The sequence below is a fragment of the Plecotus auritus genome, assembly GCF_963455305.1.
Source record: "Plecotus auritus genome assembly, chromosome: 2".
In the NCBI taxonomy this organism is placed as follows: Eukaryota; Metazoa; Chordata; class Mammalia; order Chiroptera; family Vespertilionidae; genus Plecotus; species Plecotus auritus.
This window is the reverse complement of record NC_137771.1, coordinates 22,301,612-22,372,862: the sequence shown is the minus strand read 5'-3', so window position 1 is coordinate 22,372,862 and position 71,251 is coordinate 22,301,612. Positions and strand designations below refer to the sequence as shown.

Below are 71,251 nucleotides of genomic sequence, written 5' to 3'. Positions count from 1 at the left end.
ATGGCACACTCCATCAGACTAAAAGCTTCATAAGAGGAGGGAACTGATCTGTCTTTCTTATTCACTGATATTTCCCCCAAAATTAGCCCCAAACTTGGCACTTATTTAATTCTGTTAAAAAGCAAAATTAAAAACTTGCCAGAAAGTGAATAATATTTTTAATGTCTAAAATTGACTAAAAGAGAAATGTGTTGCATTAGAAGAGGAGAATTTGAAGGTTAAGCATTAAGTCTATTGACTATATTTGGTAAGAGGTTTGGTAGTGAATAAGGTATAATTAAATTACATAGCCAAATGTGTTTAGGTGTGATTTGTGTTTTATGTTTAGTTGGTAAAAAATTTTTTTAAATGTTAAGTTGGGCATTGGAGAAAAATGAAGAGTGAAGACTGAATACAGGCAGAAGAGGATGCTAAGTGTTTACCTTCTTGAGACCACAGGAGGGATGTAAATCATGGTCACGGCTGGATATAGTAGAAAAGAGGGCCCCACAAGGCTAACTCACATGGCCACCACTCCTCTTGCTCTGTTCCTCTCATTAATTATGCCAGAAATGGAAAACTTGCCTACAAATGGGGCTGGTACAACATAGACTCAAGCTAGCTCCACTTTGGAGAGGAATTGAGTAGAAAGAGAGGAGTTTGAGGACAGGCTAAAATGTGACATCATATAGGGGTGATTTAAAAAAGAATATGCTGAGCCGTGCATTTGAGAGCATCTTGATCAAGTTATCTTCTTGCACGTTTCTCCTGCAAGCACGTGGCAGCCAGTGTTCATCATTTAAGGGTCTGTGAAGCAACATATCTTCCCCTCTCCTGCTTGCTACTACTGCGGCTTCGAGAGGAACCCCACAAGGAACAGGGCAAGGAAAAGGCAACAGGCTTCACCAGACTTTAAGTCAGATATATTCCTCCCATTATACTGATAAGGTCAGTAGGGTTGAGAGACATGAAATAGGATGAACTCTAATGTGATCAGTACATACACCACTGTGTGTGTGCAGTCAGGACACAATCCCCAGAACTTAGAAGATAACTCATTGTGAGCGGATCTGTTGAAAGTGTCAATGCCCTGGTGACTCAGTTGGTTGGAGCAGCATCCCGTACACCAAAAGGTTGCAGATTAGATTCCCAGTCAGGGCGCATATAGGAGGCAATCAGTCAATGTTTCTCTATCACATCAATGTTTCTCTCTCTCTCTCTCTCTCTCTCTCTCTCTCTCTCTCTCTCTCTCTCTCTCCCCCTCCCCACCTTTCTCCTCCCTTCCTCTCTCTAAATATATCCTTGGGTGAGGATTAAAAAAGAAGAAGAAGAAAGAAAGAAATTAAAGGTGTCAACTAAAGAGTAAGTCTGACCATCTGCCCAAAATCCCAATGGGGTAAACCACTGGTAGGCTGGAGCCAGCTCTTATCAGCTTCCAAAAGCCCATTGTTAAATTTCCTGGAATTTTGTGAACCAGTTGTTACGTACAGATATTATTAAAAAATCCATTTTGAACCTACAATTAAAATAACTTTTATTAGAAACAGATAACATACTCAAAACTCACCACTTCCTAATTACTTCACGGTATTTTACTATCTTTGCTCTTGAGGTTAATTGCTTCTATTATATCTGTATGGCAGAAATACTATATAATGGTGTGCCACTGTGCAACTCCTCCCAATTCATTGCTCAGTGGCATCATGTTGGTGGTTTGAAATCCACCTAGGTGGGTATATTTATACCATGGAAATGAGAAAATGTTACAAATCAGAGCTTGATTTATTTGTTGATTGCCTAGACTTGAGAAAGTGATGGAGAAAATGTTAATGATGCAGATTAAGCTTAAAAGCCTGTTGTGTCTGTAAATGTTACATTGTGAAAGGCACAAAATTTGAAGAAACATTCTTGCAGTATTTGAAAACTGTTATCTAGTTCAGCAAAGCAGTTGCTCACATCATTGACGAGGGAGTGGCGTTCCGACATGCCTTCCTTGTCTCACTTTTATTTTACTTGTTAATGTAAAGGGAAAGATCAGTCAACATTCATGTCAGAACTACACTCATTCACTAATTGCTTCCTTAGGTTGGCTATAGATACAAGTGTTCAGCAAAAATCAGTGAAAATGTTCTATGAGAATCAGCTGGCTATATCGAGTTTATAATAAGCAGTGTTATATGTTTCATTATTTGTAAATTGTGTGCTACACATCCTCTCAGTGAAATTTTAACAAACTTGTGGACGTATGTTCATGACATGCATCTCTTTTTGAGAGCTGGCTGTTACACATTGACCAGCACACTACTTGGTGCCTCCAAAACCAAAGCAGGGTCCTGAGCATAGAGGTCATTAGGTTCTCATCTGTTGATAGTCTGGCATAAAGATATGCCAGTTGAAGGACGGTGAACTTTATGAAGCCCTGAGAGGATCCAGCAAAGGGGACTTTCCCTGTTTATCCAACCCCTTCCAAGTGAGAGGACACCGAGACTGGGAGTAACAAGCATCAGAGAACCGTGTTCTGCTGGGGAGAACAAAGGTTTCATCACATCTGACCATTGTCTAGCTCAGTTTCTCAATCTTGGCACTATTTTGGACCAGGTGATTCTTAGTGGCGGGGGAGCTGTCCTGAGCATTGCTGGATGTTTAGCCCACTGCATGCCAGTAGCACCTCTGCAATTGAGACAACCAAAAATATCTGCAGACATTGGCTCTTGACCTGGGGGGTTAAAGCTGTCCCGGTTGAAAATCACTAGCTGAGGTAAAATATCATTCTAATTCCACTCGCCTCAATAAATAGCTATTATTTCCTGCTATGTGCGAGGCACTGTGGCAAGGACTTGGGATCCATAGTAAATGAAGCAGACAAAGAGGCCTGCTTCCATGGAGCTCCCAGTCGACATGGAGCTCCCAGTCCACATGGAGCTCCCAGTCCACAAGTCTCTGATGACCGTTGAGCTGACTTTCTCCACCAGACTGTGAGATCCTTGAGAGCAGAAATTGTGACCATTTACTCTCCAGCCTGTCCCGGCATCAAGGTCCTCAGTAAATGTTGAGCTGGAGCCATTTGAACACTTTGGCTGGTTGAATTCACCAACGACCTCCGCAGCCCCAGCCCTGCACCCACCACTGTTTCAGCCATACCACTGTAGTCAGTTCCCCAATGTGCTCATGCCTTCTTTCTCTTTGAGATCTTAATTGATGTTGTTCTCTAGGTTTGTTAGTTTTCTGCCAATGCACAACAACTCACTACAAATATAGTAACTTAAAACATTATTTCTGTGGGTCAAAAAGCCTGGCTTCTCTGCTCAAGTTCTCACAAGTCTAATAACAAGGTGTCAGCTAACTACATTCTCATGAGGAGCTCAGGGGTCTTCTTCCAGTTCATCCAAGTTATTAGCAAAATTCAGTTCTTGGCCAGCTGTCCAGGTGGGAGTGGGGGTGGAAGAGAAGCTGAACAGCTATTTCTGATTCAAGATGTGACAACTAAAGGGCACGTGTGATCCTGGATTGGATCCTGGACCAGAAAGAAAGCTTTAAAAAAAAAAAGTGTAAAGAACATTATTGGTATAGCTATTAAAATTTTAATAACGTCTGCAGAATAGATAATAGCACTAAGTTAATCTCCTGATTTTGCTAATTGTACTGTGGCTGTGTAAAGGAAACATCCTTGCTCTCAGAATACACACATTGAAGTATTTAGGAAGGAAGGGGCATCACAACTATTTATTGTCAAATGCTCCCAAAAATAAATAGATGAAGCAAAGGTGGTAAAATGTTAAACAGTTAGGGGGCCTAGATCAACCAGAGGACTTGTATGCATGCATATAAGCCTAACCAATGGACACAGACAACGGGGGGGGGGGGGGTGGTGACGGCATGAATGGGGGGGAGGTTGGGAAGGTAATGGGGGGATAAGGACACATATGTAATACCTTAATCAATAAAGAAATTAAAATGAAAAAAAACAAGTTAGGGGGCCTAAATGAAAAGTCTATTGGTGTTTTTTGTACTATTCTTGCAACTTTTCTGTATATTGAAAATTATTTCAAAATAAAGTTTACAAAAAAAAGAAAATATAATAAAAAATAGTTCATTGGCCTACTCTTCATCCCTTACTCTGTTTTACTTTTCTCCATGGCCCTTACCACTACTAGTTATTTCATGTATTTTATTTAACTTTCACAATGACCATTTGAAGTGGGCACTGTTGTTAGTCTTTACCATTACAATTCCCTCTACTTGGCATGCTCTCTCCCTCCAGGTATCTGCATGTTATTCCCTCACTTTTTCTGGTCTCCATTCAGATGTCACTGATGGTAGTAGCAATGTTCATTTCTTCCCTCACTAGACTGCAAATCCCATGAGAGCAGGGACCTTGTTTTGTTCACTGCTGACCCTCATCTCCTACTATGGTCCTTGGCACAACATAGGTCTGCAATAAATATTGTGGAAAGAAACAAATCCATGTTAGAGGAGAAAGATTGTATGTTTTGAATCCAGGCAAAATGCTTCTAGAACTATTACTAACTACCATGTTCTACTGGCTCTGTTGTTTGAGGAAGCCCCCTGACTTCTGTGTACTTCATGCCTGACCCTTGAGGAGGCTGGACCTTGTAACTCACTGCTAATGAGTAAAATATGGCAACAGTGGTTGGATGCCAACTCCATGATTAGGTTAGTTACAAGACTATGAACTTTCATCTTGCTAGGGGACTCTTGCTGGCACTTTTTCTTGCCTGTTGCTTGCCTGTCACCATGCTGTTAGGTGGCAAGGAACTAAGGGAGGCCTGCAGGCAATAGTCTTCAAGGAATTGAATCTTGTCAACAAACACATGAGCAGTCACTTGGAAGTGAATCCTCCCCAGTTGAGCCTTCTGATGAGACTGCAGTGGCAGCAGACACCTGGATTGCAACCTATGAGAGCCCTGAAGCACAGGACCCTGCTAAGCCATGCCCACGTTCTTGACCCACAGAAACTGAGATAATAAATATTTGAAGTCACTATGTTTCTGAATAATTTGTTACATAGCAATAAACTAATACTACAACATCTGTATCTCACAGGTATATCCTGCTATTACAGAAACATTTTGCACTATATTTATCTATATCTTCCACCCTCCTTATCACCCACACTATAAGCTCTTCATGGGCATGAACTATGATTTGTTTACCATTTTATCTATGGTTCATAACACAGTGACTGTTTCATAGTTGAAGCTCCAAAAGTGACTTAAACATAATCAAGGAGTACCTCATTAGGTATAAGTTATAGTTGGGTTTTATACATCAACCTATGAATTTGGTTAGATCTAAGGACACTGACAATGTTCCTGAATTTGAAAACCTCAGAAGCAGAGCCTGAACTATGAACACTTTACTGTGGCTGACTCTATGCTCCCCCCGCCCCCCATGAGGCCCCATCTGGGTGACCCCCTAGACGACATCCCTCTCAGCTTGTTCAACATCATAATTCTTGAAACTAGTGTTTGTAGCGCTAAACCACATGAGAGGACAAAGTGACCTGCCCATCCGCCTGTTCTAATTAATATACTTTTAAACCTTGCAAGGAAAACCATTCCTTTACACCAAACAAAGATTTAGCCATAAAATTCTGGCTTACAGTAATCACATCCTAAATCAATGGCTTCTTTTTTGAGTTAAGAGGGGAAAAAAGATCCCTCTAACATGTTCATTTTAATTTTAAAAATGCTATTTTAAATGGTAGGGAGCCTTTTAATTCTCCACTCTGGGTTATAAAAAAATAATAGATAGGCAGAAATGTGTTATTAGAGCTATTTTTCTTGGCGTTCTGGTAATTTAATAAACTGCTGAAGCCAAGCCTTGGGACTTTATGATGCAGCAAGATGAAGACTTGCCTGTTGATTAATAGTTTCTGATTGCCCCCACCCAACCCCCCTGCTTCCTGGGATGGTTCCTGAAGGACAACGGGTGATTTTTGAAGAATGAAGATTAGGAGAAACATTCTGTAAAAATGTCTTGTCTATGGAAGTTTATTCTCCAGCATACCTACACACTCTTCTGTAAGACTTGGGATGCTGGTGAACTAGCAGAGGTGAGTCTCAGAAGATAACTCTTGAGGTGTTATGTTCATATTTAACAATCTCAGAGCATGTCGCCAACCTTGAAAATTTTCCATGTCAGGGTCCTTGCAGAGAGAGAGGTATCTTCATATATTCAGGCTGCCATAACAAAATATCATAGTCTGGGTGGCTTGAACAACATAAATTTCTTTCTCACAGTCCTGGAGACTGTAAAGTCCAAGACCAATGTGCCAGCAAGGTGGATTTTATTCTGAGTGCTCTTCTCTTGGCATGTAAGCCGCCACCAGCTTGCTGTTTGTTCTGTATGACCTCTCCTTAGTGTGAATGTGGAGAGAAAGGGCTCGCTGGTGTCTCTTATTAGGGCACTAATCCCATGACCCTATGACCTCATCTAATCTTAATTAGTTCCCAACATCTGATTTTCAAATTCCATGACATTAGGGTTGAGGGTTTCAACATATGAATTTGGGGGAGGGAACAAGCATTCAGTCCATAATAGGGTATGTTCCAGTTATTAGTCATTCCTTACATGGCTTCAAACCCTCTCCTTCTGATGCAAAAAGTCTGCTTTGCATGATACATTTTTGCTTTGCCTACTGGCTCTTTGTTAGGGAGACCCAAGGCTGGAGGAAGAAGGGACTTGTTTATTCCCGTTTGGCTCCTCTTCCAGTCAGCATCACCCTAGCAATGCCACTGTTTCCCAATAGCAGCAGTTGTATCCACTGTGCCTCTTTAGAATGCCAACACCAGTAGGATGATACCACCTACTTAGAGATTTGATTGCCTACCCCATGGAGCTCCTCCTCTGAGCCCAGAGATACCAACACCAGCCAAATGGTCCCTGCTCTCCAGATACAAATGTCTGAGTTTCAGCTCCTCAACACTCCTCCACCAGGATTCTAAATTTTAATAGTTCACCTTCTTCTCTTTGGATGTTAGCTTCTTTCTGCAGTTGCTACTTCTCTGTTGCCCTTAGAATTCTTTGCTTTTTCATTTTTTTTTTTAATATAGAGTTAATAATTATTTATTTATATTAAAATTTTTCTGTTCAAATAACTAAAGTGTTTCTATCTTCTGCCTGGAACCTGACTGATAGTGTGGACTTGGCTTTGTTCATTTCACACATGCACCCCCCAAATGTAGACAGGCCACTTTTGAATTCTTTAGGCCTGTTTCTCTTACTGTAAAATAAATCAAATGTTAAATATGGTCATGGGTGAGACTGATCCCACCAAGCCAATATTGTCCTTCTCCTTTTGGTAATGGTTGCAAGGAAAACCTTTCTTGTTGAAAAGTTTTCTTTCTTTATAAACATACTAGAGGCCCAGTGCACGGGATTCGTGCACTGGTGAGGGACGTGGCCTGCAGGGATTGGCCTGCTGTGGGAGTGTTGCTCATCCTGGTCAGCCGAGCAGCTGTGGACCCACCCTCTGAGCAGCTGCTTCCTGGACCAGGATCTTCTGTAGAGCCAGAGCACTCAACTTTCCAGGAGACTGGGTCGGGGCCGGGCCCAGGGACAATAGCACTGAGAGGCAGCAGAGTAGGCCTCAGTCCCACCGTGGCCACAAACATGCCTTCCAGCCTCTGGTGTTCAGAGGAGGCAGCAGGGAGCAAGGAGGAGGAGCCTAGGGCAAGGAGGCCAATCATATCGCACCTCAGGTTCCTGCCCATAGGCCTGGGGTTCGCAGTGGGAGCAGCCCCTCATCCCAGTCAGCCAAGCGGCTGCTCCCACTGTGGTAGCACACTGACCACCAGGGGGCAGCTCCTGCATTGAGCATCTGACCCCTGGTGGTCAGTGCATGTCATAGCGACTGGTCAACCAGTCGTTCTGGTCATTCTGTATTTGGTCTCTGGGCTTTTATTATATAGGATAGGATAACTCTGTGAGGGAAGAGAATATGATTGTCATACTATACTAGTATAACTCAGGACCTGGCCCAATACTTGCTGCAAGGTAGGCATTCAATAAATGTCTACTAAGTAATGAAGGAATAAATAGAAAAAAAGGATGAATGAGGGATGGATGAATGAATGGATGGATGGACAGATGGATAAATGTTACTTGGTCTCAAGAACATCTAGTAGTAAGAAGAAGAAAGTCTTCTTGAAGGAATGGTGCTACTTCATTTTTCAGTATGTCAAATAGGATTAGGTTTGGCTATGCATGAAAGAAACTCAAATAGCAATGGCTTTTAAAAGGAATTTTCTTTCCTCTCACATAAACGAGTGTGAGAACAGGCACTCCAAGGCTGGCCTGGCACCTGCACAACCATCAGAGGCTCAGCTTTCTTCCATCTTATTGCTCTACCAAGTTCATGATGTAGCTTTGACCTCAGAAATTGCACAAAACACTTCTGCCTAAATTTCATTTGGCCAAAACTAAGCCACATATTCTAGGTAGTCATGTGCCAACCTGAAAACTGGAGGCCTATTACTTAAGGAAAAAGGGGGAAATGCATGTTTGGTGCCAAAGGAAATAACACATAAATGAGATGCCCTCCTGAAGGAGGAAGCCTTGGAGGAGGACTTAAGAACTGGAGGAGGAGGTTAAAGACTAAGAATTGTCTCTTTTCTCCAGATGGCTCCCTCCTTTCTCAAAGCCGCTTCCTTCTCAGTCCTCAGTCTCTGCCTCCCACTGCGTATGACGTGGCTTCACACTATAAAATGACTTAGAGGTCTTAGTTGCCTGAAAACTTAACAGTCATTAGCCATACGATTTGAGTTCCAACAAAATTCATTCATTCTGGTCTATGTTACTAGAAAGAGGCAAGTGGGAGGAAAAGTGAGTAAGAATATTGACTTTGAGTCATTTACCATGTGACTTTAAGTAAGGCACTTAATCACTCTGTATCACAGTTATTGTGAACATTATGCTAGATAACGAAGGTGATGTGTACAGCACTATGCCTGTTCCATTGCAAGGCTCAATGATCAGCAGCTGTTAATTTATTAACTATTTCTGGACTCCACAAAAACATGCTACTCCACAATTTGGTTGCTAACATCATGCACAGACTATCCTTCGCTTTAATTTGCAGATAAAGTATGTTCTGAGGGAGGAGATTGGGTAGTTGCAACTTGAAAACATCAGATTAGAATTACTTGCAGGGACCAAGAATGGTACAAGAGCAGACATCACTTATCTGACACTCTGAACAGGGGTGAGTGTCCTGCCAGGTGCTCTCCTATGTCCCTTTAATGACTTCATCACCTTTCATTTAACTAGGATTTAATGTCTTAATTTTAAAATGCATGGGGCACCCTAACAGGTTTTGCTCAGTGGATAGAGCATCAGCCTGCGGACTGAAGGGTCCCAGGTTCGATTCCAGTCAAGGGCATGTACCTTGGTTGTGGGCACATCCCCAGTAGGGGGTGTGCAGGAGGCAGGTGATTGATGTCTTATCGATGTTTCTAACTCTCTATCCCTCTCCCTTCCTCTCTATAAAAAAATCAATAAAATATATTTTTTAAAAAATAAAAATAAATGCATGGGGCAGGCACCGTATCTGTCTTGCCCACTGCCACATCCCTAAGGATAAGTCTCAGTGAATATGAAACCGACAGTTAATAGTAAGCATGTTTAGGTATTATATTATAGAGTCTAGCAGTGGTTCTCAACCTTTCTAATGCCGCGACCCTTTAATACAGTTCCTCATGTTGTGGTGACCTCCAACCATAAAATTATTTTCGTTGTTACTTCATAACTGTAATTTTGCTACTGTTAATGAATCGTAATGTAAATATCTGTGTTTTCCAATGGTCTTAGGTTCTACAGCAGTGGTTCTCAACCTGTGGGTCACGACCACTAGCAGGGTCACCTAAGACCATCGGAAAACACAGATATTTACATTACAATTCATTAACAGTAGCAAAATTACAGTTATGAAGTAACAACGAAAATAATTTTATGGTTGGGGGTCACCACAACATGAGGAACTGTATTAAAGGGTCGCGGCATTAGAAAGGTTGAGAACCACTAGAGAGATAGAGACATAGTCCGGGCATGATGTAAGCTAAATGTTTCAATGGCTTCAGTTGCCACGTAGCTCATAGTCAAAGATTAAAGAAGTATGTTAGTCATGTTCTGAAGGCCTGCTTGTAAATCAAGTTTCAGGAGAAATGTTGAAAAGTACACTTTTGTTGAAATAATAGAAATATACAGCCAGTTAGGCGCAAACAATGATAGTTTAAACAATAAAGATTCCTGCGTTTTGCTTTAAAGATAATGTCACTTAAAAGACCCTAACGTAAATATTCTTTTTTAAAAAGATAATGTCACTGATGCACAATATTTTGCAGAATCTTGGTTCTTCAACCAAGCACCCCTTGTTTTCATAATATAAGTGTAAATTGCTGAGGTACTGTTTGTTTGCCAAGCAGGAAGAGGACATATTTGGGAGATTGGCTCTCCTGTCCTTTCGCTTTGGCCAAATCGAACAAACCTTTTGCTATCTCCAAGCACCTGTGTCTCAGCATTTTGGCTGACTAGCGCATCGGGCACACAGACCTGAATTTTGGGAGATGGTTCAGTAACAAATATGTATTGAGTGAATTGGCTGGAGAGGTGGTTGGAAGAAGCACATGGAAGAGCTGGGAGTTTTCAATCCCTTGTGAATCCAGACAAGCACTCAGGATCCCTGTTTCCACTACTCCCAGAGAGGTGAGTGGAGCCAAGGAGTGCTATGTGTCGGAGAGGCATCAGGCATAGGTGCCTGCCCTCCCTTAAGTTCCTCCTAAAGAATTTTTTAGGGAAAATAAATTCATAGAGGCTTCTGAAAATCCGATTCTCAGACATCCTGGGAAGGGGGAGTGGGCTGTGGGTTCTAGGTGTGTCAGAATGCAGCTCAGTAGAATTCCACAAGCATTTTTTGACACCACCGTGTGCTAGACACCATGCTAGATGGTGGTCTATATGCAAATTTTTTTGTTAAATAAATGTGTGTTTTTATTAAAGTAATACATGCACATGAGTTAAAAGCCAAATAATGCTAAAAGGCTCATGACTAAGGCAGTGATCCTTGCACCACAACCCCTCACAAAACCGTCGTGCTTTTCATAGGCACCTCCTTCAGCTCTCTTGACTCTTTATTCTGGGATTTACCCCTAGATTTCTAAGTAATTATGGGAATTTCACTCTCCCTCTATTCCTTTATTTTAGATATTATGTACTACGACTTCCTATTACGATAAATGAAAATTTTTAGCTCTGTTAACACCCCTCTTTTCACCTCCATCCTCCCACCATTGTTACAATGTAATTCAGATTAAATCCATATTTGGGCTTTTTATTATTATGACCAAGTAAATATTGTTCACTGCCGAGTTAATAACAATTGTTTCATTTTTAAAATTTGAATCCATAGCTAAATCTTTCCACCCTTACTATCCTCTATAAAACAACTCTCAATACAACTCTTGAATTTTCCACATAGTCATCTGTCAGAATCATCATCAGTTTCTTTTTCTTCAGCCCCTCCCCCTCCCCCACTGACACACCTCTTATCTGAAGTCTCCAACTTCCTGCTCCATCTGCACCACAGCGCTGGCTTTCCAGGCTCTGCTTCAAGGTTCCGTTCTTGAGCTAAGAACTTCCTCTTTCATCCCCTCAGGAGTCTTCTCAGTCTCCCTCCCACTGAGGTTGTTCTTCTGTCTTGGTTTCCTTGTCTTCATGGAGCACATCCTCCCTTGGCTTCTTGACAAAGGTGCAAAGGAGGTAAATTTTTTGAGACTTTGCATATCTGAAAGCATCTTCACTCTACCTTCACAGATAGGAGTTCGGTTTTAGAACTCTAGGTTGAAGTAATTTCTACTTAAGCAATGCCAGCTCTGTCCCAGGATCTTCTAGGCTCCCATGTTAATGTTGAGAAATCTGATTTGCATGCCAGTGGGTTTTTTGAAAAGCTTACAATCTTGCCTTTATCTCCAACCTTCAGAAATTTCACAGAAATATGTCTCTTTTAAAATATGTTTTTAATGATTTTTAAAGAGAGGGGAAGGAAGAGAGAGAGAAACATCAATGAGAGAGAAACGTTGATCGGTTGCTTCCTGCACACCCCCTACTGGGGATCAACCTGGCCACCCGGGCATGTGCCCTGACCCGAAATTGAACCAGCGACCTCTCCGTGCACAGGACGACACCCAGCCAACTGAGCTACACTGGCCAGGGCACAGCAATATGTCTGGATGTGGATCTTTTTCATTCATTTTGCAAAGCACTGGTCTAGACAATCCAATCTGGGAAAATTCCTTGTGTTTTTCTGTTAATACTTTCCGCCCCTTCTCTTTGCACTGTTCTGCCTAGAACTCCTGTTAGCCAGATATTTAGCCTCCTGGACTAAATCCTCTCATTTTCTTATCTTTGATCTCAAAATCTACCCCATGTCTTTTTAAAATTCTCCTTTCCATGAGATCTCTCTGATGTTAGCTTCCAACACTTCTCACTGAAAAAAAAAAATCAGCTATCACTGTTCTAATTTCAAAAGCACTTTCTTGTTCTGATTTTTTAAAATAAGCATATAACATGTTACCCTTATTTTTAAAGTGTACTATCTTATCTCCCTGAGAATATTATGGTCTGTCTCTTTTCATACTTCCCTTTTGCCTTTGTTTTGATGTGTTTCTTGTTGGAGATTGTCCATTTTTATTAAGCATAGGTCCCAAAAAGTTGATGGGGAGCTCTCTGTGCAGGGCATAATCAGAGGGTATTTTCACTGGTATCTCCAAGTGCAATTCCGTTTCTTTGGAGGACCCTCCAAACTCCTGCCTCTTGGTTAAAGCCTAGCTTGGCATTGGATGTATGTATATTTCACTCAATCTCCATTTTCCATCTGGGACCTCATCCCCACAATTCCTATGCATGGTCTGTAAGGTTACCTCAGAGAAAATGCCTCCTGTCTCTTATAGAGCTATTCGTGGCCCCTGGCTTTGTGGGGCCAGGATAGGAGCTACCTCTTACATCAACCCCTCAATTTTATCTCTCACCAGCACCACCTTTCATGGTGCCCAGTACCTGGCACCTCCAGTTTCTGAGACCTTCAGGATTCTCCATGGGAAATGGCTTGTTGCATGCTGCTATATCTCCCTCAGCCAGCATTTCACTGTGATCTTCCCCAGTTCTTCTAAGGCATTTATTTACCATTTCTCCATCCCATTTCTGCCTTTGTATATAGCAGATGGGATGGTTGCCTTTTCCTAGTTTCACTGAAGTTTGTATAGGTTCTCTTATTCTCCTTGCTATTTGAAGGTAAATTTCTAGGGAAGAAAGACAGAACATAATTATTCTACCATCTTAAAACCACAAGAATACATTAAGTGGACATTAAGTCTATCTTAAGCCTACATTATCTTTTAATCCTCACAATTAACATTGCCATTAATGAAACTGAGGTTTAGTGAGGTTAAATTCTCTAACCAAGGCCAAGTTGGGAGGTGGCTAAGAACCCAGGTCTGGCCAAGGGCAAATCCAGGCTCTTTCTCTTCCTCTCTTTTGCCTTCAAACACTGAGTTCAAGAGAGGGTAGAAAACTGTGGTCCAGCCTGAGTTAATACCTGAAAGTATAATATGAGAAAGGCTTTCAGGGAAGAAAGGGGCTCCTGCATTTGTGAGATCTTCTAGTGACCAGTGTCTCTCAGAATCCATGGAGTATGTACTGAATCAAGGATAACAAAAAAAGTGATATACCAGAAGTAGGGTCAGCCTTGGAGAAGGGCTGGAGGACTAAGGGTGTGCCCCAGACTTATACCATGGAAGAGGCCTAAGTCCTAAGAAAACTTGGGAGAGAAATTGGTTTCTGGGGACCCAGAAAAAAAAGGCCAGTGAGGCCAATGGTGTCACACTGTGAGTGCAAGAGAAATGTTCCTGTGGGTACTGAACTTAAACCCACATGCCGAGACATGGGTGGCTTCCAGACCCCAGCTTCTCTTTACTATCAGGATTAAAGCTCCTAGTTTCCCCAGACTGGGCTCTCCCCTCAGTCAGGGTGGGGTTGAGCTTACAGGTGACCCACAGGGTTGGGGATAGAGCAACTTGGAATTGACAGTGTTGGTCCATCTGTATATTCATAATTTATTTTTTAGACCCAAAAGTAGGTACTTAGATTAACCTTCTATTGAATTTCATCTTGTTACAGTTTGCCAAAGAATGGCACATGGGTTTCATTTCGTAGACCAGCCCTAACCGGTGATGGCTGCCTCGACCACTGTGAGGAGAATAATTCTGTGGCTTTGTCCAGGCTCAGGGAACGGTTGCTTAGTGACATCTGTAATGGCTAGAGAATAGAAGAATTCAAGTACATGTGCATAACTGGTTCCAGTCAGCTCCTCTTCCCCGAGCTGTGTCCTCCGTAAATGTGATCAGTCCATATTCAAGTCACTGATAAAAGTTGATTGAGATATCCTTGGCTGGGTGGTTCAGTTGGTTGGAGCGTTGTCTGTATACTAAATGGTTGCGGGTTCAATTCCAGGTCAAGGCACATATGGGAGGCAACTGATTGATGTTTCTCTCTCACATCGATGTGACTCTCTCTCTCTCCCTTTCTCTCTATAAAATCAATTTTTAAAAAATCAACACATCCTTGCGTGAGGATTAAGAAAAAAACATGTTGATTGAGATAGACCCAAGAGCAGTGCCATTAGGTGCAGTTTTGAGATTGACTTGGAGTGTGGCATTGATAGACAACCACTGGATAGTCATGACTGTCACATTTAGCATTATTTTTTGAATTCATTTCCCAGACACACTTTCCCATCTTGTGTCCAGAGAGTTTTTCGGTAAAACTATCACCTGATAGGACAGAGGAGGGTGCATCTCTTTTTCATCCATTCCTGAGGTACATAAATGGGAATGTTGAGAAGTGAAGGGATCACAGAATAGAAGAGAGAAGCCCTCAAGTTTAGGACCTCTGGGATCCTGTTTTAGAGACCAGCACTTCAGGACTCCAGCTCGTGGTCTCTCTTCCTGTCCTAAGTGAATGATGAGTCTCATTGGGAAAATGAACAATGAAGGTTATGCAGAACATAACAATAGCAGCAAACCGAAAACAAACCAACAGACACATTCTATTTCAAGCAGCTCATACTTTTATCATAAAATACAAACTTTCTAAAATTAAGTGTCTTACTTCTATTTTACCAACAACAACAAAAACAAAAATCACTCTTGTTAGCTAAATACAGGTGCATAAGTAGTTGAGCAAGTGAGTATGATGCTGAGGGGGACGGGGTGTGGTTTGGGCCATGTGTGTGAGTGTTGGTCAATAGATGAGTCTGGTCTTGCTGTCTTCTGTCTGCGACCTGGTCGGAACCTTGGCTTTCCAAACTTCCTACCAAGTTGTTGCAGCAGCCAGAATTCCAGAGCCCTTAGCCCTGACCCAAGGGCTAAGGTAGGAGGAGGAGATCTAAAAATTTATACCATTCCCACTGGAAGAGAAAAAGGGGCTATTCAGCAGGGGCCCACCAGACGACGAGCCGAACCTGGAAGAGAAAGATGATGGATGTCAAGATGAAATTCATAATGTTGGTGGAGATATTAGGAAAAGTAATATTTTAATTTTGTGGCTGTCAAAGACTGTCACGATCATGACAGGCTTGGAGGCTAAAAGCTCTAGCATAATAAAAGTGCTATGGCTGTGGGAAAATAAAATATGAAACGGATATAATTGGAGGACAATAAAGAGCTTTTTCTGCCACTTACTTAGGTCAGGAAGCCCCCAGCAGTCTGTAGGGATTATTTCTATGAAGCCTATGCTCTCATCATGTCCAGAACCACAAAGTAGGGAGCCTCTCTGAATCTGAGCACCTTCCTTGTGGTCCTGCAGCCACTTTACCTGCCTTAGAGGACCAGGTGTGTCCTTTAGGAAATTCCACAACAACAGAGAAATCCGGCCACATCCCAGTCCCAGAGTGAGATCTAGGAGTCCAGACATTCCCAGGGCTCCTCCCCTCATCAGCGCCAGGCTAACCCAGGTTCTTGTTTCAGAACCAGTTCAAGAAGTGAGCAATGAGACATCACCGAGTGCCTGGGAGTTTGCTAGACCCTGGGAGAAGGAAGAGCCAAGAAGATCGGAGCCTCACCCTCCAAGAGCAGAAATACGCACACGTATGCTTTTTCTCCCAGGTGTACCTCAATCAAGAGTTCAAAAGCCATCTCCTCCGCGAAACCTTCCCTGCCTGTTCCAGATGGAATCATTTACTCACACTTCTGGGATCCTATTGCAATTTCGTCACCCATCTGCTAGGATGCTTTGGATGAATGGGGACAGAGCTCAGTATGAATTGCAGCAGAGCAAATGACTAGATTTAGTCTAATCCAGGGATTCTCAGTCACTTTTCAGCCGGATAGATGCATATTACAGGAGATGTGCACGTTCATGGCACTGTGCCATGAACTGACAAAACGACAAAGGCGGAGCGGGGTGGAGGGGGGTGGGAGAGAGGAGCAATGAGAACAAACCGCATTAATTTGTAATGCCTCAGCTTCTATCAGTATCTGTTGCTTGCCAAGTGTCCCTGGACAACTAGGCTTCAGATTTTGTTTAAATCCCTTCTCAGTAAAATAGATTCCATGAGAGCAGGGACATTATCTGGACTGCCCACCATTTCATACCCACAGCCCAGCCTGGGACCTGGCCACAAGGCAGGTGCCTGATAAGCAATTAATGCTGGCAGTAACCGCACCTCTTTTTCTCTCTTTCAAAAATCACATTGGAATATAAATGATTGGCAGTGATGTTACTATAGAGAGATACCCTGGATTCTACTGTGATTTATAAAATAAAAGCCATAACCAATACTTCACATTTAATAACTCCCAGGAACAAATTACTCAGGGCACACCTCACATCTTATCACCACACCCCATGCATCTAGGCCCTTCTCATGTTGAGATCTTCTGATCAGATCAACTGCCAAGGGCATGGACTGGACAGGATGAACACTAGAAGGTCAGGAAGAGAGGCAGTCCATGTGGAGAGGTAGTCCACTTGGAGGGTTATCAAGGAATGCTTCCTGGAGGAAGAAGGCAGGCTTGAGCTGCCTCTTGAGCATGGTGACCTGTCCTGGTTTGCCTGGGACATTTTCTATGCTGCTATTTCTAGTAAAGTATTATTTATGCTCCTTTTAACTCAATATTGTTGTTTGAAAGGTAAGTTGTGTGGCTATTTAATAATTTGCATTATTAAATATGCAAATTGATTTGATTGAGGGGGGGCTCCCTTGCTCCTTCCCTGAGAACATGGAGCCACCTGCTCCTTCCTCTCCCACTCCCACTTCGTATGGTTTAGTCTCTTGGTTCTTTCCTTTGCTCCTGACCCAGAGGGAGCGCTGACCCACCTTGTCTCCGAGACTAAACTCTCCACCTGGGTCCTGTATCCTTTCCCGCCCAGAGCAGCCTCTCTTAGACCTTGTTCCATCTGGGACCACTAGAAGCCCCCCAACCCGACACCACTGCTGTGCTCAGTGTTCCCCTCTAAAGCGCCTTCATCTTGTTTTCATCTCCCTGTGACCCCTCCTTCCCTGCCCCAGGAAATAATTTCTTCACTTGGCTTCCATCACTCCACACTCTCCTCCATATCTTCTCCCACCTCATGCGGCCCCACCTTAGGCCCTTTGCTGGTTCCTCCACATCTCCGCAACCTCTCCACATGCTGGATGGAGGCCCCGGGCCCGTCCTTGGGCCTCCTCTCTTCTCTACGTACACGCACCCCCTGGGCGATCTCATCCCATCCCAAGCCTTTAAATATCATCTATATGCTAATGACTCCCAGGTTTCTATTACCAGCCCCAGCCCCTGCCCTGAGCCCCAGACTCACATACAGCCATCTGCCTCTCACCACTCCACTCTCATCTCAGATTTCGCATATCCCAAACCAAACTCTTGATCAACAGATCTTCGCTGTAGCCTTCTTGACCTTGGCTGTTTGGCATCGCCACTTATCCAGTCACTCAAGTTATAAATGGAATCATGCTCCATTCCTCTCTCCCGCATTCCACAACCAACCATCACTAAGTCCTTCCACCAAGACAATAAACACTCCAGAGCTTTCAGTCTCCTGCCCCACTGTCACTGCCTTGGTCCCCACCACCAGCACCTCTGCCTCAGACGGCTACAAAAGCTCCTCTCCTGCACCCCTGTGACAGCTCTGACCCCACAGTCCATGCTTCATACCTCAGCCCACGTCTTCTTCTCTAGATAGAAAACTAGAGCATGACCTCACCAGTTTGAAAGTCATCCTAGTGGCTTCCTACTGTTCTTAAAAAACCTCCGTACCATGCCTACAGGTCTTACCTTGTCTGGCCCTGGCTACTCCTCTGATTTCAATTCCGCCCACTCGCTCTCTCCCACTCATTGTGCGCCAGCTACAGTCCCCTGTGGGGCTGCTGCACTTTCCCTGCTTTCTGCCCAGACTGCTCATCGCCCACATACATGCCTGGTTCGTTCTCTCACTTCGTTTAGATCTCAGCTCAGGAGACTTCCCTCCATTCCCTCTCCCATCAACCCCAGCACCTGGCCTGTGTGCCGCTTGTTTATTTCCTTGCTGCCTATTTCTCCCCTTGGAATAAGACAAGGAAAACGTTGTCTTGTTCACTCCAGTAAGCAGTGCCTAGAACAGTGCTAGACACATAAAAGATGCTCAAGAAATATTTTTTGAATGAACAAATTGTTCCTTCTGGGGACATAGTCCTACATGCTTTGCTTCACTTTTCCGACCTCACTCTCCAGGTCTTCCCTGCCCAGAGCAGCCTCCATTCCACCCTGCTGACTGCCACCACTCCTGCCACTTTACACCTTTGCCCACGATGTGTCCACCTGGCACCAGGCTTCCTCCCACTTCTAAGACTGTTCCTTCCTAAGGCTCCTGCTCACTCCTTTTCTTCTCCCAGCCCCTATAGACAGCCAGCAACCGGGTCTCAACCCACTACTCTTACTGCTCCCAAGAGTGCTGACTGATGAGACCTCAGTATCCCTCCCAAGTACATACAGCCAGTTTTACAGTAAGTCTCTCTTCCCTTGAGCCCAGAGTCACAGTGTGGAATACAGGAAGTCTGCTGGCCTGCCAGTAGTCTGTCCTGATCCCTCTGCCTTCTCATCTACTCTTACCTCCAGGGAGCCGAGAACCTCTCATACAGACCCCTACAGTCACCTCCAGACCACACCCCCTCTCCCCTCCTGTTTCTCTGCCCTCCAGCCCATCTATTCATTCTGATATGCACCAATCTGCATCAGATGCCCAGGTCTAGCAGCTAGGAGCCTTTAGGAATGCAGTCCCAGCCTCCTTTTTCCAATCCTATTTTCTACCTTTTTCAGGGATGAATCTAATCATTCAACCAGATGCCTTTATTGCCCAGGCCTCAAGCTTGCTACCCACCTTGGAATCTAGGGCCTCACTTCTCGCGTCTGGAATGCCCTTCTCCAGTCGCTGCTCACTGTCTACCCAGCAAAGATCCGGCCTCATCCTCGGGCCACTTTGGTGGTCTTCACTTTGTCACAGCTCTAACATCACTGTGCCCACATCTCACGCACTCTCAGCTCTCGGAAGGGGGGAACTATGTCCTAATCACCTATGCCTCCCTGAGGCTAAATTCATAGGAACTATGTGAATTAATACAGAGCTTTTTGATATGCCCTACAAGAAAAAGGAAGAAAAAATGGGGAGCGAAGGAGAGAAGGGGAGGGAGGAAGGGAGAAAAAAAGGGAGGGAGGGAGGAGGAGAGAGAAGATGAAAGAAAAAAGAAAAAAAGAAAGCAAGAGAAAAACAGGGTTGTGGGGTTTGGGTTAAAATAACACTACCGATTACCCTTTTGGACATTTCCAGGCACCCTTGGAAATTAAATGACCTGAGAATTCCAACAATTATGAAATGTGTTTACCTTTGTTTCACACAGCTTTTCCCAAACACATCTGACTACAGAAACCTCTTTCTAGCATTTATTCCTTTAAATGAGACACTTGGGGAAGCACTGATTCAAAAGGATGAGAGTTTGGGGACACACATCAACACTACAGTCTGGCCCTAGTTCTGTAAACCGAGCTCCTCAAACGGGGCACATGCTTCCAGGGTGTGCCAGGGAGACTCGGAATCACAGGAGCCGTCTGCCCGCCTCTCAGGACGTCCCTATCAGTTGAAGATTTGTTGAGTGGGAGTGAGCAGCTCCGTGTTATTACATTAAAACAACAAACAGAGATGTATGACCTAACCAGCATGGAAAATTTGTGTGGAATTTTCGGCCAACAGGTCGAGTTTGTGTTGGCTGTTTGCTGCTAAGCCCCTCTCCTCTGCTGTCCGGGGTACTTTGGTGGGAAGGCGTGGGCAGCCCTGATAAGCCATGGAAGATCCTTCGGCAGAGCCTGCTGCGAAGTCAATGGGATGTTCTGGAGATTAACCTGGCGAGGAGCTCAGAGGGCAGTGAGTGGGGGAGAGCTGTAAGAGGATTACCTGGCCGCCTGTTGTAAACCAAGAGAACTGGTAAAGGCAAATGCGCCAGGTCCACCACCCGCCACCTGCTGTGCTGGGTGCCACCACTATGGGCTGTGCAGTGCAGCCCCGAAATGAAGTGGGCCAACAGAGGGGCCCACAAAGGCCCCAGACCCTGCTCACCTCCACACCAGGTCCTTCCAGGACCCACAGGGCATCCAAATCGAGGGCATCCCCCAGGCAGTGAGGCCCCGGGTACTCTCCTCCCCTGTCCAGCAGCTTTCTAGTGATAAGCTAGACTTCCAGGGCAGGCCAAGGACTCACCCATATGGCTGGGGGAAGAGGAACTGCGGCCCATCTCCTGCCATGGGGGAAGGGTCTCGGGGGTTGGTGGACAGCTTCGGAGGTGTCCTCTGAGGGTACGGGTAGTTGGGCTGGACGAAGGGGATGTAGCTCAGCAGAGGGGTGTAGGAGGAGCGAAAAATCTGCTGTCCCATTTGCACTGGGTTGTATGGTGTCACCTGCAGGTCAGAGAGGAGAGAGGGGTGAGGTCCAGCAGAGCCCACCGCTTCCAAAACATCACTCCCCCAACCCTAACCCTAACCCCAGCCCTATAGCTCGAGCCTGTGCCTCTCAGGCAACATGTTGGAATGGTAAAAGCACAGGGCTCAACTTCTGTACATGACCTTGGCAAGTGACTGAATTTAGCCGAGCCTCAGTTTCCTCATCTGTAAAATGGGCATACTATCTCCTTTGTATGGGGACTGAGTCAGCTGATGTAAGTAACAAGTCTGAGACATACTAAGTAGCAAATAAACATTTCCATTCTCTTCCCTACATCCCCTTTTCCCTCTGTCACTAACCATCCTCAAAGCCCCTTATTCATCTTTAAGTCTTCAACTATCTCGAAAAAAGCTGTTGAGATTGAAACATCCCTGGCTTCTAGCTCAGGCCCTCAACAGGGTCCAAGTATAAGACAGCCTCGCCCAGTGGGAATTCCTGTGCTGGGTGCTAGATAGGTTCTATATCTGCACTGCCTAGTACAGCAGCCGCCAGCCATTTGTGCCTACTGAGTACTTGAAATGTGATATGTGAATAAGGACCTGAGTTTTTCATTTTAGTTAACTTTAATTGATTTGGATATAAGTAGCCACACATGGCTAGTGGTTTCTATATTGGACAGTGTGCGTCCAGGAGAAAGGGCCAAAAAAGGGCAATGGAATTCAGCCTAAACCCTAGAGCAAAATAGGAACTCAGTGGGGTTTGGGAGACCACATGGATCATACTCCCACCAAAAATGGGGCTCCTACAATCATGCCCCTGGCAAGGCAGGGACCCCATCTGTCTTATTTCCTAATATAGCTTCAGTCCAAAGATCGTGCCTGGCACACAGTAGCTGCTCAATAAACATCTGTTGAGTGAATGCAAGAAGGAAAGAGAGAAGAAGTGGAAGGAGGAAAGAAGAGACCACGAAGTGTCTGCTTGGATACCTAACTGACATGGAGCTCATGACATCCTGAGCGCTGCACTCCACCACTGACAGCTCCAAATGTCAGGGAACCCTCGCTTCCCTGTGAGAGCTGCGTCCACCCTCTTGAGTGCTGAGGCAAGCTGCCTCCAAACTGGGGGAGCTGCCGGGCCTCCACTTCAATAGCAAGAGCCTGGGGTCCAGGCTGCTCAGGGATTCAGCTCGTGGACAGCCCTCTCTCTCCCTGCACAGCTTCATCTAATGCACCGTTCACAGAGGCTGGTGCCTATTGAGAGCTTAGGGCGCGCCCTTCATATGGATTCTCTCATTTAAACCCCAACCAGCCTGTGAGGTAGGACCACTAGCATTCCCATTTTGGAGACAAGGAAACTGGGTTCAGGGAAGTTAAGCTGCTTGCTTAGTGTTTCATACCTCTGGGCTTGCCCCTCTGGAGCCCTGAGCCCTCCCCCGGCCCTCCCCATATTTCCCCCAGTGGATGTATAGGATCTGGTGAAGCTGAACATAGGCACCAAAACCCCAAGATGATGAGCTAAAGGTCAGAAAGATTTGAGAGCTTTCAGAGAGAACCCAGGAAGGCACCTCCCAGGTCAGCGTGGCAGATAATACCCCTGGTTTCCTTTGTAGGGGGGGAAAAGGGGGACCTGGGAGGAGACGGACATGAGAGATAAGCTTTATTCAAAAATGTGCCCCTAATCGCATGTAACTGATAAAGGCCAAAACACAGAGCTGTGTATACTGCTCTGGAACATGTGCATGACAGACTCCTTGCTGACAAAAGCAGTGAGAGAATAGCGTGCCCAGAAGGCCATGTTCGTACAAAGACGTTTGTATCAATAGACGTCACGGGGAAAATACCCAAGAAACCAGTATCAGTGATTGCCTCTATGGGTCATGTTCTTGTATTACCTTCTCAAATACATGCATTTACATAACTTTGTCAGGAAATGTTCACTTTGGAACTAGGTGGATGGTATCACTGCTTGTGGGGTGGACGTGACGTGGCTGAGACTCTGTGAACCAGACTGCTCTCATCTCCGCATCTCAGGATGCAAAGCTCCTACTGATGAAAAAGGGCAGTCCTGGTCCATGGGATAAAGTAATCTATACCTGTGTCCCTTCTCTACCCTCTGGAACATTCCACATACTTCAGGTCAGAGGTGCAGTTTGCAGGAAAAGGGTGGGGCTCCCTGGGGAGAGAGGAGAGGCTGAGGAGCCTGTGAGTTGAGTGTGGGGCTTGTCTACCTGTGTGTGAGGGTGCAAGGCCAGCCTGAGTATGCAGCAGGTTCCAAGCTTCTTTCCTCACACCCCCCACCCCCACCCCCACTGCAAGACACTCAGCATCTCTGGTCATGCTGCTTTGTGTTTGGTGCGCACACAGCTCAGTGGCATGTACACAACTCTATCTTTGTGTCTCTGTGTTTGTATTTTTGTCTCTGCTGCTTTATTTTGATACTGTATTTCTCTATATCCTATCTAATAAAGAGGGAATATACTAATTGACCATCACTATGTCACAAAGATGGCTGCACCCACGGCTGAGGCCAAGTTCCCATAAGGAGCCTTAACGAGCAATCAGGGACCTGAGGCTACACCCTCCCCTGCCCCCGTGGGGTTTGACAGGGGATCTCAGGCCACGTCCCCCACCTGGCAGGGCTTGACAGGGGACCTCAGGCCACGTCCCCCACCTGGCAGGGCTTGACAGGGGACCTCAGGCCACGTCCCCCACCTGGCAGGGCTTGACAGGGGGCCTCAGGCTGCGCCCCCCGCCCTTGCGTCAGGCTGGGGCATCTCAGGCCGCACCCCCCGCCCCAGTGTCAGGCCAAGGGACCTGAGGCCATGCCCCTCACCCGGCAGGGCTTGACAGGGGACCTCAAGGTGCACTTCCACCCCTGGTGCTGGGCTAGGGGACCTCAGGCTGCTCCCCCCGCCCCAGCTCCAGGCCGGGGGACCTCAGGCCGCGCCCTCCACCAGGTGGGGTTTGACAGGGGACCTCAGGCTGCGCCCTCTGCCCCAGCACTGGGCCAGGGGACCTGAGGCTGTGCTCCCCGGTCTGGCTGGGCCTGACAGGGGACCTCAGGCTGTGTCCCCCACCCAGCAGGGCTTGATGGGGGAACTCAAGGTGCACCCCCAGTGCTGGGTTGGGGGAACTCAGGCTGCGCCCCTGCCCAGCGGGGCTTGATGGAGGACCTGAGCCTGTGCCCCCCTACTGGTACTGGGCCAGGGTACCTGAGGCTGCGCCCCCCCACCCGCCCCCGGCGGGGCTTGACAGGAGATCTCAGGCCATGTCCCCCACCTGGTGGGGCTTGATGGAGGACCTCAAGGCACGCCCCCCACCCTGGTCTGGGCTGGGGGACCACAGGCCACGCCCCCTGTCCTGGCGCTGGGCCAGGGGACCTGAGGCTATGTCCCTGCCCATAAGGGCTTGACAAGGGTGGGACTGGCAGGGTCTGGATCTAGCCCAATGTGGGGAGGAGGGGGGTGGCCGGGTCTGGGTCTCATGCGATTTTGAGGTGCATGTGGATGGGTGGGGACTTGACTCTGGGTCCCGTGGTGTGCCCCAGACTCTGACAGAAGGAAGGTTTTCATATACATTTTACTAATTTTCTTTCATCTCTGACACTTCTATTATAGAGAAAGGGCAAATAGCAATATTAAATTATTTCCTCTAATTAATCCCCTTTTAATGTGCACGAATTCCGTGCACCGGGTCACTAGTGTACGTATAAGAGGCAGAAAACCACCGTGATTGGGATCACAGACCTTGAAGCCAGGCTGCCCAAGGTCAAACCCCAATTCTGCCATTGTGATACTGCCAAGCAGATATTCACCCCAACCTTCCCATGGGAGTAGGGGGTGCCAGATTTAGCAGAACAAAGCACAGGGCATCCAGTTAAAGTCGAATTGCATATCATTTAATCTCAAATGGATGAATTAACAGCAAATAATACTTTAGTATAAGTATGGGCCATGCAATATTTGGGACATACTTATACCAAAGCTTTATTCACTGCTTTTCTAAAATTTGAATTTAACTGGGTGTCTTGTATTTCAACTGACAAACCGCCAGGGGCGGAACAAGACTCCCCAGCCCCATTGATCCTGGGCAAAGCCATGTGATTTGCTTTGGCCAATGGAGGGCAGGCACACGTTACCATACCAGCTCTGAGCTGAGGCTCCAGGGACATGGGGTGTCACCCATTGTGGCAGGAGCAAAAGCTACTACATCGTCAGCACACACCCAAAGGAGAATGCATGGAACAGGCTTGAACCGAATCCCAGCCCGGCTCAGCCAATCCACAGACCGTGAGTGAAAAGTATTTATTGTTGAAAGTCTATGAGATATTGAGGCCTTTTTTTTTTTTTCCCAAAGCAAAAGCTAACTTATATGCCAACTTTATAACCTTGAGCAAGTTATTTAATCTCTCTGTGTCTTAGCTTCCTCATCTCTAACCTGCCTTACAGGGTGGTAGTGAAGGTTAAATTAGTTAATGCCGGTGAAGACCTTAGACCAGGGCCCGGCACACAGCAAGGGCCCTGTAAGTGCCAGCTGTATTACCACCTGGGGACGCCTGTTTGTGTCCACCTGCATGCTGGTATCTGTGTGTACTCTGGTCCAAGGATGGGCCAAAAAGTATGGCTGGTGACCAGGCTTTTGGCCTGAAGGCCTTCGTGGAGCTGGATCAAAGGTGAGGAGGTCATCTACTCACCTGTCGGGGATAACATCCCAGCTGGGGGTGCAGGGCCTGCTGATAGGGCATCCTGGCTGCCCGCTGTGGGTACAGGCCCTGGGGAGAGAAGGAGAGGCTCAGTACTGTGGGGTGAGGGGCTCCCAGTCAAAGGGCAGCCACTCAACTCAGTTTCCATGCCACCGCCCTGCAGGCCAGACCCACTGGTTGCCAGGTCCAGCTGGCATCAGGCCAGGCATGCACAACTCACACCACACAGGAAGCCTGTTCAGCAGGATTCCCTGCTTTCTTGGTGAGTATTTAAGGAGAGAGCTTCAGGAGCCTGACTGCCTCTTAAATCCCAGATCTGCCTGTGTGACCTTGGGCAAGTCACTTCACCTCTCTGAGCCTCTTTTCCCTTGTTTATAAAAGTATGTGTGTCCAAGACTGTAAAGCTTGTGAAGGTAGCCACATTCTCTTTATTGTTGACTACACTCCTCTTCTAAGTTACTTTCCCCAACCCCATTCCTGCCCCAAGACAGGAGGTATCCATGTACATGTGTGTGTGAGTGTGTCAGTTTGCACCTGCTTACTTAAGCACATTTGCATGTGTACTTCCTTTGGTGTCGCAGTTGTGTGTTTCCGTGTACAAATGTGCCACTGTGAACCCAAGTGTATTAGTTTGGGTCTCTGCTGCTGTCTGTCTATATGCCCAACAAAGCTGTCTCTGGACCTTATGATGAGGACTGGTGTGACGATGAATGAGTTAATGCAGTGGTCGGCAAACTGCGGCTCGCGAGCCACATGCAGCTCGTGAGCCGCGGTTTGCCGCTCTGTGGGCTAATGAGTTTGCCGACCACTGAGTTAGTTTATACTTCGGATGTTATGGAAGTAGTATGCGTCTAACATGCCTTGTATTAGTAAGTAAAAGACCTGTATGAAGGACTAGGGCAGTGGTCGGCAAACTCATTAGTCAACAGAGCGGCAAACCGCGGCTCGCGAGCCACATGTGGCTCGCGAGCCGCGGTTTGCCGACCACTGAATTAATGCATTCAAAGGGCTCAGAACAGTGCCAAGCACTCAGCAAGAAATCTGCATATGTTAGATATTTTTTAGTATCTCTCACTGTACACGCCCCCCCCACACACACACACACGCGCGCGCGCACACACACACACAATGTGCATGCACAGCAGAACAGCTGCTGTGGATGGGGCAGCCCAGGACCCCTCCAGTCTCAGACTGCCTCTCCCTGCCAATCCAGAGTCCCCTCCTAAGATTCAGCTCAATACTCAAAGCATCCCTAGACTAAGATGTCTTTCCAGGCGATTCTTCACTCTGGATGCTGCCTCAATTCTGGGCTCTCCTTGTGCCAATTATCAACGTGTTGGTGGCTGACTCAGAGCCATGGGGTCCTGATATGAGGTCTGGGGGAAAGTCTCCCAACTCTCCTAGGGCCCCTCTTCCAGGCCCTGAAAGCACACGTCCTCTCGCAGCCCCTCCTTGCTCTCTGCTGCAGTGCACCAGACCCTTGACCATGGTGGAGCCCCTCCCACTTCCACCAACCCCTTCACCTGAAGCCAGTGTGCCAGCTCCTTTTTCCTCCAAGCCTCGTGGCCTAGGGCAGCCCCACTCACCACTGTGACCACAGCCTGTCCCTGCACTCTGGCCGTGGCCTGAACCTGGGCAGAGTGGGAGACAGACGGGGCTGCCCTGCCTCTTCCCAGCCCTCAGTGAGCTGCAAGGCCAGGGTTTCCATATAGCTCCTCTGTTTCACTCCCTCCTACACCCCTCCACCCCATTAGCACTCAGCTCTGCTCTGCACAGCCAATGCCCCCAGGCTGCCATCCTCCCCAGGCCAGCTGAGATAGGCTACCCCTAGGATGTGTGCAAGACAAACAGCTGCCCATCCCTGCTCTGTCCTCTAAAAGCAACACTATATGACTGTGAAGACATTTCTAGTTGTTTGACTTGCAATTCTGTAAAATCACAAGCAAGGGTAAATAAACACTCATTCTTCTTTGCTTGGGGCCATGGCCTCTCCCAATGCAGCCTCCCTCCTTAACTGGGAGCAGAGTTCCTTCATGCCAAGCAGCCCGGGAGCCTCTGGAGCTCCTGGTACTGGGGACTTAGTCTTCCAGGCTTGCCTTCCTCCACAGCGGAGCTCAGAATATGTTGGATCTGGGACCTCACCTTTACTCCTATGCCAAGCAGGAAAAGCGAGTAGGATAAATTGTTCCCCCCTTTCTCCTCTCTGTCTCCAGGTCTGCGAGCTCCTGACCCTGTTTTCTAGGGAGATCAGAGCTGAATAATAATAAAAACCAACACCTGTATCATACTTTAGGTTTTACAAAGCTCTTTCCCATCCATGGACTCAATTAACCTTACAACCGGATCAAATGGCTGCTGCTGCTGCTGTAATTATAATGAAACCAGGGCTCAGAGCATTTGCCTAACTTGCCCAAGGCCACACAGTTCGGAAGCAGCAGGATTCCCTTAAATGTCTGCTGATTGCAAACCTGACTTATTGTTATTATCCCAGGCCCCTTGATGATGAGAAGCTGTGAGAAGGTAAATTATGCTGTCCTTCTTTAACACCTGTGGGGGCGGGGAGAGGGGGGGGGGGTCAACTTCTACAGCGCCTACACTGCCTTGCAAGACCCAGGGGTCCTACCAGCCAGGGCCTCCAGCCGCTTGTGCCCAGAAGCCAGGGAACCCAGAGTCAGTCCTGCAACACAAACACTTGCATCTCTTAAGACAAAGGACCTTCATGCTTAAAAGAACCATATGATTTCACTCATAGGGAGAATATAAAACAGAAAGCACCAAATGAACAAACAAAACAAACTCACAGACAATAGTGTGCTGATTACCAGAGGGGAAGGTGGGGAAGGGAGGATGAAGAGGATAAAGAGGGTCAAATATACGGCAATAGAAGGAGACTAGACTGGGGGTAAGCACACCATGCAATATACAGATGATGTATTATAGAATTGTACACTTGAAACACATATAATGTTATTAACCCATGTCACTCCAATACATTTAATGTAAAAAAATATGCACCCAAATCTCACCATTCCAAAAGGTCAAGTCAGAAGGAGTCAGCATAGCAAAAAGATGTTATCTGCACTTTACAAAGCAAACCATGATGAATCAGCTTTGCACAGTGAGCCCTGAGAGTGCATAATAGAGGAACTGGTTTACACTAAATAAAATGATGCCATCGGTTCTCTTTCTGCAGTGAGGGTGCCCACACAGTGCCGGCCTGGAGGTGGTTCCTGGCTTAGTCACCTCTGAATCCCCTCACCTTGCCAATGCTGTTCTACAGTCAGTGCAAAGCAAAGGTTTTTACAATTATTCAAATACATGAGCAAATAATAAGTAAAAATGAGTGTGTCAGTGAGTAGGTGAAGAAATGGCCGAGTAGTGAACGAGCACTCAGACGAGCACGCGTGGACGAACATTGCTGACGGGGTTGCTGAATCTGTGAGCACACGAACAGGGACCTGTGCAGGGACAGCATTAGAGATGTGGAAAGCACACACTTTGATTTCCCTTAGGTCATGATTCATGATCACCTTGATGGTGGCGCAGAATATGAATCCTTAATTCTCTCCTCTGTCCCGTGAGGAGAGGGTGGGCACTGTTCTCTTAGGGGCTTAATCACAAGGAACAACAACAGCCTGTAATTATTGGAATCGAGAGTCTAGGTCAGTGGTCGGCAAACTCATTAGTCAACAGAGTGGCAAACGGCACCTCATGAGCCGCATGTGGCTCGCGAGCCGCAGTTTGCCAACCACTGTTTAAGGAAACAAACAAAAAGTCTTGAAAAAAAGTTTTGAAGAGAAAAAGAGACATTTTGCTAAACTCCTTTAGCTCTGTTTAAGAGCAGGAGTGCCCTAACCAGTTTGGCTCAGTGGATAGAGCGTCGGCCTGCAGATTGAAGGGTCCTGGGTTCAATTCTGGCCAAGGGCATATGCCCTGGTTGCAGGCTTGATCCCCAGTGGAGTGAAGGGGGGGTGGGGAAGGGCGTGCAGGAGGCAGCTGATCAATGATTCTCACCATTGATGTTTCTATCTCTCTCTCCCTCTCCCTTCCTCTCTGAAATCAATAAAAACATATATATTTTTAAAAGAGTCAGGGGCTATGGCTCTGAGAGGCTGTATATGGAGTTGGGAAGACAGCTCTCCCCCTGATGTAAAGGGGGAAATGACACAGGGCCCAAGGGCAGTGGGAGGGGCACAGAGACAGAACCAGAAAACTTCCTACAAATTTCTCTCTCTCGTTGCGGGCTTTGCCAGACAGCAAATTCTCAAGAACCTGGCCTACAAGCTGATGTTCATTCCCATCCTTTCCCACACACCAACACGCCATGCTGGTGGATACAGGGAGGGGTCAGGAGACAGGAATCTTACACACTGAGCAGCTTCCCGACAAGCTGAGCACTACCTCAGGGATTATTAAGCTATTGGATTGGACTATGGTTTAAACCAGAGTGGACATTTATTTGATTTCTTTCCTCCTTCCACCCAGTGGGCGGCAGCTCTTAAGGGAGATTAAATAGACAAACTACAGAAACTACATTTTCCCTGAATAATAAGTTCTGTGAGTAAAATTTCCAACCTTGCTATGAGTGTTTCACCATCCCTTTGTGTCTGCCTGGCTACTAATTTCATTTCAGCTATGAGTCCAAGACCAAGCATTGTGCCGCCTTAGCGAAGTCTGCTCAGATGTTTCAATGAAGTGACCATATAATTTGTCATCCATGCCAGGACACTTGAGAGTGAAAGGGGTGCTATTCATAATTATTCTGGGACAAAAGACCTAAACTGGAACTGTCCCAAGTAATCTAGGATGCATGTCATCTGACTATAAAGGAAGTCACAGGAAGTGGGTGGGGAAGAAGGACTAGGCTGTCATCCTATCCTGGGACCCCGAGCACTGAACAGGCCAGAGCTAGCAATGCAGCTCTGGAATACCTAGCCCAGAATGAACTGAAAATCAGACAAAAGACATATATATATATGTATATATATATATATGCATATCCCGGTGTGTGCACCAAGTAGTAGTTGGTCTGATGTGGCCACAATGAAGAAATTAAATAGTGTCAAGGTTCTCTGTGATTTAGGCATCCTGCTAGCTGCAGCTCCTCTGTGGTAGGAACCTGCATGGATGGCCACCTGGAAAGCAGGCCCAGAACCCACTCACTCACCTGATACTGTGGGAAGGTGGAGTGATTTGTGAATGCTGGCGGAGGTGGATAGTTCAAGTTCAGCCAGAGTGGCTGGTTCAGGGATGCTGAGGTCAAGGTGGTGGCAAAGCGTGGGGTGAAGACGTTCCCTGTGTACTTGAGGTTGTTCTTGTCCCCCGCCGTCATAGGTGGGTTAACTGTAAGTCACAGGAGAGGTTTCAGTGGCTGAGGAAGGGAGAGGCCAGGACACCCTCAGCAGGACTGTCCCTGGGATTAATATTCTCAGAGGTTAGGTTTTTTAAGCTTCTCTTGGTTCTTTAAGTGAATTTCCAACTATAGGAAAACACCATTCATTCACACCTTGCCAATTTGGAAGGGGTGAGATGCCCAGCTGGGTCTGCCTTGGAGCCTCTCCCTCCATCACTCACTAGTAAAGGAGGCAGTGTCAGGTCGCAGTGCACACAATAAACCCGATTGCTAGGACTACATCTCACCTACATTCAAAACCAAATTCTTTCAAGTACTTTATAAAAATCCAGTTTTATAGAAGCAATTGCTATGCCACTAGAAGTCATTCTTTTCAAATTATTAAAGCAGCCTCCTGAGAACCTTGCACAGTTTGTTATATGTATACTAGTGGCCCGGTGCATGAAATTCGTGCACGGGGTGGGGGAGAGGGTTCTCCCTCAGCCCGGCCTGCACCCGCTCCAATCTGGGGCCCCTCAGGGGATGTCCGACTGCCAGTTTAGGCCCGATCCCACAGGGACATCCATCTCGCAATCCGGGACCACTGGCTTCTAACCACTCACCTGCCTGCCTGCCTGATTGCCCCTAACCACTCTGTCTGCTGGCCTTCTTGCCTCCAACTGCCCCCCCCCCCCGCCAGCCTGCTCACCCCCAACTGCCCCCCCAGGCAGCCTGATTGCCCCCAACTGTCCCCCCACCAGCCTGATCATCCCCAACTGCCCCCCCTGCCGGCCTGATCACCTCCATCTGCCCCCCTGCTGGCCTGATCACCCCCAACTGCCCTCCCCTTCTGGCCTGATAGCCCCTAACTGCCTCTGCCTTGGCCCCGCTACCATGGCTTTGTCTGAAAGGATGTCCAGAAGGTCTCCTGGTCTAATTAGTATATTACCATTTTATTAGTATAGATATTAGTATAGATAGAGGCCTGGTGCACTGGTGGGGGCCGGCTGGTCTGCCCTGAAGGGGGTCCTGGATCAGGGTGGGGGTCCCTTTGGGGGGAAGGGCTGGCCTGGGCAAAGGGCTGGGGTGGTCTGCAGGCCAGCCATGCCCCCATCAGGGTGGGGGTCCCCGCTGGGGGGTGTGGCCAGCCTGGGTGAGGGGCTGAGGGCTGTTTTCAGGCTGGCCACGCCCCCATCGGGGTACAGGGGTATGCCCTCCTGAGAGAGGGGCTGAGGGCCGTTTGGGGGCGGTTTGCAGGCCAGTCAAGCTCCCAGCTTTGTCCGGAAGGACGTCCAGAAGGTCTCCGGAAGGTATACCAGTCTAATTAGCATATTACTCTTTCATTTGTATAGAATAGAATTATTTTTAACTAGAGGCCCAGTGCATGAAATTTGTGCATGGGGGTGTGTGTCCCTCAGCCCAGCCTGCACCCTCTCCAATCTGGGACCCCTCGGGGGATGTCCGACTGCCTGTTTAGGCCCAATCCCGGTGAGATTGGGCCTAAATGGGCAATCGGAAATTCTTCTCACAATCCAGGACTGTTGTCTCCCAACCGCTCACCTGCCTGCCTGCTTGATTGCCCCTAACCACTTCTGCCCGCCAGCCTGATTGACACCTAACTGCTCCCCTGCTGCCCTGATTGCCCTTAATTGCCCTCCCCTGCCAGCCTGGTCTCCCCTAACTGCCCTCCTCTGCAGGCCTGGTCACCCCAACTGCCCTTCCCTGCTGGCCTGGTCACCCCTAACTGCCCTCCCTTGCCATCCTGGTCACCCCTAACTGCCCTCCCCTGCTGGCCTGGTCACCCCAACTGCCTTCCCCTGCAGGCCTGGTCCCCCACAACTGCCCTCCCCTGCTGGCTGATCGCCCACAACTGCCCTCCCCTACTGGCCATCTTGTGGTGGCCATCTTGTGTCCACATGGGGGTGGCCATCTTTGAGCACATGGGGGTGGCCATCTTGTGTGTTGGAGTGATGGTCAATTTGCATATTACCTCTTTACTATATAGTATATTTTAAAAACATTATATGATTCACTATGGTATGACCTAAAACTAGTCTGAATGAATGAGATTTGGCTGAATTGTTTCAGAATATGAATCCTTAATTCTCTCCCTCTACAATAATTCTTGTGGGCTTATAGAGTCAGAGATGGGCCTCAGTTTCCCCTTATTGGCATCTTTTTTGGAAAAGTAGGTTTGATTAAAACAGTTGTAGGAGGGCAAGGGAAATAAAGCAGGGACATAAGTAATCTCAACATACAAATAATCTGAAGCATGGATTTTTCTTTGTTTTGGGCAACTTGAAGGGATATACTTAGTTAGTTCTGACCTGACTAAGTGTTTGAACCGACCCCCAATAACACCCATGTGACCCCTCAAAGCCAACAGCATTTCTCTAGCAATTGTATTCCAGATAAGGGACATAGGGAGAAAGTCATCTCCCCTATTTTATAGGTTTAGAAACTGACACCCAGAGAATGACAGTGACTTGCCCATGGATATAACAGCCATTGAATGGCAGAGCCACTCCTGGGGCCTGTGAGGGTTCCTGACCTCCCTTCTACTGACTTTCTCTGGGCAGGTTCAGCTTACATTTCAGCTCCAGCCCATCCACCTCTTTGCTGCGCAGCCTTAGCTGCCCGCCTGGGTTCTTGGTGGCCCCAAGGAACTCATAGAACAGGGTCTTCTCAGGGGACCACGCGGACTTCTTGGCTGGTAAGGCGATGGACATGGATCCCCCGGGGTCACTGCTACTTTCCTCAGCACAGATGTCCTTCTGGCTCTGGGGCCACTGACTGAGAAAGAGGCTCTCTCGAACTTTGGTTGGCTCCTTGGTGCCTGAGTTCCGTTCTGCAGGAGGGAAACTGAGTCAATGATTCTAGAAGGCCAAGTGTTAGGTAAAGCGGTGGGGCGGGCACCTTCTTTAGACTAAGTGATGGATCCTCCATACACACACCTCAGGCTCAGACCACTCTGGTATCTCTCTCCCAGCCAAGTCCAATCACAATATCCTGATGCCTTCACTGCCCACTGCCCTCTGCCCACTGCCCACTCTGGTCTTTAATTCTCATGAACTCTTTCCTTCCTTCCTCCCTCCCCTCTTCCCTCCTTTCCTTTCTATCTATTTTCTTTCCACCCTTCCTCCTTTTTCCCTCCCTTCCTTCCTTCCAACCCTCCATAGTGTCAGGTTCTAGGTAAGAGGTGATGTGGACACACTTCTTCCCTACTGGCAGCACCTGGCTTAGTAGGGGAGACACCAGTTTCCACAGACACGTGGCCTAAGCCACAGTCTGGACCCTCATTGTGGACTCTGGTCCTGCTTTGATGCTCACAGGTGATTCAGCTCACTCATCAGCACCAGGCCCTGACCTGAGTACTGGGGACACTGTGATGAGTCAGAGCCAGCCTCAGCCCTGCAGGAGCTCACAACAAGGAGGAAGAGAGAGACAGACCCAGAAATAGCTCCGGGACAAGGCAGATGGGGACTGTGAGGTGACAGAGGGACACAGTGAGAGAGGAGGGTGGCTGACACGCTTCTGTCTGAGAGGGTCAGAGGGCTTCCAGAAGGAAGCGGCTCTTCAGCCAGGCCTTACGTCCAGGGGCGCGAGGAGGAGGGCATGGCAGGCAATGGGTGACTGCAGGCCAAGGCAAGGAGTCATTGGGGAGACAGAGTGAGTCACGGGATGTGGTCCGTGCCAGGCTCAGGTCTCTCTCCAAATAGACCCAGAGCTCCCTAGGGCAAGGACACTGTCTGGACCATCACAGGACCCTCTGAAGCGATGGTCTTCACCTCTACTTCCTTTTTAGGAATGGGGCTCTTTTTTCAAACAAAATTAAGAAGCCATTGCTTGGTTGAAGCAGGGGAGAGGCCTTGGCCCTCCCAGCACCCTTCACTCCTTCCCCAGCCTGGGGGTCTGGTCTACAAGAAGCATGGCTGGGAAATGGTGCTGGACACACAGCAGGCACCTCGGGTCATTTCAGCAGCTGCGGTATCAGGGGAACTTGTGTCCAGTGTTGGGAGTGGATCGGATCCCTCCAGCTATTGCTCCCCCACTTCTTTCCAGCCCAATGACCTCGGGGCTAAGTCTGGGCAGGACTGGGCCTGCCCTCCTAGCGCCATCCCAGCCAAGGAGAGAGCTGCTCTAGCTAGCCCAAGTCAATTTAGGAGAAAAATGACATTTTTAGCAAAACATGTCCCTAGGGTCCCTTCCAAGAGTTTCTCTGGTTGCTGAGTTTAGCCCCCAGCTAGTGCACTGAAATAACAATACCCACTAATAATAATAGCCCTGTCCCCAGAGAACCACACACCTGCAGTCTCTCTCACACACCTTTGGTCGCCTTAAACATGCTTGCCACTCGCTCATCTCCAAAACTCCCCCTTCCAGCATCTGTGTACCCAGACACACACACATTTCCACCTGTCACTCCTTTAACTCACTCGCATGTATGCAACTCCACACATAGGACAGACATACACACACAAACATACACACACTCAGATGCAGCCACACCTGCATTTTTTCTAACCAATACACTCACACCTTTGCCCACACATTGGTGCACACAGACACACATAAATGCTGGGAGGGCAGGTGGAGAGACAGCCATGCATGCCTCCTGGAGAAGGGGTTGGGAGAAAAGCCCCCTTCTTCAGGCAGGGCTAATCTTCTCACACATTCTGCTCAGCGTCCCCAAGAGCCCCCTGGCTCCTAGAGGCCTGCCCAAGACCTGGAGGCCAGCTTGCTATGCACAGCTCTGATTCCTTGGCCTTCCAACAATGCTCCAGCACACAGCATGTCCTCAAGTGTGACCATCTTGTTATTTCCTTAGGAACATGGATCTGGGCCTCCCAATACCGGTATGTCTCAGTTACCCGTTCATGCTCACGGAATAGGGGTAAATTTCCTTTTGGCTTACTCCTAGTGACAGCTGACTATAGGCAAGTGCCCCTGCATCAGTCTGCCTTCTTGGAACCATCCAATATGAGTGGCTGAATTAGAACAGACACAATCTGTAGAACCTGCGAGTGGGATGGGGAAATTTGGGAGGTGGTTGCATCTCCTGGGAAGGCTGACTCCTCAGTTACGGGGTGGAAATGCACTTTGCAAAGGCTGTGGAGGTGCTGGGCATGAATTCCAGGGCCAATGGTCTCAACTGTACGTGGAGAATTTACATATTCACCCCCTGCCCCAGAGAGAGGACCAGGCCTCATTGTCAGAACAGGCACCTCCATTAGAAGCCAAATGACGCCAGCTGCCAATCAAATCTCTCCCCTGTCTGGCTTAAAGTCCCCATTCTGCAGCTCCACCCAGGACTCAGCTGGGTAAGTGCTTCCTTCAATGTACCCTGGACACCCGGTGGACTCCAAAATGAGTCAGGTGCCAAATGTGCCTATCCCTCTTCTCAAAGCACATTGCAATCAGCTGTGCCCTGTTCACAGGCACCCAGCCCGGGACACATGGACACTGAAAATGCTGCACCCACCAGAGAGGCCACCTCGTCCATCCTACTCGGCATGAAGATGCCTCGTGCACCGATTGGCTTTCTGGTGAGTTTCTCCTCCTTGCAGGCCCACCTACCAGCCCTGCTTTCAGCCCCACTCACCCATCAAGTGGTGCCCCTCCACGATGGGGTCCGCCTCAGGCTTGGAGCAGATCTTGGCAAACACTGGGAGCTGCCTCTTCTGAACAGGGAGCTCAAGGAGCTTGTCAGTGGGTGCAGGAGGTGGCGAGGGTGGCAGCAGCAGGAAGGGGCCCAGCCCCATGGGCTCCCTGTGGAGGGGGCCGCTGAACATGCTGTTCTGCAGGAAATCCTTGATGACAGGCGTCTCCTCCAGCACCACCTTGTTGTCGGGGGCCTTGGAGGTCTCTTTGGACTTTAGTGGGAACTGGGCCAGGAGCTTGCTGATCTCCGAGTTGGAGGCACCCAGGCTATGGCCCCCGTCCTCTGTCCCCTTGGCACGCTTGACTTTGGCAGCACGCAGGATGCCTGTGACCGTGGTCATGGCAGAATCGCAGTCCTGCCTGCTGCCAATAATGGACACGGCCACCTTCGGCTCCAGAAGCTTGTCACCGGCAATGACAGAGGCTCGTGGGCACTCCCTGCTGCCTACCACCAGAGGAGGCGTGAGAAGGCAGGGAGTGGGCTGTCCGGGCCCCTCCGGAGAGCCTGCGGCCTCCAGCTCCCTCGAGCTTTCCGTGACCAGGATGAGGTGCTCTTTGGTCAGGTTCAAGAACTCCTGCTCCACCAACAGGGAGATCTCGTCCTTGTCACTGCTGAACTCCAGAGCCCTGCAAACAGGTCAGAAAGACAGGAGCGTCAGTGCCTACTCGGGAAGGGTGGCTCTGCTGCAGGGCCGGGCCCCAGGGAAAGGAGATGGAGAAGGTAAGGGGAACTGATTGCTTTCTCAGGACTCCCAAGCGGTCTCTACACCACACCAGCAGGCCTAGCACCAAGGGTGTGGTTCTGGGAATCAGGACACTGCGGTCCTCTCCCAATACTACCACTTGCTAAGTGAGCCGAGCTTTTTATTTTTTTTAATATATATTGTTATTGATTTCAGAGAGGAAGGGAGAGTGAGAGAGAGAGAAACATCAATGATGAGAGACAATCATTGACTGGCTGCCTCCTGTACACCCCACACTGGGGATCCAGCCTACAACCCCGGCATGTGCCCTGATGGGGAATCGAACCCTGACCTCCTGGTTGTTAGGTCGATGCTCAACCACTGAGCCATGCTGGCTGGGCTGAGCTGAGATTTTATTTCAGTTCATCCCTCCCTCCTCCCTGTTCAGTCGTGCCCAGGACCTGAAGCAAAACAGACAGCAACAAAAGGGCCAGAGATGAGCCAACGGCTCTGAGCATGGGCTAAGAGTGCTGAGGCTGAGCCCTGGGAAGTCCTGAGGACTGGCTGCAGAGTGGCAGAGTGAGAGAAGGGACTGTGGAGAGGACAGATGGACCTCACACTGGGCTCTGTCACTTCCCCACTGTGTGACCCTGAGCAGGCTGCTCAGTATCTTGGTACCTGTTTCCTGATCTGGTTTCCAGGAATATCATAGACATGCAAAGCACTGTGGACAGTGTCTGGCACAGAGTACGGGTGACACAGTGTCAGCTAGTATGTCTACACCTGTTCCGCCTGGCTGAGCACCTGAATCCTGGATTCCATACTGTGGCCCAGTGGTCCACCCTGGCTGGCATGGCCCTTTGCCCAGATCAAGGCCTCTGGACCTAGCCCCACTTCCTAGGAGCACCAGCAGATGGTTGGTCCCTGCACAGAGTCACAAGCATGTACCTATATCTGTACATGGGCCTCCACCTGCACCTCAGACTCTGGCCCCCAGATGGACCCTTGATGGCCGGCACTAACCCGATGGGGCTTGATGGTCCCATGGACTCTAGGCTCCTGTTGCTGGCTCTCTCCAGATGTGGGAGAGGGTGACAATCCTGCTGGCCTGGCTTGTGGCCCAGCATGCCCCACCAGCATCCTTCACAAGGGGACACCTTCCTCCTTGGCACTCCCAGGAGAATCACCACCACCCAGTTTAAGACCATCTGCTACCCCTACTCAATGGGCTCCCAAGGAGGGTGGATGAGGTGGTCTACACAGAGCATTCTGTAAACTGCTCAGACCTTTGGCCCTGAGGGAAGGTGGTGAAGATGGCAAAGAAGAGATGAGAGGGAAAAACTAAAGTGTCTCACGAGTGGACCTTTGCAGCTGGGGAGGCCTGGCACACGCTCCTGCCAACACATTCGGAGGGCCTGGCGAGTCCCACAAACAGTGACTACAGAATCAAATCCAGCCTTCCCAGTAATGCTCTTTGTGTATGAGCACATGCACATTCACATGTGCACACAGACACATACCTACATGTGTTTGATGTGCACACACACGGGGCACACAATGACTCACATATCACTACACTGCAGCTGACAACCAACCAGAATGGACACGGGCTCTAGGCCCAGCGGCTTCCTGCTGTGCTGGGCATTAAGCCCCTGGTTGCTGGGTCCAGATGAGGCTCAGGGCTCCTGCGGAAGGGGCTGTGTGGCCAGGGCACTTGGGTGCATGTGGAAGAGCTAACGACACAGGAATGTGTTGCTATTTCAGCACCTGAGACAGCCGTGCCTTCTGCATGTAGCCTCCCCAGGTCAGGAGGCAGGGAGCAGTGCCAGGAAAGGGCAGACTCCAGCCAGATAGACCTGGTTCGGAATCAGGCACCACTCCTGAGCCTGATTCATGTCAGACCCTAGAACCTCAGGGACCCCTGTAAGGGAGGTCTGAGACCTGCAGCACCCACCCTCATAGGCAGTGTGAGAACTTGCTGAGATACCCATGTGTGAGCTCAGCACTGATACCGTGCTTGGTACGCAGCCAGCACACTGGCTGAGAGTCTTAGCTGGAGGGGGCTGGCCTGGAAGCTCTGGAGGCCAGCAAGGCTGGTGTGGGGCAAGGCCAGCTGCACTATCACTCTCCTTTCCTCTCCATCCTCTTCCTTCTCTCCCTCTTCCCTGTCCTCTCTCCTACTCCCTTTCTTTCATCCTTCCCAAGTCTAGACTTAGCCTATAAATAGGCCTCACTCTCACCCTGTGTCCACGGGGACAACTGGAATAAAGAGGTTGCCAATCCATGGTCCTAAGTTTTAGATCCCCCTCCTTCCTCTTCATCCTCATCCTCATCCTCAAAGGGAACAGATGAGTCTCAAGTCACAGAAACCAGACAATTGAAGGATCAGTCCCCTCCCCCCACCCCACCCTGCGTCAACAACAACAACAACAAAAAAAAAACCACACCAAGCAAGCTATATATCAATAGATTTTCTAAATTAGACTTACTATAGGCAGAAAACCAGGTATCCATCCATATGCTCAAATTTAATCCTCTCCACACCCCTGGGCAATAGACAGTATCATCCCCATTTTACAGAAGGGAAAAGTGAGCCTGAAAGAGGCTAAGGTCCTTGTCACCAAGAAAGTAAAGAGGCTGGGGTGGGGATGCCAGTGGGTCTAGCTGCCATCACCACCTCCTCCCACCCAGCCTGCTTCCTCTCCAGGGATGGTACCCAGCGAGGTCTCCCAGCCCCCGCTCCAAGGCTGGACTTCATTCCCCCCACCTGAATGCAGTCGGGATATTGCTGGGGCTCATCCCATCACTCCAGCCTATGGAGAATCACTGCGGTGAATCCTGAGCCTGTCATCCGTGGCATTAGCTGTCCCTCACAGCTCCCTATCAGCTGCATGTCTGATGAGCTCCTCTTCTGGGTCTCCCGCCAACTTGTGAATGAAAATGTTGAAAGGGAGACACTCCAGGGCTGAGCCTTAGGGACACTGCTAGAGACCCTGCCCGCAGCCTGACAGTAATCCTGGATCAACACTTTGAGGGAATAAGCCAATCAATCCAGTCACCACTATCCCATCTACACTTCTCCAAGGCAGCCTTTGTCCAACACCTCCTTGCAATGGAGATTTAGTGCAGCTACAAATCGCTGATGGAGGGTCTCCTGACCTGTCCCCTCCACCCCCATGAAAACAAGATTCCTTTGTTCTTGTTTGTTCTAGAAAAGTGCATGTCCAAGGGCTAGGACATTCCCAGAACTCAAATCAAACCATTCCCCTATTTAAACCCTCCTGTGGATTCTCATTACACATAGAGTAAAATCCAGGGCACCACATGAAGTGACCCCATCGCCCCCTCCCACTTCGATTCCCCCTTCTTCCGGCCACTCTGGCCTTATAGATATTTCTTGACATGCCTTTACATATCTGTGGAATGCCAGATCATCCCTTGACTGGCTCCTTCTCATCATTCATGCCTTAGTTCAAGTTTCACTCTCAAATGAACCTTTCCTATCCCATTTGTAAAAGTGTTATTACCTTCTCCCACACCCCTGCCCAGTCTTATGAGGCAGTCTCTACTCCATCAGGTTATTTTCCTCTTAGTGTTTATCACCATCATACAGTATCTTCTTTATGCCTTTACTCCCCACAACAACATATCCTCTCTGTGGGCCGAGATGGCCTTATCTTCACCACAGAGGCCTGGGGGACTGGCACAGTGCCTGGCACATAACTTCAGCTATTTGTAGAATAAATGAATGAAGTATTTGTGGAATAAATGAATGAAGAAGCTCATGAACTTGTCATTACATGTATCCTTTTCTTGGAGCTCTTAGAATCAGGAGCGCTGTTGCCAAAGGCTGTCTACCTCCTTGCATAGGTTGCAACCTGTCTGGCTTTGATTCCATTTTCTGTCCTTCTGTCCATGTCCCACCTCTGGCCAGGCATCTCTGTGAACAGTTCACTAACTACCCTGGTAGGTCCAGTCCTAAGACCCCCAAACTTGGTAAGGCAGGCCCCTAGCTGATTCCACACAGAACCTGCCCCCTAGCAACCATCTGGGGGCTCACAAAAAGACTTTTCATTCTCCTTCCAACTTTGCTGGGTTCCACACCAAGCCTGCTTGCCTGCATTTCTGGAATCTATCTTCTTTTTCTCTCTTCCTAAGAAGTTTTGCCGATGTTGGCACTTCTCCCGTGCTATTTGCTTTCTCCTTTGAGTTGGGAAAAACCATAAAATCTGCCACAGACGATCACAGTGAATCACTCAGGAAGGTTAACCCAGCTCCTGGGCGCTGACAAAGGAAGCAAGAGTCACACTCGGTGCCGTGGCTCCAGCTGCTGCCACCACCTCTGCTTTGTCCGCCTCCAGAAATGATAGGTGTCTGACGGTGGCTCTGTCCGCGGATGCTGTGCGTTATTTCTGCATTTGCAGTGTACAGAGTTATACAAAAATAAAGGCTATTGACTGGCTGGCACCCCTTCCCAGAATAATGACTAAGCAAGCATGCTGTTAGCTCCCCGACAGCAGTTCTGTGTACATGATAACACAGAGCAAAGATGAAAACTGCTATTCAGCTGAGCCAAACAACAGAAAAATGCAAGCAGAAAATTGTTAGTGCTGGAAGAGGACAGCAAAACAAATATTTTCTTCTCGCTATAGCATTTCAGACCATCCACAAACAGGGACCCAGGCCCCGTGCCCAGGCAACATGGCTGGTGGAAGAGGGAAGTGTGGGACGGGCTCCGGGTCCTGCACAGACCGGGGCTGGGAGGGTGGCCTGTCCACAGACTGACCCCCTGACTGGGTGAGATTCTGACTTCTCAAGATGTCTGCATGGGTAGATCAGCAGATCATATTGGCTATGAGCTGCGTCTCTAGAGAGAGGCAGACACTGGATTCAAATCCCCTCCCCTCAGTGGGGCCAGACCTTAAGCTGCATCAGACCCTAGTTCACAAAATAGGAAGAAGGGTTAGCCTTTCTGGAGTGCTAACAGCCAGGCACTGTGCTAAGCACTTTCCATGCAAAACTCTCATTTTAACCCCCACAACAGCCCCCAGGGGCTAGTGTGTAGACTGATGACAATCATCGCCCATTTCATCACACCTCTGACATTCTGTATCCAGGTTCTTTGGTAATTCCCTCCCATCTAGATTCATTAGGACTCTGCCTCTTATTTCTTTTGGGACTCGGCCACGTCCTGCTGAACAAGCCCAGTAGAGTCTGCTGGAGAATGAAGCATCCCCCAGAGGCGAACCCCAATAGTTGGCCAGACCCAACGTGCCCAGCTATGCCCAGTCCCCACCAGAAGAACTACCTGGCTGAACCCAACCCAGACTGCTGAACTTCAGAAATGTGAGCTGAGTCAATAGTGGTTGTTTTGAGCCACAAAACTTTGGGGCAGTCTATTAAGTATCAAAAGCTAACTGATACAGAGAGACATAACCATCCCAGTTTTAAATGTGAAGAAGATGAGGGAGTTTTCCTAAGGTCACAGAATTAAGAAGGGACAAGGTATAAATTGAGGCAATCTTGCCCAGATGCCGCTCTCTTAACCATGAGGCTACCCTGAAAACCCAAGTGAAGCACTGTGTGTGAGAATACCAGGGGTACATCCCTCAGTTAGGACAGCAGAACGGGCTCTCAGAGAAAATGTTATTTCGGCAGAGGCCTAATGGATAATAAGCGTTTAACCAGGTTAAAAAAAAAAAAAAGCAAGGAAGAGCTTTCCAGACACAGGGAACAGCATGTGTGAGTATCACATAGTAAGGAAGAGCTTGGTGCACTGGTGGGACTACGCTCAAGTGGGTGGGGTACATAAATTGGAAGGTGGGGAGGTCACAAGAGGTGAGGTTAGAGATGGCAAGAGTCAGAGCCTGCCAGGTCTTAGAGTGATGCTCCAAGTTTTTATTCTACAGGAACAGGAAAGCCACTGAGGAGATCTCAGCAGGGAAGTGTCAGACTCTGGTCTCTTCCCAATAGTAGCCCAGGGGTATGATGGGAAGGGTCTGAACCTGAGCCAGGGCCTGTGCTGTGTCTGCCAGGTGCCAGCTGTTAGACTCCACAGCAACCATGAGGAATAGGTAACATCTTCCTCCCCAATTTAGAAAGAGGAAACTGAGGCTCAGGAATTGAACAACAAATTCAAGTTCACCCAAGAGAGTAAGTGCTGGAGCAGAGTTGGGAGCAAGTCCTCACCGCTCCAAGCCACTACTCTTAGCCACTACCCTACATTTTCCAAAATAGCAGTGGGAGAGAGAGCAAGGCCTTGGCAATCAGAAGACCTGCATTCAAACTCCTCCAGCTCTGTCCTTTCCGATGGGTGACCTCAATTCACCTCCCTTCTCTGAATCTCAGTTGCAGGAGGGCCAAAGGCCAGGAGCCAGCCAGGAACTAGGAGGATGAGGCAGCAGAAGGCAGGACTTGGTGGGTAGGTGGGGCCAACGCAGGGACTAGAAGGAGCCATGGCTGTGAGTGGGGGTGGCAAGGCCTCAGACAAGCAGAGGCCTTCATCATAGAGGCAGAGGCTCTACATCCAGCCTGGCACCAGCCCCCAGTAAGCCCCGCCCTCACTTGCCCCGGGCTGACGGACATTCCCCTGGTGCATATGTCACAGCACCCAGGGTGGCCCTGCCCACTGTGGATGGAAGGAACATGGCCATCCATGTCAAAGCTACCTTCCTCCATCTTCCCTCTCCAGGGTTCATTGAACTACCCTGGGTTTCCCTCCCCATACACAATCCACACCCATGCACACACACAGCAGAGCAGTGCACACACACACACCATGCCAATGCACACACACAGCACAGCAGTGCATACACACATAACATGTCCATGTACACACACACACACATACACATAGCATACTGGTGAGCATACAGCATAGCAATGCACACACACACACACACACACACATACCATGCCCATGCACATATAGACAGCACACTTGTGAACATACACCACATCCATTCATGCACATACAGCACAGCAGTGCAGATATACATACCATGTCCATGTGCATACGCACACACAGCATAGCCATGTACACACAGCACACTCATGAACATATACCACATCCATGCACGCACACACAGCCATGTGTACACACACCACAGCCATGCACACACACATGCTGCAGACATGAATACACATGGACACACACAGCACAGCCAAGTACACCATACATATACACCCATGTGTGCACACTTGTAAAAAAACAGCAGGAAGAAAAGGGGCCAGGGGAAAGGATGGATTCCACCTCTCTAACCAGCTGAGGGGCCTGGGCCGAGTTTTTTCATTTTGAGGGTGGAGGGGACAGTTGAGAGAAGCTGCAGGTTTAGCTGCCATCCTAGGGCCTACACACCTGTGTCCCAAAGGTACCTGGAAACCCACTGAGCTTTGTCTGCAGGGACCTCTCCAGTGGGGGGCAGGGGAGCTAGGCGGAGGGCCTTCAGGAGCTCTGGGCTCCCCACCCCACTCCTCCTCCACTCTCCTGGCTGCAGTGAGGATTAAGTGAAATGATGAATGTGAAAGCGCTTGGTAAACTGTAGCAGCGCTATGCAAATGTTAGCAGCTCCTAAGGAGAGAGAGACCTGGTGGTGCGGGAGAGCCACTCTGGAATGGAGGCTTAGAGCCCTGCTGACCCTTCACAGCCCAGAGCCGGGCTGGCTAGGGGTGGAAAGTTGGGGAAGGCTCCGAAACTTCACGGGGATGGATGGGGACACCACCCAGGCTGAGGTAAAAGGAGGTAACACTGTGAAATCGTCAGCTGCCTGAACACCAAGCCTGGACTTCGAGTTCGTCTCCCTTCTTAGCGGAGGCCTTTATAGAGTTGAGTCATTTTTTACAATGTCCCTGGCACACACTTGGAATTCAGTAAAGGTCAGTCTCCTTCCCACATGCTTTTCTTTGGAGCACCACCTTCTCAAAGCTATGTCCTTGTTACGCCTGAGGTTGCATCATCTTTGACCCCTAAAGTATCAAGGAACTGTCTATGCATGTGCACGGGAATCACCTGCAGTGCTTGTTCCAAATGCAGATTCCTGGGCCCTCGCGGGAAAATGGCAGTTCAGTTGGTGCATAATGGGGCCCAGGAATCTGCATTCTGATGCAAATGATGTACAGGGAGGCACAAGCCTGGTGCAAATTTTCTTCCACTTTCCGGCTCCTCCCTGATTGGCAGGTGGAGGTGAGACACCTCCCACCCCACCTCTTCCCCACCCTCCGCCCACAGGAGGGGAAAGGAGAAGTTGAGAACACAGGACTCAGGTCTGAGTTGGGCCAAGGATTGAAAGGGTTGGGGGGATGAAGGATTCAGTGAGCTGGGGAATGAGACAGGAAATACTGCGGAATAAATACGGCAATAAAGGAGCTTCGGCTGGGAGCTACAGAGTGATTCTTATTGTTCAAATTATCTTTAAAACTTTTCATTTGAATCTGTTTAATAAGAGAAGGCTTACCCTAAGGAAGAGGTATTTTTTTAATGTGACTTGGGAGCTGAATTGGAAATAACGTTGCAACAAAGATATTAAAAAGGGGATTAATCCAAACCACCGGTGGCCCATCTCTGCAGGCTCCCACAACCTGCCGCACAAGTCCCGAAACCATAAAATTAAATTAAAAAGGGGGACACGGGACATGGGACGTTAATCACGATTCATCTTCCCTTCACCGCTCATGGTTCCTAGTGCTAAGCAGACACGCACGGGCTATTGTAAAGGTCTCTTGGTGTCTGGGAAAGAGCCCTGGCCTTGGAGCCATCAGGTTCCTCTCTCTGCTCTGCCGCCATTTGAGCTGGATGACTCAGGGCAAGTTGCCTAACTTCTCTGAGCCTCAGCTTCCTCATCTGTAAAAGGGAAGTACTATGGACCATCTACTGAAAGGTGTTGCTAAGACAATGAGATAAACAGAAAATTAAAATGCAGAGTCTGGCACATATCAGGTGCTCAAGAAAACATTACTTTCCTTTTCCGCAGCTTAAGGCAGAAAGGATGGGGGAAACCCTGCAATGTCTTGGCTTATTGATATTCTGTCCCTATGTCACTCAGTTCTTCCTCTGATGATCGTGACTCTTGCTTGGATCCTGGCCACCTCTGGGCCTCACTCACCCTCCTTGCAGTGGCATTTTTATGGTTCATCCATCATTCATTTCCTCATTCATTCATATACACTGCATAGTCATCAAATGCCAGGAACTCAGCGGGGTGCTGAGGAGACAAAGATGAGTAAGACACTGCCCTTGCCCTTAAGGAGCCCTGGTCAAGTGGGGGAGAAGTATTGTTGCCACAAGTCAACATACAGCTTGTGCCAGGTGACCACCTTATCAGGAATCCCATGCCAGAAATGCACCGACAAATCCAAATGAGGTGTTGTGTCCTCCCCTCTGGTAAACCTGAGAGCTGGTTCTAAACCGAGTCTTCTGTTCCATCATCCTCATATAAAGACCCCTCCACTTTGTCTCTGCTGATGAGCTTCCCTGCTTTCTCTTATTAGATAATATGAGTTATGGAAATTAACTGCTATGTTCCCTCTTTGACGTAGCTGCCAAGAATCTCACAGCAAAATGTTATCCTCAGCTGAGTACTTTCCCTTTGCTTAGATTTTCTGGTATATAAATATCTTTTCCCCCATACTATTTTTAATTACTTAACCCCTGTCATTTTATTGTTGATAAGAACAATAATGATGGTGATAACAGTGATGATGCTGATGCTAGTGATGATGCTGATGGTGATGATGCTGACAGTGATGATGCTAATGGTGATGCTGCTGCTACTGATACTGATGGTGATGCTGCTGATGGTGATGCTGCTGATGGTGATGATGCTGATGGTGATGGTGATGATGCTGATGCTGATGATGCTGATGCCCATGATGCTGATGCTGATGATGCTGATGCTGATGATGAGTCCTTATCTTATGCCAGGTGCTATGTGAGCTTTACATACCCTATTTCATTAACCTCCACAATAATCTTTTAAGGTGGTCACAGGACTTTTTCCATGTTTCAGATGAGGAAAGTAGGGCACAGAAAGTTTGAGTAACTTGCTTACAACTAGGAAGTATGCTAGGATTCAAATCCACCAGTCTCCATATTTTGCTGTTGTCTGATATTGATATTCTTATCACCTTTAAACCCTCAGGAAAGAGAAGGATTGTAATTGTTTACTTAAATTGAAAAGAGGAACATGGAAGAGGGAAGAAGAAAAAAATGTTGAATGGGGTGAGCAGTGCAAATTTCAGAGGATGATACACTTATTCTAGGGCTTTAAGGATGGGTAGGATTTTAATAGACAGAGATATGGATGAAAGGCATTCCTGGAGTTGAAATAACCTGAGCAGACACAAGAAGATGTGCACCTGCTGGTAGCTCGTCTTGGTTATAGGGAGTGGAGAAGAGCAGCAAGATGTTCATCTAAAGATGTAGGTAGGGCCAACTATTGAGACCCTTGAAACCAGGTCAAGGGATTCAGAAGGCAGTGAGGGAACCATGGAAGATGCCTGACCTGCACTGTTGATGTGCTTTAGGAAGATGAAGCTGCTGCAGGGGAAAGGACATCCAGGAGGGGGAAAAACTAGGCACAACAAGATGAGATGTTGTAATGATGGCAGAAGAGAGATAAGCAGGGAGACCAAAAGTCAAGAAGGCAACTGCAGCTCAGCCAGTGTAGCTCTGTGGTTGAGTGTTGACCCAGGAACCAGGAGGTCACCAGTTTGATTCCCTGCCAGATTGTGGCTCATCCCCAGTAGGGGGTGTGCAGGAGGCAGCCGATCAATGTTTCTCTCTCATCGATGTTTCTCTCTCTCTATCTCTCTCCCTTCCTCTCTCTAAAAATCAATAAAAACATATTTAAAAAAAAGAAGAAGATGACTGCAGGACGTGTGAGGAGACTCAAGGAGGGAAGGGTCGAAGGACCCCGGACCTCTGTCTGCCAGCATCATTACATTCGTAATTCACTTGACAGCCAGGAAGGGGGTGTGATAATGTTACTGTGATTGAGGTCACAGCAGAGGCTGAGACTCAGCCCAGGGAAGCTCAGGGGAAGAAGACACTTAAGTATTGGTTCCAAGAGAAAAGGGGTCCAAACAGGGTCGCAGGAGTCTCTGAAGTCATTTACAAAATGTCAAGGGATCTGAGGATGTGCTTCAGACACAAGGTATAGAGCAGCTTTCCTCGAATTGTCAGAGCGGTGTTTGTTCCCGCAAGGGGAGAAAACACGAGCCTGGAGCATTGGACTCAGGGCTGGCTTCTACTCTAGGACATCAGTCTGAGTTTCCAACTGTGAGTCTTGTCCTTATCACTCCCATCACTAGATTTTTAAAATAATAATAGTAATAAATGAAAGTTGGTATATATTCCAAGCAACTTTTCTAGAAAAACAAGATACATCCAATTGTTTAAATAATAGGAGCATAAAGAATTGGTTTGTTCTCTGGCACTGAGAAGGCAACTGTGAGTGCTTATTGAATGAATCGATAAATGATGGAATGAACAAATGACACTTCCCAGTCAGAGCAATTGAGTCAACAGCAAACCCAAAGCCCCCAATTGAAGCTGTGCAATTATCGTGATGAGGGGAATAAATGAATGAGTAATCCTAGAATATGAGTCAGTGAGTGGCTGGCCACAATTCTCTAAGCCCAAATTTAAGACTAATTAAAAGATAACGGAACACAATTCTGGAGTTTAATTGACACCAGACAGAACTATTGATTTCTCCCCGAAAGCTGATTTCTTCCTGTTTCTTCTCCACCTCCATGAATGGTACCACCATCCAACCAGAGGCTCAAGCCCAAACCCTCAAGTTAAGACTCATGTCCCCGTTTGTGTACCCCAACCCATCAGCAGGTCTGTTTGCTCCTCTCAAAATACACACTGAATCCTGCACTTTTTCCATCCCCACTACAATCTCTCTGATCCAGGCACCACCTCCTGCCTCACCTAGACTATTGCAGCATCTTCCCAGAGGTCTCCCAACTTTCTGTCTCACATGCCTACAAACCCTCTCCATGCAGCAGCTGGAGAGATATTTAAAAATTAGTGAATCTGATCAAATTACACCTCCTTCCCTAAAACCTCCAAAGGGTGTCCATCACATGGAGAATCAACTACAAACTCCCTAGAGGGATCTTCCAGGCTTTCTAAGACCTTGCCTGCCTGCCTCAGATATCACCTTGCCCCATGTCTGTCATTCCATACGCCCCAGACATGCTGTTCCTCTCCAAGCCACTCCCACCTCAGGGTCTTCACAGTTGCTCTTCTTTCTGCCTGGACATCCTTCCCCAGATCTTCACTTGTTGGCTCCTTCTGGGTATCCAGGTCTCGGCTCAAATGACTACCTCTTCTAGAGAGTCCTTCCCTGACCATCCCATCTAAAGATGCTGTCCCTAGTACTTTACTCGGTTTTATTTCTATCAGAGCACTCATTGCTATCTGAAATTATCTGGGTTATTTTTACATGTTTATATTGGTTTCCTCCAACTAGAACACCAGTTCTTTTCACATCTGAATTTATCCTAGTCTTTTAATAACTTATTTTCTGTTTCTTTCCCCTACTTGAATGGAAGCTGTAGGAAGGCAGCTTCTATCCCACTAGCTCTTAGCACTGTGCTAGGCACATAGTAGATGCTTAATAAACATTTGTTGCATAAATAATTGAATGAATAAACTCAAAATGTGCCCACATAGTGAAGTCCACTTGGGGAGAAAAACAAGCCTGGTTTTAATCGCCATTACCATGAGAACAGAATATTAACAGGGAGGACCCAATCAGCACAGATTGGACCATACCTGGTTCTGGTGCTGCACTGCCACAGGACCAGCCGTATGCATAAGAAACTGACCAAGCTGGCACGTGACGGAAAACTTAGAAAACCGGAGAAATTCAGCTTGTACAAACCAGAAATCCTAGGAGAAGTATTGTTGCTATCTTTTAACATCTAAAGGGCTATTGAGAGAAATAGGGGATAGACTTGGTTTGGAGCCCTAAAGGCAGAATCCAGATCAGTGGGTATTAGTCTGATAGAGACAGATTTCAGTACAAGAAGAAAGTGGTCTTTTGACAGCAGGGTCCATAACAAAGGAAGGGCTACTTTATAAAGTGGTGAGCTCCCCATCTGAGAAAGTGTAAAAGTGGATAACCACTCGGCAAGGATTTTGAAGAGGGACTCAAGCAGCAAAAGATGACCTTCAAAGTCCCTTTCAAACTCGAGGTATTTATGTTTCTGAAATATATAGAGACACAGTCAAGAAAAAATATTCTGGCTAATAAGAGTTCTAGGACGTCCTTATCTAGCTGGCTCATAGCAGAAAACATCACCAAAATCAGGCCTACAAATTAAGCAAAAGGAAGGTTAGCTGAGAGGGGTCTTGAGGGTGTGAAGCCAGCCTGAAACACTCTGGACAGCTCCCTGGATTTGAAATCTGTTATCTCTACATGATCATTCAAATATGACACTGCCAAACATTTTGACTATCCAAAAAGATGCCTCGATTTCCAGGGGAAGATAGCCAATACCATCGTGTAATGGCTCAGAGGGTCCTGGGTTTACTTTCTGAAACCCTACCACTTCCTAACTGCAGGGCCTCGGCCAAAGACATTAACCCCTTCGAACCTGTTACCTCATGTGTAAAAAGGATTTCATTTCAAAACAGGGGAAGGAGAAATTGAAACCCGAATGGCACAAGTTTGATAATGAAGCTCAGTGACAGACACACAGACATTCACTATACTATTCTATTTGATAGTTTGAAGATTTGCATAATGAAAAGTAAAAAGAGGAGGTATTTAAAATAGTACCTACCCCATATAATAATTGTAGGGCTTGAAGGAATCAACAGCATCATCATTACAAGGAATTTTTGCAAATCCTAGTTATTACCAAGAATGTTTAAATATCCCATTTAATCATCCCAACAACGCGATGAAGTGCATAGTAATCATCTCCATTTGGCAGATGAGGAAACTGAAACGTAAATTAGACCAACCCCGCAGCTGGCTCGGGGCTGCAATAGGATCTGAAACCGGTTATCTGACTCCACCATCTCAGCTGCCTTTCTTTCAAGAATAGCTCATTGTGTTCTGCTTGGTTGATATCTACACGATTATATCGTTTATTCATCTAAGTCAGTGGTTTCCCAGCTCTTTTCTCAGTAACAGAGCCCCCCCTTTTTTTCCTTTAAACGCAGTCTTTACTCGGAACTCCAGTAAAGTAAAAGCTATAAAAGCAGAACAGCTCTGGCTGAATGGGGGAGCCACCCACCAGGCCACTTGACCCCAGGATGACCCTTACAGCACTAGTCTAGGGTCTATGAGCATAGTGTGAAAACCCAAGATTGAAACCAACAACAACAACAAGACCCAACCCTGGGAATTACATTTAAGGACAACTTCATTTGTATAATGCAGTGTTCAGTCTCCTGTCTCCCATCACATTTGATCCTCATTATCAGCTCTGAGGTGGACAAGGCAGGGCATATCATCCTCAATTTGCAGATGAGAAAAACAAGGCCAAATGGAATTAAGCAACTGGCCAAAGGTGCGTCAGTTCACTTTAGGCCAAGTGCAGACTGGAAGTAGAGCCTGTCTCCATTAACTAGGTGTGACCTGGCAGAGAGGGTGCCATCTACTGGAAATTGCCACTGACCCTGGTTCACCAAGTGGACCATCAGCTCCTTGGCCTTTGAAAGCCTGACCACAGCCCCGTGGATCCCCTGCCAAGACCCTGTCCCAGAGCAGATGGCAATGGGTAGGGGCCAGGGGTTCAGTGCCACTCACTCTAGGGCTGGACAGCAAAAATTTTGGCAGCAGTCAAGCCATTCCCATCCCAGCCATATCCTGCTGAGCACAGGGCAGGGAAAGCAATAGCAGCCAAAGAGCCTGTACCTTTTTCTGCAGCCCGAAAAGGGACAGCAGGTAGTGTGGGCCTGGGTGGTAGTTACACATTTTTCTTCTTAGCTCTCGCCTAGAAATCCCCGAGACCAGATGCAGCAGATAATTGCCTGAAGGGATCCCCCACTTCAGAGCAGCTCCGAACTGAGCTGGAGCATGTGTTGGAACAGGCTACACTTAATTATCACTTAGTCTTTAATTAGCACTTAATTATTAACACTTAACCCATCTGTAAAATGGGGACACTAATACCTGTCTCATAGGGGTCCTGGAGGATTAATTAATGTTTGCGGTCCACTTTGAAGATGCAAAGCATTGAACAAGTGCTCAGTAGTTCACTTGCTTTTCTTAAGGAGGTCCCCCCCTTCCTCTCCTTGTGAATATCCATCCCGAACGATATCTGCTCAACTTTTGCCCTGGTGGAAAAACATCTAGCTCTGTGTTTCCCAGACCAGGATTTCCCATCCAGGAAACGGGCTATTTCCAGCCATCTCCCCACACTTTAATTTTCTATTATGTCCTCTGAATATGTCAATGCCTTCCCAGTAAATATTTTGATGTGCGCTCTTGCAGCAGCTTCTGTGGAGTCTGAATGGGACAGCTGCTCCCTGTATTAGGGAATTCCAGATGTGGTTTAAAACCACTAGACGCATCTGTGCCAATGCCTAGTCTTTGGAGGTGGAAGGGGGAAGGAATCTTCTAGTTGCCTTTGGGGAAAGCCATGTGCATCTAACCCTCGGTCCTGGCCCAGATGGTTTTCCAAGGTCCTCAGATTCACCTCTGGTTGTCTATGCCTTTAGGAGGAAAACGATCCCCTCAGTGGGCTGGTGAAGAGGCAGCAGAGAGAGCCTTGGCCTAGTCCTTCACCCAGGTAACTTCAGGACCCTAGTTAACTCTTCTTCTAAAGGGACCATGGGGGAGGGGATGTAAAACATACAGCCCTTGGGTTTAGCAGAATGAAGAATGGGCCAGAACATTCCCCCAGAAGGTCTGACCTCGTTTCCGCCCTCCTCCCCTGGTGCCGGCCATGTAGGGGGACACTCACTCTTCTTGGAAGCTGAGCCTGTTGTCTGTCGGAGTCCCAACCACGGGGGCAGAGAGCTGTTCCTTCAAGGTCAGGGGCTGCAAGGCCTCGGGCAAGCCCTGAACTCTCTTCCAGATTTCATGGCAGGTCTTGTCTAGGCTGTCTTGGGGTGTATCCTGGTGGATCCAGATGTATCTGGGGAATGGGCCCAGGGCGGAGGGGCGCTTGGCCACCAGGGTCGAGGACGAAGGGAGCCCATTTCCACTGGCCATCCTCCTCCTGTCTTTCCGGAAGCCCCTTTGTCCACCCAGGGCTCGCAGACAGGGTGACCATCCACCACCGCCCTTCATTCACCAGAAAGGGAGATGAGGATGGGGCAGAAGCAGTTCAGTTCTGTCTGGCTGTCGCTCCAGCAAGGTGACTCTGTTCAGAGGCCTCCGATCTGATTTGTGTGCCAGTGGTGGATGGAGGTCAGCTTTCTTTTGGGGAGGAGGAGCTTATTTTGATTTGTTTTTATTTGCTCCTTTCTGACCTTTGTCCCTCTCCCGCTCTCCCTGAGAAGAAAATATTTAAAAGTCAACAAAAACCAGTAGCTTAGTAACCTTGGAATCCCCCTGAGCTCAGGAACCAGGTGCCTGGGTGGGCAGAATGACATCTGGGAACAGGTGGAGGGGGAGGGAGGGCTCTCCCAGAATCCCTGGCGCGCCCGTTGCCTGCCACACACCTGTGACACCTTGCAGCGCCTGGGGCTCAGCCCATTCTCACCCGATAAACCTGGAGATGACTGGGTGAGCGCCTGGCACTGTGCTAGGCACCTGGAGGGCAGGAGCCCTCCACTGGGCTCTCACAGGGGCCTTCCCAGGGATGCCCGCGCACCCCGAGGGCCAACGGCCTCTCCCCGCCGCCCCAGCCCCGCCTCGCTCGCCCCACTCCCCACGCCTGGCCCCTCTCCAGCTCCCGGCAGGAAAGCGCCCAGAGCCCACAGCCCGCCCCAGCCGGCGCCCCCAGCAGGCACCTGCGACGCCCCGCGGCCACGCCTTGAAAGGGAGCGGTCCTGCTTGCGGTGGCTCCCACACCCTTCCCTTCCCATCCGGCGCTGGAACTCCTCTGCGGGTTCAGACGCAACGGCTGGGTGCGCGGGACGCCCGGGTTCGGCGTCGCAGGCGGGATGGGGGTGAATGGGCGCCCAGAGAACCTCAGAGCGCTTTCCCCTCTTAGAAGTCAAGGGTGCCGCACCCCTGCCTGCCTGCCACTCCGCACAAACCTCGGTGTCTGCCAGAGGCCCTGCCCCTCGATCGCCCGATTTTACCCTTCACTACCATTTGTATTGGCGCTTACTGTGTGCCAAGCGCTGGGCTTTCTGTGTTGTCATATTCAATCAAAACAAGCGCATGAAGTTAGTACCATTGCTTTTTATAGTTCTACCTTTGAGAAAACCGAGTATCAAAGTAAAAAAGGGGTGTGTCCAAGGCTCACCTTAAGGGAGGAGCTGGGATTCAAGCCCAGCCCCCTTCCCCCGAGCTCTCAGGCACTGAGATAGACCATTCCAGCCGCGCTGGGTTCAGGTTCCAGGGGTAGGTGGGCGGTGAGCCGGTGGGAGTGGGGGCCAGAGACTGGACAGAGGTGCAGAGAGAAGCGCTATGTTATGTTTGCTGCTCAATGGCTTCCTCCCCTCTCAGAAGGGGCTAAACTCAGAAATGACACAGCACCCCTTTCTGCCTGGGATTTTTGGCCCCAGGAGCCGGAGGTTGTACCTTCAGTATTTCCCCAGCAAGGGAAGAGCAAGAGGATGTGCAGTAAGAATAGATGGGAATAGAGAAGATGGCAGCCTATGGGTGGAGGTTTGAATCCTGACACTGGTATTTCTTCCTACCTGTGTGACTCTACCAATTCTTCACTTCTCCCATCCTCACTCATTCATTTCCCAAATATTGATGCAGCCCTTCCTCTGTCCAGGTGAATTGCTGGGCACTTAGGGAGCCTGAAGGTGAACAAAACTGGTGTTGTCCCTGCTCTCATGGAGCCTGTATTGTAGTGCAGGGAGATACATCACAAACTCACCAAGCAGACAAATTAGCAGTAATTACAGATGATACAGATGAGGGCTCTAACGAAAACTCACCAACAAAGCCAGGCAATGGGGAGGGGAACAGCGGCAGCTTGAGATGGTGGTCCAGGCAGATCTCTCTGAGGAGGTAACATTGGAGATGAAACAGAGGAGGAGAAGGAGTTCTTTTCTGTAAAATGGTGTTAATAAATTATTATAAAGATCACACTTATGGCACCTTGTAGGCACTCAATAAATGTGTGTTGGATAAATTAATAATAAACTGTATAGAAAGTGCTGGGCATACCGTAGGTGCCCAATACACAACCTTGCTCTTTACAGAAGGCCCAAGTTCCTGGAAATGTTGACTAAATTTTGAAATCTGAGCTTCATTCCCCTTTGATTTTCATTATAAAATTGAAAATGTGTTCCTTTGGGGAAAATTCCAAGGACCTAGACTGAGTAAAATTATAGTTAAGAATGTGGAAAAACCTTTGAAAATAGTATATTTAAAGGAAAAGTGATCATTTCTGATGAAATATTAATAGTTCTGAAAATGTCACTCAGTGTTTGTGCTGCTTGGCATTTGGTTGGCTCACACCCATGTTTGGAGCAGAACTCCAAGGTCCCTGCATTGCCCAGGCTGCAGGGTTCTGGAAAGTTAGCCAGCTCACTCTAAAATACAGCAGGGCCGGGGAACAAAGACAGGAGCGTGTTTTGTTTGGAGCACACAGGAGAGGTTTCTGGAAGATTCTGCAAAAAACTTAAGTGATGTACTTAGAAACAAAGCTATGTCCAATATGGTAGCCACTTGCCACCAGTGGCTACTACTTTTTAATTTCATTTTAATGTAAATGAAAAATTTCCATTCCTTAGTTACTTTAGCCACGTTTCAAGGGCCATATGTGGCTTGTGGCTACCATCTTAGACAGCACAGAGAACATTTTCATTATCACAAACCCAATAGACTCCAGAACTAGACTACCTAGGTTCATATTCTGAGTTCCCGTTTTCTGGCAATGCAGGCTTAGGCAGGTTACTCTGTGCCTTGGTGTATTGGTTCGCTAGGGCTGAAATAAAAAGGCCCTACAGATGGATGGCTTAACACCAGGAATGTATTCCCTCACAGTTCTGGAGGCCAGAAGTCTAAGATCCAGGTGTCAGCAGGGTAGGTTCTTTCTGAAGCTCTGCTAGACTTATAGGTACTGTCTTCTCCCTGTGCCTTCACATGGTCTTCCTTTTATGCAGGTCTGTGTCCTTATCTCTTCTTACAAGGACACAAGTCATATTAGATTAGTGCCCACCCCGATGACCTCATTTTACCTTAAAACCACCGTTTAAAGGTCCTGTTTCAAAACAGTCACATTCTGAGGTACTGGGGGATAGGGCTACAACATGGGAATTTGGGAGGAGACAGCACTCCGCTCATAACACTTGGTCTCCTCATCTGTAAAATGGGATGATAATAAGAAAAGCACACACCTGTTTTGTAGAGTTGTTGTAGATGTTTTATTACTAAGTAATTATTCACACATGGAAGGTCCCAAGAACCACACCTGGCACAGAAAGTGCTGTATGTTAGTTTCCTTGATGATTACATTGAGACGTGTGCCACTGGAGTTTTTAAATAACAGATTTTGTGCTGTGTATAGGGAGGGAGAACTTTAGCTGTACTGTGAAATTGCTCTGTGATGGAGGAATGGACTTGAATCATCAACTAAGCCTTTTTATGGGGCAAGATTGTGCAAGGTGCGGGCCTGGGAGATGAATAAGACCTCTGCCTCGACATCGTCGCAGGCCAGTGAGGAGAGCAAAGTATCCCATAGGTGTCTGGTACACAGCAGGTGTGGGAACACTGAGCTAGTCCAGTCTCTGCTCAACATGTAATTTTGTTCCTTCAGCCCATAGATATCTACGTGCCTAGTAGTGTTCAAGGTTCTGCCTTTTTTAGAGATTGAAGTGGTCATGGGCACCATTTCATCTATTTATTATTTTTAGTTTGGAAAAATTCTTAAATTATCCCTTATTACCCCTATTCCCCTGGGCAGGTTGTGTAAACTCTAAGACCTCAGTCTGCTCACCTGTGAAATAGGGTTAATAAAATACTGACCTTATAGAATTGTTTGGGACAACCGAGACAATACACATATAGAGCTTCCAATAGTTAGTTTGGGACATGCTACGGACCCAATGAATGTTAGCTATCATTTTTAGGATTCTGGGATTCTTGCTTTTCTACTTTGGAACCAAGAAAACCTCAGGAGGAAGCAATTTTCCCTACCTATTCTGCAGCCAAAGCCTCTACTCACCTGGCTTCCATCACTGAGACAAACACGGCTAGGCTGGGAAATTCAGAAGGAGAGCATGGCACGGGGCTCTTTCAAGTCCTTCATAGGCCCTAAGCCTTGCAGCCCTCTCCCTCCTCTAACATACTTTAAACACACTCACCTCCCACCATAAACATCACTTTTCAGTTGTCAAAGAAAATTGAAAAGATTTTTGCATTTTGCTTTTGAAAATTTTTGGCCATGAGTAATTTATTTAATGTATGGTCTACTGTGATTTCTCCCCAATCTTGGTGCCTACCCGGGAAACCTGGCACAGTGAGAAAACTCCAACCTACAAATTGTCATCAAACATAATGAAATTTTTATGACGATTAAATTCAACAGTTAATGGAGTTGACATAATGCTACATTTTGCATTTAATGAAATATTTACTGATGTCAACGTTGCTGCTTTCTTCTTTGTGTTATGAAGCCAATCATAACGCTTTCAGGCCTCAACCTTTTTAGGCCCCTGAAAACCACAGAGACCCCGTGTTACCATGTTGATGATGCCTAACGGCTCAAACTGCCCAGAGGCGGGGCCCTGCAGAGGTAGATTTCAGGCAACTGTCCCTGAGGGGCTAAATATCAGAACTGGAGGGAGAGGAGGGGGCAGCCATGGGGGTGGGGCTCCCCTGGGTGCTGTCTCAGCAACTGGACACTCCTGAGGAGCAGCCAGCCATTGCCCAGGATTTTGCAAAGGACACGAATGTTCTAGAAGCAAGGCTGTGACTCTGTGGTTCCTCTATCCTGGCAACACCATCAGCCACCCTTACCATTTCCCAAGGGATTTCACCCCCTATTGTTGCCTCCATTCGTTGTCCATGTGAGAGGACAGTGTCAGGAGCTTGGGCGGCAGCAGCTGACACTCTTGACTTTGAATTCCTGCTCTGCTACTCACTGAAAGGTAGCTTTGCACATGCTTAACTTCTCTGGCATTTCATCATCTGCAAAAAGATATAAACAATACAGGTTCAGAGTGGGAGAGGTTCAAATAGGGACATCCATGTAAAGTTCTCGGCACCGTGCCTGGCTCATAGTGTGCCCTCATAAAAATATATCGATTATTGTTGTTAGTATTAGCTATTAATGTGAAATGGCAGCCTATGAGCTCTCTATTTAAAGTTAGGGAAAAGGAGCCAGGCCGGTGTAACTCAGTAGTTGAGCGTCCACCTATGAACCAGGAGGTCACGGTTCAATTTCCAGTCAAAGCACATGCCTGGGTTGCAGGCTCAGTCCCCAGTAGGGGGCATGAAGGAGGCAGCTGATCAACGATTCTCTCTCATCATTGATATTTCTATATCTCTCCCTCTCCCTTCCTCTGTAAAATCAATAAAAATACATTTTAAAAAATATATAAATTTAGGGAAAAGGGAAGCCATAGTTGGTGGAGGAAAAGAATATAATTTGTCAGTGGAGGCCCAGTAAGGTAGCAACAGAGTCAGAATCCAACTGGCCTTTTGCTTCCTCCTTTGGCCTTCCTGCCAGCCCTTGCCATGATAGGTGCCCCAATATTTCCTGGAGAGGCTCTATATGGGGTCCCTCTCAACTAGAAGGTTGTTGTTCTGCCCTTCCTGCCATAACGTCCATGCCAGGATGGTGTCACCAACATGCATTCCTTTAAGATTTATACTAGTTGACTGCTGAGATGTTTTCAGATTAAAAAGTAAAAATTACGGCATCAAAAAATAAAGCCAGAGCTGCCTCCATCTAAAGAAAGCAGAAAGAGTTGCTACTTTCAGGCGCCTGAATTGGCCAGAACACATGGAGATAATAAGGTAATAAAACTCGGCATTCCTATTTGTCAGCCCAAGCAAGAAATGGAAACACATTGGAAGACAGAGTTTTTATTTTCTGATGGCAGAAAATACACGTCTTCATCTGCAGAGACAAAATGTTTCCTGGAAATCACCCCAAGCATGAATTTATCATGAGCCCTTTTATAAAGGACACTGAGTGACAGAGTGGGCAATACATTCAATTCTGTTTCATAAAGACAGAAATGCCATTACGTTGGTCAGTTTCTCACATCAGGGTTCTCTGAAGACAGCATAACATTAAATCATAACACAGAGAAGGCACTTCTTTCAGGAACTCAGATAATGAAGTCTAGGAGAGACACCTTTGGGTCCATTCCACAAACATTGCTGAGCACCTACTCAAGCATCCATCCATCCAACCATTCAGCAAAGACCTACTGAATGCCCACCATGTGCCAGGCACTCTGAATGGCACTGGTGGAGGTTGCCTGTAAGAATTGACACTCGGACTGAGTTTTGAAGGACAAATAAGAAAATGCCAGGCACAGGAGGAGAAGATCATTCCAGGCAGAGGGAGCAGCACACACAGAAGCTCAGAGGCAAAGAAGAGAGAGAGCATGGCTACACCAGGAGGGCAAGGACCTCCAAATGGCTGGAGCACAGGGGATGATGGGGAGTGTGGAAACAGGGGCTAGAGGGGCAGGCAGAGGCAGCCATGGAGGCTCTTGTAGGGAGAGGCTAGCAGGGAGCTTGGATTCCCTCTGTAGGCCTTGGGGAAACGGCTGGGGAAGGCGGAGGAGCTGTGAAATCAGGTTAGTGTTTTTTGTTTGTTTGTTTATTTGTTTGTGTTAATCCTCCCCCCCCCCCCAGGATATTTTTCCATTGATTTTTAAAGACACTGGAAAAGAGAGGGAGAGACAGAGTGAAACATTGATGTGAGAGAAACACATCCATTGGTTGCCTCCTGCCTGAGCCCTGACCAGAACCCAGGCTGGGGAGGAGCCTGCAACCAAGGTATGTGCCCTTGACCATAATGGAACCCAGGACCCTTTGGTCTGCAGGCCGACGCTCTATCCACTGAGCCAAACTGGCTAGGGCGGGTTAGTGTTTTAAAAGATAACTGGTGGCAAAGAGAGGGATAACTTGAATGGGACAAGAATAGAGTTGGGCACTTGTTCTGCAGCTGTTACATGGGACCAGAGAGGCAATGGGGCCCTGGCTAGGATCTGGAGCTGTTAAGGAGGCAGAACTTGGGGACTGCCTGGGCATGGGGGCTGAGTGAGAAGGGGTTTCTGGCTCAGGAACTGGGTGGACATAGTTGTCTGTAAGAGCTGACACCTGAGATTGAGGACTGGCAGAGAGGCGGGTGGTGGTGAAGGGTTAGAAGTGGGTGAGTTCAGTCCTGAGTAGACTGGGCAGAGCCTCCTCCGGGACATCCAAGAGGAGAGAATATCAGACACCAAGCCCTGGGGACTCAGGAGGCTCTTGAGGAGAAGTTTTCTGCCATTTAAGAAGCTCCCAGTCTACTGGGGGAGACAAGTGAGAAAGGCTACAATTACAGAGTCTGGAGACTCAGAGGAGAGGACAGAGGTGTAGTGCCCCTCCCGCCCTTCCACCAGCACCCGGGACCTCTGGAAGAGCACACATCCTTCACCCAATCTACCTCCCAGCATTGGACCACACTGCTTCCTTTCTGGAAAGTGACACTTCTCTCTGTCCTTCATGCCAGGCTGAGGTAGGGGCCCATCTCATTTCCATCACATCCTGCATTTCTCCCAGAGTAATTAACTACTTTCTCAATCAACTAACACCCCTCTCTCGCCCCCCCGCAGGGCAGGGACTACTGGTAACAACTTGTTCTTTATATTTGTTTCCTCAGCACCTAGTACAGCGCCTGGCATGCAGCCTGACATGCAGACTAATGTTGGTAGCATGAACAAATTAATGAATGAGTGAGGAGTAAGCAAATGACTGCGCAGGATACTACATGGAGGGGCGCATACGGGTATTGCTAGCTGCTGTAACCCACCCCGATATTACAGTGGTGGGAAAGGTCATTGCTCATATAAGGGGCCAATGCAAGTGTCCCTGGTTGGTGGGTGATCTGGGGTCTGGGTTTATTCCATCTTGTGGCTCTGCTATCTCCAAGGGACCCAAAGGCTCTGTATGCAGCCAGCAGATGGAGGAATAAGGGTGGGAGGATTTTAGGGGAAAAGCCTTGAAGTCACACACACCAATTCTGCTTGCATTCCTTTTGGCTAGAACCTTGTTTTAAGTCTGCACCCCACCGCAAAGGGGACCTGAAAATGCAGTCCTGGCTGGGCAGCCACTTTCCAGTTACAGTTCAGCACTATTGACATTTTTGGCCAAATAATTTTGGGGGGCAGAGGGAAACTTCCTTGGGCATTGTAGAATGTTTAGCAGCATCCCTGGCCTCTACCCACTAAATGCCAGAGGTGACAATAAAAACTGTCTGCAGGCCCTGCCAAATGTCCCCTGGGAGGCAACATCACTCCTGGTTGGGATCCATTGCTCTGTAGTATGGAAGGGGAATCATACCTTCTTGGTGTCCAGCTAGCTGTCCAAGCTGCAAAGGGCATCTAACCCAGCAGGGGTGTGGGGGTTTAGAAAAGGCTACCTGGGGGAGGAGATCCTTGCGGGAGGTGACACTTGAGCCTAGTGATGATTAGGAATCATTTACTCCACACAGTGAGAGGGGGAATGGCTTTGCAGTCAGAGGAAAGAGCATGAGAAAAGGTGAGGAGGCAGGATGCATAGCTGATTGGAGGAATTCAAGTAGAGATGAGAGCCTGGAATAGACCCTCTCCTGTGGATTATGGCCTCTGACAAGTAGAAGAAAAAATTGACCTCTTTTGCCACAGACATGAGCTCTGTCCCTTTCCTTGTTGCACAAATGGAGAACTTTCTGCAAGAAATATCACAATTCGATGGCCTCTGCATTTGGTAGCACTGGAGGAAGGACACAGACTGTGGCCCCTTCTCACTTGTCCCTCCTGGTTGTTGAGGCCCACAGTCCCCCTACAGTTCGTTCTGGGCTTTTTTTCCTAAACCCCTTCTGTCACCTTTTCCTAAGAAGCAGATCACTGTCATCTCTACAATGACAGCCTTACCCTTTGAAAATACTAGTTTCTGCCTAATCTTGCTCCCTCGCCCTAGCTGGTTTGGCTCAGTGGATAGAGCGACAGCCTGCGACGAGGGTCCCAGGTTTGATTCCCGCCAAAGGCACAAGTCTAGATTGTGGCCCAAGTCCAGGTTGTGGGCTCAATTTCCAGTAGGGGGCGTATAGGAGGCAGCCAATCAATGATTTCCTCTCATCATTGATGTTTCTTTCTCTGTCTTCCCCTCTGAAATCAATACAAATATATTTTTTAAAAATTAGAAAAATTAAATCTCCACCCTCCACTGAGACCCTGGCTTTTCCTCTGAGCTCTGGCCTTTGCTCTGAAACCCTACTCTACACTCCTGCTAGCCCTCTCAGGCTCCATTCTTGCCCTCATTGCTAGAGCATACCATTTAAAAATTTTTTTTTCAGGGCATCAAGTGTACAGCCCCTGCTTAAATCAAAGTTCTCCTGAGCATCAGGCCTTGTTTTCTTTCAGAAAGAAACCTATAATCTTACCTGGATATTGGGCTTATCTTGGTGAGTCACTATACCTCACTGGGCTTTGTTTGCAATGTGACAGTGTGGCGTGACCCTGCCCCATGGCTGCCTATTGCTCCTGGGAGAATGGAAGGGGCAGGTAGGGAGCCAGCCGTGGGGGCTGGGCCGAGAGCCACATCCTCCTGGGCAAGGTTATCATCTCTTGGACACCTGCCTCTTCCTTGCCCTGCAAACATGTCTAGGGCCTCACCTCTGTCTTTGCCCACATCACTTCCAGCTCCGAAGATTGCAGTAACCTCCCAAGTAACCTCCCTTTCCCTGCCCCTTCCTTTCCTATGTAAGCCCCACCCACAGAGAAGTCAGACTACATGCCAGGCTGTGCCACTTGGTTCCTCTTTCCTAGAAATGGAAAACCCACCTCTCTGGTATTCAGAGCTGACACCTTTCCAGAGTCTATCCCGGGAAAGCAGTCACGCGAGGCACAGCCGTAACCGATACCCCTTGAAATACATATTCTGGCTATCTCCTCCACCTGAAAAGTCCTCCCTCCTGTATGGGCTGAATTGTGCCCCTCTCCAAAAAAAATTCATATGTTGCAGTCCTCATCCCAGAATGGGACTGTATGTGAAGACATGGTTTTACAGAGGTAATCAACTTGAAATGGGATCAGGGTGGGCTATAATCCAACATGACTGATGTCCTTATAAAAAGAGGAAATTTGGACACAGACATGTACAGAGGGGGCACCGTGTGAAGACGTAGAAGAAGCTGGCCATCTGTAAGGAAAGGACTCAGAAGGAGCCAACCCTGTCAACACCTTGACCTCAGACTTCTAGCCTCCAGAACTGTGAGGAAATACTTTTGTGTTGTTTAAGCCACCCGGCGTGTGGTACTTTGTAATGGCCACCCTAACACACTAAACATGCCTCCTGTTTCCCACTGCCTATTGCCGACCTCCCCACCATGCCCTGAGAGTCCCTCATGATCTGGCTTGGGCCCTGTCCTCATCTCCTGGGTTCCTCTCCCCTTGCCCATGCTTTCTATGCCCAAAGCCCTTTCCCAACCCTTTGCGTGGCTGTCTTGCTTAATTTTCAATCCCACCTTCAAGGTCACCACCTCAGAGAGGCCTTTACAGATCACCTATTGAAGGTACCTCACCGCCTAACCCCCTTCCTTCTCATAGCACCATGAATTTTTCCTCCCTGGCATTCTTAATTAGTAACTTTTGATGTGTTTGTTTATTTCCTGCCTTCACAAGCCAGGGACTGTTCACTGGGGTGTATGTTCATTATCTAGCAGTGTCCGGCACGTAATGATCCTGAATAAATATTTGTTGTGTAAATCAATCTTCGCCTTGTCAAAGTTTCTATCCAGGCCTCAGGGTCCCTCTTGAAATTAGCCTACTGATCCCCAAGTCCAGGAAAAGCTTACTGTCTGATATGCCCTGTAATATGCCCCTGCCATGGTGATTACCACTGCCAGACTGCATGGGCTGTGTGGGGGTTTCTATCTGTGCCCCCCATCCTGCCAGGCCAGCCACACACTGCATCTCTGCATTGCCACAGCACAGCCTGACACGGGGCCCAGAGCCCAGGAGGCCTCAGTAGAGGTATACAGACACTAAAAGATCAGAGAGGCATGAACGGTGGGGGAATTGAGTAAACAGGCTAGTAACAAGGGATAAAAAAAGGGTACCCCTGCCCTCTATAGCCCCAAGGGAGAAAGATGACAAATGTTCCTTTTGCCTGGAGGGTTTTGGGGTAAACATCAGCTGCAGGTTGCAGTCATAGAGCAAAGCTCTGGGGGTGAGAAGGGGAAGTCCACTGGCCTGGAGCCCCAGAATTATAGAGCAGCCAGACTCTCTTCTGCCCAGCTGTGGGCTGCAGGGGAGGGCTGAGTATCTTTGCCAGCTCCTCTCTCTGGAGGAGAACCCCGCCTGCAGGAGAGGGGGAAGGCCCAAGCTTTGGAGTCATGGGGCCCACCCCAGGGAAGATCCTGCCAACAGTCTCCCCAAAGCCACCACCCAGCCAGTCCTTCTGTCCCTCCCTCTTCTTCAGGTCTGGTAGGGCCCTTGGCAGTGGGACTGGCTGAGCCTTCTCTTTGGGCCTGGACAATGGAAAGGACTAGGCCCCTCCCCACTGCCCCAGGGACATAAAGCAGGCCTTTCACTGTGCAGTTCTGGCTGCTTCAGTTGGTTCTTGGCACCCAGCGAGGCAGCATCAGGAGGGGTGAGAAAGCAAGTGTGCTGGGGGTGGGGGTGGGGCTGGCGATTCTGAGGCAGATCCCCCACCCAGGGGCCACTCAGCGGTCCCCCCAACTGTGGGGTGAGCTCAGGCAGGACTAGGAATCAACTTGGGCTAGAGGAGGAAGACAGGCAACAAGGGAGCTGGGAAATCGTGGCTCTGGGAAGGAAGGGCAGACACCCACTCCTCAGGCCCTGCCCACCACCTTCCCCCTTGGGATAGGCAAACCTATTGCTCCTTCCTGGCTCTTTCCGGGAAATTCCCAGGCTCCTGGTCCCTGGGCTCTCAGAGCTCGGGTTTGGCCAAAACCCCAAGCCCCCAGTGCTGCTTCTCTCGGGTGCCTTTGGCACAGGGGGTGGTGTGCTCACCAGCTACTGCTATTCGGCTGGGCGAGCCAGCAGGGGCCTCCTCTCTGGGCCTTGTCCCTCCTGGTCCCCTCTGTACCCCCATCCGCCCCCTCCCAACGTCTCTTCTCTCTCGCCAGAGAGTTTAGACAAGAGAGGGAGCCATCGTGACTGACGGAGGAGCCTAGGGGAGAGGAGACCGAGACGGCTACCGGGCGGGGTGGGGGATGGGGTGGGGACCGGTGCTCAGCCCTCGGGGCTTGGCGGAAGCAGCCCGGCGGGAGGGGTGGAGAGCGACTCACGCCATTGGGAGAAACTCGCCTGGTGTGGGGCGAAGGCTGGGAGGGTGAAAATAAGCAGGGTCTGGTTATTTAATTTTGAGGATAAATTGTACAAGTAACTCTTGTAGCATCCTTCTACAACCTAAAACCCCCTTCCCCCAGCGCACACATGCACTCGTCTCTCCATCCTGAGATTTTGTCTTAGGGCAGGGGTAGGGCCATTCGGAGCCAAAAGAACGGGTCCTCCACCCCACCCGCCCTCCAATTTTTAGCCCATCTGTGCACAAACACCCATCTTCTGGGGATGGGGTCGCAGGCTACTGTGAACCAGGGCTCCTAAACATCGCCCCCAGCCCTATATTGCAAGTTCAAAGCCACTACCCAAGATCAGCTTGTAAAAGCCTTGACGTGGGGATCCGAGTCCTTCTTTAGTTACCTTTTCCCAGACAGTCTTCCAATTTCCAAACGTGGAAGAGGCGTGTGTGTATGTGTGCGCGCGCGCCGCCTGTGTGTGTGCGCGTGTGTGTCTATCACTGTGTGTGCGTGTGTGTATGGGGGTTATATTAATGGGTAATCTTAGAAATGACGAGAGAACTGAACTTAAAAGAAACTGGTCCGTTGTAAAACAAACAAGGAATAAACAACCCATAAAATGTAATTTGTGGTTTATCTGGAGGTGGAGGTGGCGCTGAAGAGGAGCACCCACTCCCCAATATTTTTTTTGCTGTGCCTCCACCCCCAGCGTTTGGAGCGGCGGAGAAGCGGCTCGGGAGTGATTAATCCGGGGATAATTCACCCCCCCGCCCCCCAGCGCGAACCCCGCGAAGCGGGATTGGAGGGAGTCATTTCCGAGAGCGCAGCGCGCCTCTCCCCGGCCGGGCGGACACTTGGTTCATTCCAGCCGCAGAAGCTCAAGGCTCCCGCGTACCGGGGTTTTTTCCGAACAGAAAAAAAGCTCCAGAGCTCCCCTGACCTCCTTTCTCCTCGGCGGGAGCGGACCTCTCCCTCGGCGCTGCCGGCCAGCCATGCCGCGCTCGCGAGGACCGAAGCTGGGGCGCTGCGGCTGCCCCGCGGGGAGGGCTCGCAGCGAAGCCGGGATTTCGGCGCTCGTACCGGGCGTGGGGAACCGCTGGGGCCGCCCGCCGCCGCCGCCAACGCCGCCGCCGCTGCTGCTGCTGCTGAGCTGGGGGCTGCTCAGCGCCTCGGCCGTCGCGGGTAAGTCCGGCCCCGCTGGGAGCCGGCGGCCAAGCCGTGCGCCCCACCCGAGTCCGATCCCGTCCCCGGCCCTTTCCCCGCCCTCCCTCTTAACCTTCCACTCTTCCCGTCGCCCACCCTCACGCTCAGCCCCAGCCTCACCCCCCACCTCACCCCCCCAACAGTGTCCTCACCTCTACCCTCACCCTCACTGTTACCCCCAAACCCAGCCGCAACTTGGCCGGATCCGGCCGGTGTGAGGGCCTGGGAGACTGGCATCCCTTCCCGGGGTTTCGGAGCACCCGGACCGTGGCTTCAGTTTCTCCAGCCTCTCAGCCCCCAAGATGCGAGGCTTTCCCCGATAAACTTTCCTGGAGCCCTCCCCCTACCTCCCCATTCCGGGGGCCTGCAGGGTCTGCCCCGCCCCCGCCCATTTTCTAGCGAATGGAGCCGGCGCCCCGCGGTAGTCTCCCAGAGACTGCGGCCGCCAACCCCTTCCCCAACAGTCTTCCCTCCGCGCTCTGGGCTTTGAGCGGGTTCCGGTGGGCGCGGGCCCTGGGCGGGGGTCCCGAGCATGCTTTGCCGGAGAACTCAGGTGGGCGCTGGGGGTGCTGAGGACGTGGAGGCGAGGGTGGGGGTTGTGCCCGGGGGCTGGGGAGGGAGTGTCTCCGGCAGGCTCCACGCCACCACATTCCCACCGGTTCCCACTCCGCGCCAAAGTGCCCTTTCCCGCGCCCTGCTGCAGCCCAGCGCTGGGGCTGCGGCAGCGGCGGCACCGGCGGCGGGACCTGCTCCCGGCAACCGAGTCTGGGAGGGGGCAGACCTGGCGGGTGCGGCCAGAACTTCGCGGGTATCTGGCTGCAGCTTGTGGACAGGGAAAGGCACGAGGCCCTTCCAGAGAATCCAGTCCCCAAGTGGGGAATACTGACCTCGACTGGTGCCTTCCCAATTTTATCCCCTGCACCCCTCTGAGGCTCAGCTGTAGCCACAGCCTAGAAAGTTCCGTGTGCCCGGGTGGGGACGGGTCCAATGGACGAAGCCTGGGGCCGCATTTTCATTTAGCCTGGAGGCTGACACCCTAAACACCTGCTGCCCGGGCCTGGACTAAGGGCACCTCTGGCTGGAGCCTTGTTGGGTTTTTCTGGTTTGTTTTGGTTTAAACCACTGATTGGATGAACCTCTGAAGGCTTCGCCTCGGCCACCCCAACATCCAGTGCTCCCTTCTTGGAAAGTGCGTCCCTTCCCTGGCAAGCTCTCCGACTCACTCTGATCTCCATATTTTGTGAGTGGCTCCTCGCAGACCCTGTCGCCAGCTCCTTAGCCGGCAATGTTAGGGTTGCTGGTCAGGGAGGGTGTCAGAGCCAGCTCTCGCATCCCTACTTGATCAGACTTTCTCGGCTTCTCCGAGGAGTCATAGTCGTCATACCGGCTGACACCCAGAGAGGGGCGCCCGCGGTGCGCGCGCCTAGGAGCTAAACCTTGTGTACACCCACACCCACTGGCTGTGCGGCTCAGAAGGACTGCGCTGGTCACCCAGACTTGCCACAGGGGCGGTGAGGAAACCGCTGCTACTGGCTATCAGGCCCTTAAGCCTTTTGTCCAGGTCTGGCCATGCTCAGGCTTAGGGGGCCTGAGATTGCCATTTTTGTGATCCAACAATTTTCTTGGCTAGACTTGTCCCAGCCCCCAGGGCATGTCATGCCCCTGGGGAAAGAAAAAGGCCTACTCCCAGGAGCTTGCACGCTGCAGGGTGCTGCTGGAATCCTGCCTGTAGAGACCCATCTGCAGCGGCTCTTTGGTCAGTAGAGAAGTTGGGTGGGTATTGGTGAATGGTTTGAAGAGGGGTGCTTACTCTCTGGCAGCCCTACTCTTGCTTCCAGTGCTTTTCTTTTTAAACCTTCCCTGCATTTAGATGTGCTGTCTGGCCTTGCAAGCAACACAGATTTGGAAATGGACTTGGTGACAGATGATTGCAGGATTTGGCACAGTAGAGGGGAAAGCACATTCATTTTGTGTTCTCTTCACATTGTTGACTTTAAAAGACACTCAGGGCTGAACCATCTCCCTTCCCAGCCCAGTGATGACTGGATAAAATGAACATAAGGATTTGACAAGGAGAGCCTCCTCACCCACCTTTATCTTTGATCCTCACTCAACACCTTCCATCTGTGTCAGGCCTCCCTCTTCCCCTGCTCCCAGTCTCCTTGGAGGCCTCCCATCAGTGACCTCCTCTCCCTACTATCAATCACGCTTCCTCCTTAGGTTTCCTCTTGGCCTATAAATGGCTTTAATCTTTAACATGAAATAAGCTAACCAAACTCCTTGGCCTATTGACCTTTTAGCTACCATCCCATCTCTCTTTCTCTTTTACAAGTCAGTTCTCTTCCGAGGGTCTTCAACTTTCTGGACCACCAATCACTTCCTGCAGTCCGCCTTCAGTCCCCAGAACTGGAACTCTCTAGGAAAGATTGCCAAGGACCACCCTAATTGCCAACTCTTTCTTTCTGTGGTTGGCTTTTCTTTTCTCTTTCCCCCTCCCTCCCCTTTTTTCCTTTTCTCTTTCATCTATCTTTATAGTCCTTTATCTATCTGTGACTTTGAATCATTTGGATTATTCCTTTTAAAAACTTCACTTCCTTGAGCTTCTTGAACACTGCTATTTTTTTCTTACCTCTTGGCTGTTCCTTCCCAGTCTCTATAGTAGCAATTACTCACCCCGTGTAAGTATGGCTTCCTGCAGTTCCACTCCTGTGCTTTTCCTCATTTTCTTTCCCCATCCCCCAGGTGAGCTCATCCAGGTCCATCCCTTCCACAACCACACTCTGAAGCTTCTAGACAGATCTCCTGCCAAGATGCTTCTGCTGATTTATGTCTATTGGCTTTGTTGCACACGGAAATTCTGGGTCTAGACAGCCCATATATCTGGTGACTTCTGGGTGTTTTCATCTAGATGTTACCTTTCCAAAACAAACTCATTAGCTCCTCTCCTGAGCCTCCAATATTCCCTATGTAGGCCAATGATACCTGCAGCCTCCCAGTTACCCAGCCCTGAAACCTGAGTATCATTCTCAAATCCTTCCTTAGGAGGTAGCCATCAAATTCTTTAAGTTTCAAACCCTCAATTGTTCTCAAACATCCCTACTTCTCTCTGGACTTAGAGGGTCTGAGGATTGAAAAGGCTGAAATGCTTCCCATCCCCTTAATTATAAGTAATTCAAAATAAAACTAATATTAAACTATAAGGAATTCCAACAAAGTTTTGATTTTTCTCATCCTAACCACTTCATTGCTTTAAAAATTCAAATACCAAATTATTATTATTTTTTAATTCTCTGTGCTTTCCTTGTTCCTTAAGTGCTTGTTTTCAGGGGCCTCTTGCAGACTGGTGCACTGGCCAGACCCAGTGTTTGATTACAGTACTAATTGAATTGTATTCAAAGTATTTATCTATCTGCCTCACGTATTGAATTTTGAGCTTCCTGAAGGCAGGGATAGTGCTTTATTTCTCTTATATCCCCAGCACCCAGCTCAGAACCTGACATAGAATTGGTGTCTGATGGATGGTTGTTAATCAGTGGATAATTTTAAAATATTTTGGACCATTTTTTTAGGGCACAATAAAGATAGTGTTAGGAGTCAAGGAACCTAGAGATAACAGTGATACCAAGTTCCCTGTTGTCCTTCTTCCCCCACCCAGAACTAAATGTGACAAGTTGGTGAGATAGCTCCTTATATTCTAGAACCATTACAACAAGCCCTTGACATACATGCTCCCTAGCCCCCCAAAGGAAAGGCATTTAGGCATCAGTATATGGATTTGAAATTCCAACTGCAATTGAGCTGTGGGTTCATTTGATAACGTTGACCATATCTCGGGCTGGTGAGTATGTGGCTTTGTCCCAGGTGAGGCTAAAAGCGCGTGGCAAGGGGACTGGAGAACCTGATTACGGGGTCTTGGATTCTGTGAGGTTTTGGTTTGTCCAGAAGAGTCCGGCAGGTGGCTTCAGCAGCATCACCTTGACTCGTGTCTGACCTGCTCTGTTTCATCATCATTGTCACTCCAGCAGATTAAGAGAATCTGATCGCTCAGCAGAGTCCTATGTTCCTTGTTGGACAACTAGCTGATCTTCAGATCTTTCCAAGGCCCAGTTCCCGACCTGCAAAAGGGACAGGTCATTCCTGTGTTGTG

General features: G+C 48.7%; 2 protein-coding genes across 6 annotated transcripts in view; one reads left to right on the top strand and one right to left on the bottom strand.

Annotated features, from left to right (window-relative positions):
• Positions 1-15,106: 15,106 nt before the first annotated feature.
• LOC308241589 (uncharacterized protein C1orf94) lies at positions 15,107-53,733 on the bottom strand. 2 transcript variants are annotated; one of them, XM_080655090.1, is made up of 7 exons: positions 53,266-53,722; positions 36,594-37,279; positions 33,582-33,839; positions 30,827-31,002; positions 25,651-25,728; positions 20,779-20,975; positions 15,107-15,514 (listed from the first exon to the last, which is right to left on the bottom strand). In XM_080655090.1, the coding sequence occupies exons 1-7, from the start codon at positions 53,592-53,594 to the stop codon at positions 15,439-15,441; spliced, it is 1,800 nt and encodes a 599-aa protein (XP_080511216.1). In that variant the 5' UTR covers positions 53,595-53,722; the 3' UTR covers positions 15,107-15,438. The 2 variants fall into 2 exon arrangements, with proteins under 2 accessions (XP_080511216.1, XP_080511217.1); XM_080655091.1 differs by lacking the exon at positions 20,779-20,975 and having other exon boundaries at positions 53,266-53,733.
• A 13,160-nt stretch (positions 53,734-66,893) lies between these two features.
• The window catches only part of CSMD2 (CUB and Sushi multiple domains 2), a gene marked incomplete at its 5' end in the record, with an annotated part of 547,039 nt that continues 542,681 nt past the window's right edge, over positions 66,894-71,251 (top strand). For all 4 annotated transcript variants that reach the window (XM_080658115.1, XM_080658114.1, XM_080658113.1 and 1 more), the window contains one exon: positions 66,894-67,083. In XM_080658115.1, coding sequence (XP_080514241.1) covers positions 66,894-67,083 — 190 coding nt within the window. The remainder of the gene's footprint in view (positions 67,084-71,251) is intronic.

Excerpts from the sequence above, each read along its gene's own strand:
- LOC308241589 (XM_080655090.1), bottom strand. The coding sequence starts at position 53,594 with ATGAAGGGCGGTGGTGGATGGTCACCCTGTCTGCGAGCCCTGGGTGGA. Across the intron at positions 37,280-53,265 it reads AGGCTCAGCTTCCAAGAAGA|GGCTCTGGAGTTCAGCAGTG; the intron begins GTGAGTGTCCCC and ends ACCTGTTTGCAG. Across the intron at positions 31,003-33,581 it reads GGATGGGCTGGAGCTGAAAT|TTAACCCACCTATGACGGCG; the intron begins GTAAGCTGAACC and ends TGTGACTTACAG.